The 72,089-nt window shown below is 42.8% G+C and overlaps 1 protein-coding gene across 1 annotated transcript; it reads right to left on the bottom strand.

The window, feature by feature from the left end:
• Nucleotides 1-52,524: 52,524 nt before the first annotated feature.
• Nucleotides 52,525-55,531, bottom strand: NEUROD1 (neuronal differentiation 1). Its single transcript, XM_077272590.1, has 2 exons — nt 55,409-55,531; nt 52,525-54,209 (listed from the first exon to the last, which is right to left on the bottom strand). The coding sequence occupies exon 2, from the start codon at nt 54,199-54,201 to the stop codon at nt 53,119-53,121; it is 1,083 nt and encodes a 360-aa protein (XP_077128705.1). The 5' UTR covers nt 54,202-54,209; nt 55,409-55,531; the 3' UTR covers nt 52,525-53,118.
• Nucleotides 55,532-72,089: the final 16,558 nt, after the last annotated feature.

Below are 72,089 nucleotides of genomic sequence, written 5' to 3'. Positions count from 1 at the left end.
CGGCAAAATTATAGGCGGAAAAATGGTTTGTGTTTTTATTGTGGTGATTCAGCTCATGTTATATCAGCATGCTCTAAACACACAAAAAGGGTTGATAAATCTTTTGCCATTGATACTCTGCAGTCTAAGTTCATTTTGTCTGTGACTCTGATTTTTTCACTGTCTTCCATTTCCGTCGATGCCTATGTGGATTCAGGCTCTGCCCTGAGTCTTATGGATTGGTCATTTGCTAAACGCTGCGGTTTTAGTCTAGAGCCTCTGGAAGTTCCTATTCCTCTGAAAGGAATTGATTCTACACCATTGGCTATGAATAAACCGCAGTATTGGACACAAGTGACCATGCGCATGACTCCCGTTCATCAGGAGGTGATTCGCTTCCTTGTACTGTATAATTTACATGATGTACTAGTGCTTGGTCTGCCATGGTTACAAACTCATAATCCTGTCCTGGACTGGAAAACAATGTCTGTGCTAAGCTGGGGATGTCAGGGGGTTCATGATGATGCACCTCCGATTTCTATCGCTTCATCTACTCCTTCGGAGATCCCTGCGTTTTTGTCGGATTATAGGGATGTTTTTGAGGAGCCTAAGCTCAATTCGCTCCCTCCCCATAGAGAGTGTGACTGTGCTATAGAATTGATTCCTGGCAGTAAGTTCCCTAAGGGTCGTTTATTTAATCTGTCACTGCCAGAGCATACTGCTATGCGGAATTATATTAAGGAGTCCTTGGAAAAGGGACATATTCGTCCATCTTCGTCCCCTCTGGGAGCAGGTTTTTTTTTCGTGGCAAAAAAAGATGGTTCCCTGAGGCCTTGTATAGATTATCGCCTTCTGAATAAGATTACAGTCAAATACCAGTATCCATTGCCATTATTTACTGATTTGTTTGCTCGCATTAAGGGGGCTAGGTGGTTCACTAAAATAGATCTTCGTGGTGCGTATAATCTGGTGCGGATAAAACAGGGTGATGAGTGGAAAACCGCATTTAATACGCCTGAGGGCCATTTTGAGTATTTGGTAATGCCTTTTGGACTCTCCAATGCTCCGTCAGTCTTTCAGTCCTTTATGCACAATATTTTCCGTGAATATCTGGATAAGTTTATGATTGTGTATTTGGATGATATTTTGGTGTTTTCTGATGACTGGGAGTCTCATGTTCTACAGGTCAGGAAGGTGTTTCAGGTTTTGCGGGCCAATTCTCTGTTTGTGAAGGGCTCAAAGTGTCTCTTCGGTGTCCAGAAGATTTCTTTTTTGGGGTACATTTTTTCTCCTTCTACTATTGAGATGGATCCCGTTAAGGTTCAGGCTATTTGTGACTGGACACAACCTACATCTGTTAAGAGCCTTCAGAAGTTCTTGGGGTTTGCTAATTTTTATCGTCGGTTCATTGCTAATTTTTCCAGTATTGTTAAACCTTTGACTGATTTGACTAAAAAGGGTGCTGATGTTGCTGATTGGTCTCCTGCGGCCGTGGAGGCCTTTCGGGAACTTAAGCGCCGGTTTTCTTCTGCTCCTGTGTTGTGTCAACCAGATGTTTCACTTCCTTTCCAGGTGGAGGTTGATGCTTCCGAGATTGGAGCGGGGGCGGTTTTGTCACAGAGAAGTTCTAATGGCTCGGTGATGAAGCCATGTGCTTTCTTCTCTAGAAAATTCTCGCCCGCCGAGCGCAATTATGATGTGGGTAATCGGGAGCTTTTGGCCATGAAGTGGGCATTTGAGGAGTGGCGTCATTGGCTTGAGGGTGCTAAACATCGCGTGGTGGTCTTGACTGATCACAAGAATCTCATTTACCTTGAGTCTGCCAGGCGTTTGAATCCTAGACAGGCTCGTTGGTCGTTATTTTTTTCTCGTTTCAATTTCGTGGTTTCATACCTGCCAGGTTCAAAGAATGTGAAGGCAGATGCTCTTTCCAGGAGTTTTGTGCCTGACTCTCCTGGAGACTCTGGGCCTACTGGTATCCTTAGGGATGGGGTAATATTGTCCGCCGTATCCCCAGACTTGCGACGCGCATTGCAGGAGTTTCAGGTGGATAAACCGGATCGATGTCCACCAGAAAGACTGTTTGTTCCGGATGATTGGACCAGTAGAGTCATCTCCGAGGTCCATTCTTCTGTGTTGGCTGGTCATCCTGGAATATTTGGTACAAGAGACTTGGTGGCCAGGTCTTTTTGGTGGCCTTCCTTGTCTAGGGATGTGCGTACTTTTGTGCAGTCTTGTGAAGTGTGTGCTCGAGCTAAGCCTTGCTGTTCACGGGCTAGTGGGTTGTTGTTATCCTTGCCCATCCCGAAGAGGCCTTGGACGCACATTTCCATGGATTTTATTTCTGATCTCCCGGTTTCACAGAAAATGTCCGTTATCTGGGTTGTGTGTGACCGCTTTTCTAAGATGGTTCATTTGGTGCCCTTGCCTAAGTTGCCCTCCTCCTCTGAGTTGGTTCCTTTGTTTTTTCAGAACGTGGTTCGTTTGCATGGGATTCCGGAGAATATCGTTTCTGACAGGGGATCCCAGTTTGTGTCTAGATTTTGGCGGACGTTTTGTGCCAAGATGGGCATTGATTTGTCTTTCTCGTCTGCATTCCATCCTCAGACGAATGGCCAGACGGAGCGAACTAATCAGACCTTGGAAACTTATTTGAGGTGTTTTGTTTCTGCTGATCAGGATGACTGGGTTGCTTTTTTGCCACTGGCCGAATTTGCTCTTAATAATCGGGCTAGTTCGGCCACGTTGGTCTCTCCTTTTTTTTGTAATTCGGGGTTTCATCCTCGTTTTTCCTCTGGTCAGGTGGAGTCTTCGGATTGTCCTGGAGTGGACGTGGTGGTGGACAGGCTACATCACATTTGGAATCAGGTGGTGGACAATTTGAAGTTATCTCAGGAGAAGACTCAGCAGTTTGCTAATCGCCGTCGCCGCGTGGGTCCCCGACTTCTTGTTGGGGACTTGGTGTGGTTGTCTTCTCGTTTTGTCCCTATGAAGGTCTCTTCTCCTAAGTTCAAGCCTCGGTTCATCGGTCCTTATAGGATCTCGGAGATTCTTAACCCTGTATCCTTCCGTTTGGATCTCCCAGCATCGTTCGCTATTCATAATGTGTTCCATCGGTCGTTGTTGCGGAGGTATGAGGTGCCTGTTGTTCCTTCGGTCGAGCCTCCTGCTCCGGTGCTGGTGGAGGGAGAATTGGAGTATGTTGTTGAAAAGATCTTGGATTCTCATGTTTCTAGACGCAAACTCCAGTATTTGGTTAAGTGGAAGGGTTATGGTCAGGAGGACAATTCCTGGGTGGTTGCCTCCGATGTTCATGCGACTGATTTGGTCCGCGCCTTCCATAGAGCTCACCCTGATCGCCCTGGGGGTTCTCGTGAGGGTTCCGTGACCCCTCCTCAAGGGGGGGGTACTGTTGTGGATTCTGTTTGCGGGCTCCCTCTGGTGGTTACTGCTGGTACTGGGTGACTTTGGTGGGTTGCGGCCTTTGGTTTCCATCTGTCCATCAGAGGCTGGGTGTTTCCTATTTTACCTGGCCTTTCTGTCATTTCCCTTGCCGGCTATCAATGTGTTCAGATGTGCTCTGTTTGGTTCCTGCCTACCTGCTCCCAGATCTTTCAGGATAAGCTAAGTGCTGATTTTCAGTTGTTTGGTTTTTTTGTCCAGTTTGCTTACAATGTCTCTTTGTTAGCTGGTTGCTCTAGTGGACTGAGGTTCTCCCCATGTGCCATGAGTTGGCACATGGGTTCTTGTAATCTCAGGATGGTTTTTTTGATTAGGGTTTTTTGCTGACCGCTCAGTCCCCTTTTGTGTCATTCTGCTTTCTAGTTTTCAGCGGGCCTCTATTTGCTAAAGCTATATACATCATCTCTATGTGTGTGCCTTCCTCTCATTTCACCGTCAATACATGTGGGGGGCAACTATATCTTTGGGGTTAATTCCTCTGGAGGCAAGTGAGGTCTTTGTTTTCTCTGCAGTACTAGTTAGCTCTTAGGCTGGTGCGTGGCGTCTAGAACCAACGTAGGCACGCTCCCTGGCTATCTCTAGTTGCGTTTGTCAGGCGTAGGGCAGCGGTCAGCCCAGGTTCCATCACCCTAGAGCTCGTCCGATATTTATTATCTTTGCTTATCCTGTGCTATCCCTAGCCATTGGGGATTCATGACATACAACCACCGGAGGGAGCCCAAGAGCAGAATTCACAACACATATTAGAGGCAGAGGCACCGGGTCACAACCTCCCAGAATCCTGGGCGGCGGAAGAAGCACTACGGCGCATGCACGAACCGCCAAAGCGCCGGGAGCCGGAGAAGCCGGGCAGATTGGAGCCAGGAGGGACGTCGGGAGTGCGCCGGCCGGACAGGTAAGTATCTATGGTCGTGACACATGTAGCAAAGATGAGAGGAAGTTTGTGTGGGTGCTAGGCTTTGTTTCACAGCCAGCTCATATTCCTCCTCCTCAGGCTCCACCTCCGCATTGTTACCCAATCCATGCTGAGCAGATGAGATGAGGCTTGGATGGGTAGTATCTCCCTCTTCCTCCATCTCCACCTACTCCACGTGCAAAGCTTCATCTTTAATTATCAGCAGCAATTATTTAAATAGGCACAGAAGCAGGAATGTTGCGCTGATTATGGTGTCATCACCGATCACCATCTTTGTGGAGTCCTCAAAGTCTTGGATAACTGCACAAATGTCAGACATCCATACCCACTCTTCAGTTGTTATGTGCCGAGGCTGACCAGAATAACGACAGATGTGTTGAAGCTGGTATTCAACAACTGGCCAAGCTGCTCACAAAGTCTTGCCAGCATGGGCAGTGTGGAGTTCCAGCGTGTGGTGACTGTGCACACCAGACAGTGAGCTGGCACTTGCATGCGCTGCTGCAACACTGCCAGAGCGGCGACAGCTGTAACTGGCTTGCTGAATTAGGCGCTGATTTGGCATACCTTGACCAGAAGCTCTGGCAAATCTGGGTAGGCTTTCAGAAACCGCTTATCTACCAAGTTGAGCACATGGGCCAAGCACTGAGCTTGCCAAGCTTCACAGCCACCACCAGGTTACAGCCATTTTCACACACAACCATGCCTGGTTGTATGTTCAGTTGCGAGAGCCACAGATCTGTTCTGTCTGTTATTCCTTTCAATAACTCTGCCACAGTGTGCAGTTTGTCTTCTTAGACAAATTAGTTCAGTAGAGCCTGTTGCCACTTTGCAGAGGCAGTACTGCAGAGCTTCCAGCTTTCAGCTGATGTGAACAACGTGCTCTAAGATAGCACATTGGACATGGAGATGAAGAGGAGCATGAGGGTGTGCAAGAACTGGTGAAGAAGGTGGAGTAACCCTGATAGAAGTAGGGCCAGCAATCCTCTAGGTCGGTAGTGGAGCGCCCCAAGGGCTAGGAGAACTCGGTACCGGGTCCTTCGGTTCTCAAGGGGGATGTCACGGTGGCTGACCCGGTCCGTGGCCCTAGGGACATCCGTTGTAAATTAGGGAAAGTTCTTTAAAGGGATAATGTTCGTGATGCCACTTGTGGTATTCGGTCAGGGTGACCTACGCTGCTCAGGGGTCTGCTGGGGTGATGTTATGGCAGCTAGATGGTGTACCTTCCCACAGGTGAAGTATGTCCCCAGGGCTTCCCAGAGTGTAGATGGTGGATGGTGTAAGGCGCAGTGAATAACGAGGACACAAGGTTGCAGTCTCTTTACCTTTACTGAAGGTTTCAGTGTCCACAGTCCAGAGCACCAGATCACAGGGTAGGCAGAGTCCGGCCAGTCCGAAGGCAAATCCAGAGTCCCCCTATCCAGGTGCAAATCAGTAGCCTTCCTCTAGCGCCTGGATGTTGTAGTACCTCCCTGCTGAGCTTCTCGGTAAGGTCCTCCCAACTGCTGTAGATGTTCTAGATGTTATGTCTTTCTCTCCTACTCCTGATGGAATGGATAGGACAAACCCGTATGACTGATGGCCTGAGGCTTTTTACAGGGACTCTATCACGCCCCAGCCCCCACAAGTTGCCACCGTGCCTCCTGGGTATAAGGTCGGGCAGCCAATGTGGAATTAACTGTCCTGCCGGTCTCTGAAGCAAGGCTTGGAGACGATTGCTTCCTCGGTGTTCCGGCTACCGGATCCTGCGCCTCAGAAAGGAGGCAGCCTTTTACAGGGCAGAACTCCTTCTGGTTTTCCTTTCCTTGTGCTACAACTTCGTTTCTCACCCACTACAATACAATTCTCTTTCCTGTCCTTCCTTAGGATGCTGCCACACGTGGGGCAGGCGCAGCTCCGTGGCCTTCTGTCTAGGCCTCTGACAGGATCCCACCCCTGTCAGGGACCCCTCTGTCTGCAGCTGTTTGATGTTCCTCCTTCCCCTCTGGCTGCCTGACAGGGTGCCGCCTGGGTGAAGCCCTGTCAGCTTCTGCCTAACTGCCTGTCCAGACTGCCAGTTTTACCTAGTTGTGAAGAGTGCCCTAATAAATAGGAGCATAGCTCCCCCTGGCGGCCTGGAGTGTGAAGTGTGTTGTGTTTGTTTGTGATACCTGGTAAAGTGATCTCCTATAGTGCCTTCAGACGTAATATCACTCCCCCTGGTGGAAGAATAATATTACTGCAACGACCAGAACTCTGGGGCGCTGCAGTAGCACATGTGCCATGGCTGGGTGTGACTCAACCCCGGCCTCCACAATGTTCACCCAGTGTGCCGTCAGGGAAATGCAGCATCCCTGGTCACAAGTACTTGTCCACATGTCAGTCGTTAAGTGGATAATCCCTGTAACCATGCTGGTAAGGGCACGGGTGATGTTCCTGGACATGTGCTGGTACAAGGCAGGGACAACACACCAGGAAAAATAGTGTTGATTGCAGGTGCAGGGATTTCAAAGGAGAGACATGATGGACAACGAATGTTTTGCGCTTAACTTGCACTACTGAACACGGAACAGTAGAAGTGCAAGTTAAGCGTGAAACGTTCGTTGGCAGTTATGTCTCTCCTTTGAAATCCCTGCAACTGCAATCATGCTACTAGCATCATTAGACTTTATGCTGCTGTCCTAAATGAAATGAAAATAAAAATGAACTGATGTAACTTCAGATGGGGTGAATGCTGATTTTCTTCTAATCCTTTGAAAATCCCTGCATGCTTATTGGCTGTGTAACACTTGCCAAACATGCGGCGCAGGGAGTCAAGCTTCAAATCAGAGCACCAGGCACTGCTCATCTGAGCACCCAGATACTCCATTTATCACCGAGCACGTTAACTCATCCTTAAGGTACCTTCACACGAAACGACATTATAACGATATCGCTAGCAATCCGTGACGTTGCAGCGTCCTCGCTAGCGATATCGTTTCGTTTGACACGCAGCAGCGATCAGGATCCTGCTGTGATGTCGCTGGTCGCTGAATAAAGTCCAGAACTTTATTTGGTCGTCCGATCGCTGTGTATCGTTGTGTTTGAAAGCAAAAGCAACGATACCAGCGATATTTTACACTGGTAACCAGGGTAAACATCGGGTTACTAAGCGCAGGGCCGCGCTTAGTTACCCGATGTTTACCCTGGTTACTAGCGTAAAATGTAAAAAAAACAAACAGCACATACTCACATTGCGTCCCCTGCAGTCTGCTTCCTCCTCTGACTCAGCGCCGCAAAGTGAAAGTGAAAGCAGCACAGCGGTGACGTCACCGCTCTGCTCTCACTGTACGGCGCTCAGTCAGTCAGGAAGTGGACGCAGGGGGACGTGAATGTAAGTATGTGCTGTTTGTTTTTTTTAGATTTTACGCTGGTAACCAGGGTAAACATCGGGTTACTAAGCGCGGCCCTGCGCTTAGTTACCCGATGTTTACCCTGGTTACCAGGGGACCTCGGCATAGTTGATCGCTGGAGAGCGGTCTGTGTGACAGCTCTCCAGCGACCAAACAGCGACGCTGCAGCGATCGACATCGTTGTCGCTATCGCTGCAGCGTCGCTTCGTGTGAAGGTACCTTTAGTCTTTACACAACCTGTGCCTCTACGTGTCATCTTTGATGGCAGGGAAAATCCTATAGATGGCAGCTGACATATTTAAAATTCTGACAATGCACTATATAAAGCTTTTCTTTTTGCTATTTTTTTCCTAAATAAAGGTATTTATTAAAAATTTTAATATTTATATGTATTTTATTTATTTATTTTTTATTTTAATAAATTTCTCATAGAACCCCTTTAAACTGTGTAATTTACTCAATCTTCTCTCATTAAGGAGTGTTAAATTTGTCAGGCAGCAGAAAGCACTGGCCTTTTCTGCTAAACTCCATTCTCTTTACTTGTCACTTTTGAAAACTGCAGAGAAATTGCAAGGAAAGAAAAATAGAATTTTTTTAAGCAAAAAGGGTGTGTAGCAAAATTTGGAACGTTTTACCTCTGGAAAGTGGTGTACAGTCCATAATAAATTTCACCTGTTAGAATCATATTTTGACTTCTCATTGCAAAAAAGGACACTTTTTAATAGGCTTCATTTCCTCCACCTTGGAAGACTATTTGTGACACCTAAGATAACTTGTGCCCGTCACATGCTGGGAATTTAATACCATTCACTGATCCTCTACATACTGGAAGCACAGACTGAACAGATGGCATGTATGATTTTTTTTTAGGTTTGGCAACATTGGTAATTATTTTCCAATAGAATTCGTAATCCAACAGAGTCATCCTACATGAAGAAAGTGACACATTACTACAATATAAGTAGAAAATCTGGAGAGCAAAGAAAAGCGCAAATAGGGTCTTAACTGGTACGATCACTTTGCTTTGTTGCAACAAAGCAACGTGTAAAAAGCATGGATCAGGTGCTGCAGGACATGGGTCCGAAGACCGAGGATAATGGTGAAACCGGGTGTATGTATCCAATGTTTCAACATTTCTACAGTAATTACTTTTACACATTGGAGATAGATGGCATTTATGACGGTCACCTACATAGACAAGACAGTAGACATTTGACAAATGCAAGCAGATTTGGCATTCTCTTTAAGGCTGGCTAGCATATCAAAAAGTTATGTTTGTGTAGGTATATATAGTAATGAGAAAAATTAAGTACACCCTCTTTGAATTATACGGTTCTACAAATGACCTCTTACAAATATTGTCCAGGACTTTTACTATGGGACTTAAAACTAACAGGGAGCTAGTTGCTAACTACCTGCCTATTCTATCCAGAGCTGTCACTGCTGACTTTCTGTTTCTACACAGAGGCTCATCACTGCAAAAGTCCCTGGCAGGGGGAGGAGAGAGCAGCTGGCTCAAGAAGGGAATGATAAATGCAGGATAAAGAGACTTCCTGTTTCTACACAGAGGTTAGAAGGATTAAGCTAGTCAGTGTTTAATCACTGATGTCATAGATGTAATGGAAAAAAGAGGAATGATCTGGGTAGAAAAGCAAAATGAGCAATTGTAAGTACACAGTGCTATATAATATGATGATTGCAACATATTAAAAAGATACAAAGTTTGATGGGAGTGCTTCTTTAAAAAATGATAAAGTACTATACTCAGCTTGCTCCTCACCTGTCCTGATACAGCAGCTCACTGCACAGTCCTCTGCTTGCTCCCTCCAATCTTCCTGCACTGACTTCTTCACCTCCGACATGTCCCAAGCTGTATAGGCCACACTCAGATCATTGATGTCATTATGTGTGTCACACACCAAAGTGAGTATAATATTTAAAAAAAAAATGTTCCTGGCACTGAAGAAAAAGACCAGAAACATATCAGATGGCTGGCTGCCATTTTGCTGGTTTATAACAAATATAATTGAATTCTGGTGATTCAGATTTTTTTGTGTAATTTGTAGCAATTTCCCAGAGATTGTGCTTAATTACAATGCTCATTCTTGTATTTCCAGTAAATTCGAAAATTTTAATATATTACTATCAGCTATCACTAGTGTTGAGCATTCCGATACCGCAAGTATCGGGTATCGGCCGATATTTGCTGTATCGGAATTCCGATACCGAGTTCCGATATTTTTGTGATATCGGAAATCGGAATCAGAAGTTCCCAGTGTATGGTTCCCAGGGTCTGGAGGAGAGGAGACTCTCCTTCAGGCCCTGGGATCCATAGTCATGTAAAAAATAAAGAATAAAAATAAAAAATATGGATATACTCACCCCTCCGGCGGAGCCTGGACCTTAGCGATGTAACCGGCAGCCTCCGTTCCTAAGAATGCAGTGAGTGTAGGACCTGCGATGACTTCGCGGCTTGTGATTGGTCGCGTGAGTGGTCACGCGACCAATCACAAGCTGCGACGTCATCGAAGGTCCTTCACGCTGCATTCTTAGGAACCGAGGCAGACGCATGGACCGGTGAGAACCAGGGGCCGTCCGAGGGGTGAGTATATCAATATTTTTTATTTTTATTCTTTATTTTATACATGAATATGGATCCCAGGGCCTGAAGGAGAGTTTCCTCTCCTTCAGACCCTGGGAACCATTCCGATATTTTGTGTCCCATTGATATGCATTGGTATCGGGTATCAGTATAGGCGATATCCGATATTTTTTGGGTATCGGCCAATCCAATCTGATACCGATACCTTTGCATATCGGAAGGTATCGGTCAACACTAGTTATCACATTTCTCATGTAATAGCGTCATGGTTTGGACAAGGTTCATGCCCTGCCCTCTCAGGGTTAATGGTATGTGGCCTCTTTTTGGATCTGGGAGTGGTATTTACGTATACCCACATTGAACCTGGATTCTCTGTCAGTTACACTCTTATTTTGTCGTCTGTGTGCCTGACCCCCTGGTGTGCGTGTGCATACTGTGCTCTATTTGACTGCTTTCCACATATGATCTGGCCCGTCTGTTTGACTCCGCTACCTCACGTCTCTTTTGGTCTCTCACTGCTCAGCTCGGCTTCTGACCTTTGGCTTCCTCCTGACTATCCTTCTGTCTCTCCTCTGGTACCTTGTTGTCCTCCTGGTTCTGACCTTGGCACGTTATACTCCTCTTTGGCACCGGTCGGCTTCCCCGCTCTTCGGAGCCTGTCTCAGCCCCTCGGTCACACCCCCTTAGTCACGTGGTTCAGGTCCTGCTCGCGTCTCAGTGAGTTCTCCGACGCTCGGCCCTTGTCTCCCATACTGCGTCGAGTCACCCTCCCTGAAGCAGGTACTCCCGAAGTTCGTGACAATATCCCGGGGCTTGTAACAAATAGTTTTCATAAATTACATAATTTCATATTTACTGAATATTTTGACTTTGGTTTTATTTGCAGTAAATCCTAGCCCATAATTCCAGAGAAATATCTCCTACAGTGAAGGAAATAATTATTTGATCCCTCGCTGATTTTGTAAGTTTGCCCACTGACAAAGACACTGCAAAATGCAAATAAATTTATATAATTTATACAATGTGATTTTCTGGATTTTATTTTTGATATTCTATCTCTCAATGGTAAAATTAACTTACCAATAAAATTATAGACTGTTCATGTATTTGTCAGTGGGCAAACTTACAAAATCAGCAAGGGATCAAATAATTATTTCCCTCACTGCATATACTGATGATGGAAGCATATTCCTGCTTTATGTTGGTGTATTTGAAGCTACAGTAGTGTTCTCCGAGTCTCCTATTTTTAGACATGCATTAACAATGCTTTCACGGATACATCTTAACTATGAAGCATGAAGGATCTGCCAGTCAATCTGCTTAAAGGTGATAGAGATTAACATTGCATTAGACTGGGAAGCTTCTCTGACTGGCAAAAGGTGCTGAGGATGGGTAATGGAAAATTAACAAATGAGGAAGGGGAAAGAAGCTCAGTAGGAGCAAAGGTGATAATTATTCTGTGAGAAATGGTTAATTGGGATGTAAATTTTAAATGTGAAATAAGTCATTTACTTTTTTTTAACTCTTTAAATACTGTATATTGTATTACCATAATTCAGTAAACCGTACACATGAGGTGTAAACTCACAATCACTTTCACCAAGAGCTAAGCATATATTTCACGATATTGATAGTAAAATCACAGTACTTAGCCCTGTTCCTCACTTCCTACACTAAGTTATGGCACCTTGATTACTTTTTTGAGCTATACTAGGTCATCTACTCATACATATTGGATTACTGCCAGACAAAAGTTGTTAATCTTAAATGGGTTGTCCTAGACTCAGACAACTTGTTCTAAGTCCCTATGTTTACCCTCAGGAAAATAATAACATGTATACTCACCTCCGGCACCAGCCCCATTCCAGCAGTGTCGGCTCTGGGTTTCCTGGAGATCGCGTGACAAAACAAATCACAGGAAGTGAGGATGTGTGATCTGCTGCTCTCTCACTTCCTCTGTATGTATGTGATTCGTTCAGAGGCAGATAGAAAGAAGCCAGCACTGATTTGCAACAGGGATTGCATGACATAACAATGTCATGCAATCCTTAGGAGAGGCAGGTGAGTATAAGTGTTATTATTTTACTGGGGGCTAAAATAGGGATTGAAAAGGGTTTGCCTGATTAATAGTGGACAACCCTTTTAAGGCCCTTATACTCATTAGATTAATGTCTTCTAAACCTGTCAACACCTACAAGTTTGACTGACAGTCTGGTATGAAGAAAGATGTTGCAAGGGACAGAAGGATCTGGAATGTCTGATTTTGGTCTGCTGATCATTTTGTTGTCGAAAATTAAAATGGCTGCCAGAAGAGTTTGGCAGCGGCTCTCTTATAAAAAACACAGGAGCTCCCAGTCATATGAGCACTTCTGTGTATGGGAGAGTCAAGAGACATAGCTGCCAGCCAAACAATCGACTGAGCCATCATTCAGCTGACAGTTACGGGGAGATTTACTTTATTGCTTTTAACTTCTCAAAAGCCTAAAATGTTATGCTAGTGCAGCACCCCAGAGTCCTGGTTGTTGCAGTACTGTGGCTCCGCCACTATGGGGAGCTATGGTACATCTGATTGCACTAAAGGAGTTTCTCTGACCAGGTAACACCTCACTACACTTCACACTCCGGCCACCAGGGGGGGTGGTCCTATCTAGTAGGCCACTCCTCACACTATGGTAAAACTGGGGGTTGGACAGGAAGACAGGGAGAAGTAGCTGGGAAGAGCTAGTGAGAGGACCTGTCAGGGATGGGATCCTGGCAGACTCCTCAGAGCAGAACTAACCAGTGCACAACGGGAATACAGTAAGAAGTATTGGGACCAGAAGGAGTCGTGCTGTTAGACCGAGGCAACGTCCTTCTGAGGCGCAAACAGTCGGTGGCCGGAACGCCGAGCAAGTAAGAGACTTTAAGTACACTGCAAACCACGGCCGGACAGCTAATTACAGGTTGGCTGTCTCACTTAACACCTAAGCAGACAACGGAGGCAGCTGTGGGAGAGGGGCGACTCTAGGGTCCCGGAAGAACTCCAGGCCTACCCCGTCATACGGGTGCATCCTACCATATCACCTGGAGGACGAAGAGAACGAACAATAGAGACAGACAGAAACAGTTGTGAGGACTATCCCGGGAGCTCAGCAGGGAAGAACTACAACACCCAGCGCTAGAAGGTAGACACTGATTCCCACCTGTAAAGAGAACTCCTGATGTGCATTTGGACTGGCCGGTCTCTAACAACCCAGTTAACAGCGCTCTGGACTGAGGTCTCCAAAACCTTCAGTAAAAAGGTAAAGAGACTGCAACCTGGTTTCCTCGTTATTTACCGCGACTTGCACCCCACAACTGCACCATCATCACCGCTTATTGCACCGGACGTCCCCCACTGACACACAGGGCCACGGACCGGGTCTAGCCACCGTGACAACCCCAGGACTGAGACCTAGTAGCCCGGCTCCGGGTACCCCTCGGCCCTGCGGCGGTGTGGGGGCGCTCCAAATTTGGCGTCACGAACAGGATCTACTTAAGCCTGAAGAATCAGGTCATGTGTGCCTTGGAACTGTGATTTATTGTGCTTGGACTGTACTTTATTGAAAAGACTGTGTGCTGTGCCATTTGCCGCCAAAATTCGCCATTGCCGCGCACGGAGGGAGGAGCCTTAGCTACGTGGGCGGAAGCAGCCAAAAGAAGCGCGGAACGGAAAGCGCGGTAAGGCGCCAATCCCGGAAGAGGAACTCCGACCTCCGGCAGGTTAGTGGGAGGAAGGTACAGCCATGTCCGAGTCGGGAGGAGAGGAGGTGGCAGCCGCGGACGCAGGGGCAGCTCCGGTCCACGCAGCGGGCGAAGCCGCGGCCCTAATACCACCACCGGTTGCCGCAGAACCCGCTGTTCCCCTCAGCCAGCCGGACACTGCCGCTAGCACAAAAGCCATAATGCCCTTTTCTATGCCGTACCTGCCCGGAGCGGCCTGGCTCCCACGATACTCTGGGGAGTCGCATACATTCACTGACTTTAAGGAAGGGCTCTGCAGCCTGCTCGAGTTCTATCCCCTGACAGAGCCCCAGAAGGTTCATATGATAATCGGCCAACTCTTTGGGGCGGCTCTGAGAGAATTGAAATCCTGGCCCGCTGAGGATAAAGGAACTGCACAACAGATTTTTGCCAAGCTTAAAGCCACCTTTGATACTCGCACTGCTACGGAAATTAAACTGACTTTTTATGGATGCAAACAGAGGCCACAGGATAGCTTGCGGGACTATGCCCTTAATCTCCAGGAGGCGATGCGGGCCATTAAGCAGAGTGACCCCGGCAGCATGCAGGATGAGGATAAACTTCTGAAGGAGCGGTTCATTGAGGGGCTCCTGTGCAGTCACCAGCGGGGCCAATTGCACTTCCTGGCCATGCAAAATCCAGACTTGACTTTTGCGCAGTTCAAAGATAAAGCTATCCAGGCATTGCAGGAGCGACAGCCCAGCCGCGCAATACCATCCAGGCGCCCCGCTCTCACATACCACCAGGAGGTGGCATCGGATACCCCAGTTGCCGCGGAGGCCGACGCCCAGAGCTTCGAGGACGACTCCCCTGCAGGACTCCGTCTTCAGATGCAGGAGCTGACCAAGAGCGTTGCTGCCCTAGCCCGGATGGTGCAGTCCCTACAGGAGGCCCCCAAGAAAAAGATCCAGCTAGCCTCCGGACCAGAGGATGTTCCCTGGACGCGACAGAAGAGGACCCCACCGACCAGAGGCCGGGACAGCGATCGTTTCCATCAGGACGGACGACCCATCTGCCGCCGATGTCACCAGGTGGGCCATCTTGCAAGGTACTGTCCTTTAAACGAGCAACCCCTGGGGCAAAGGGCCAACCCCCAGGAGTAGGACGGTCAGGCCCGCAGCATTGGAGAACCAAGTATATTGGAGGACGACCAGTTCTCCCTGTAGTGATTGATGGAATCCCCTTGAATGCTTTGCTGGACACCGGTTCTCAGGTGACGACTATACCTTACGTGCTCTACAAACGGTATTGGGAGGACGCTGATATTACTCGCGGCCCTGACGATGATTTCACCATAATCGCCAGTAATGGTCAGCCGTTGCCACAAGTGGAGTATAAGGAGGTCACCATCAAAGTGGGGCGGGTGGAATTGAAAGCCCAAGGGATTGTGATTGTTGATATTGATCGTCAAGAATGTAATCCCATGATGACTCTTGGTACTAATGTTATAGAAAATTGTCTTGCAGAAGTGATTGTTTTGTTGCAACAGGTGGCAGAAACCGCTGGCCACAGTGAGCAACGTGCCCTGCAGAAGGAAATCAGAGCTCTGATGCAGAGACAGCAGGTAGAGCTGACTGGTGGTGAGATTGGTCGTGTCACTGTGAGTGATTCAAACCCCATCGCGATACCCCCCAAGAGTGAAATGTTAATATGGTGTAGAGCAGCCATAGGCCTCAGGGGTAAGGACTACCAGGCCTTGGTAGAACCCGTATATTCAGACAATAGGCCTACTGTTCTGACAGCCCGGGGGGTGGTCGACGTCCGTCAGGGGAGAGTGCCCGTACGTGTCCTCAATTGTGGGGAGGAAGAGGTCCACCTAACCAAGTATACCACGCTCGCCAAACTGTTCACTGTCAATAATAGTGTAATACAGACACCTGAACCCTTGGTCCCGTCAAACGTGGCGGAGAACAAAGGTTCTGCAGAGCACTCGAAAGACTGGTGTCGGGAATTGCATGTGGGCACTGACTCTACCCCATCTCATCAAATACAGGGGGCTTACAGGGTGGTACATGAGTACGAACAGGTATTCAGCAAACACCCCTCAGATTTTGGGCAGGTGAAAGGGATCCAACATCACATCCCCACGGGAGATCACCGACCCATAAAAGAGAGATATCGCCCTGTACCCCCAGCTCATTACCAGTGTGCCAAGGACATGTTGCGGGAAATGAAGGAGGCTGGGGTGGTGAGAGACAGCTGTAGCCCCTGGGCAGCTCCGTTAGTCCTTGTTAAAAAGAAAGATGGTACAATGAGGATGTGTGTTGATTACAGGCAGTTGAATCGCATTACACATAAGGACGCATACCCACTGCCCAGGATAGAGGAGTCTCTGGCTGCCTTAAAATCTGCTAACTACTTCTCTACCTTAGATCTCACCAGTGGGTACTGGCAGGTTCCTGTAGCGGAGGCGGACAAAGAGAAGACGGCCTTCACGACGCCAATGGGTCTCTGTGAGTTCAACTACATGCCCTTCGGATTGTGCAATGCTCCCGGAACGTTCCAGAGGATGATGGAGTGCTGCCTGGGACACCTGAACTTTGAAACCGTGCTGCTATATCTGGATGACGTCATAGTCTTCTCTAAAACCTACGAAGACCATCTGAAGCACCTGGCCGAGGTGTTTGAAGCCTTGTCCAACTTCGGCCTAAAAGTGAAACCGTCCAAGTGTCATCTGCTGAAACCTAAAGTGCAGTACCTGGGCCATGTGGTGAGCGCTGAAGGAGTGGCCCCAGACCCCGACAAGGTCACAGTGATCAAGGACTGGCCAAAGCCCAGTGACCTCCACGAAGTCCGGCAGTTCCTCGGGCTGGTAGGCTATTACCGGAGGTTCATTAAAGACTTCACCAAGAAGGCCGCACCCTTGCAAAACCTGTTGGTGGGCCAACCAAAGAAGACCAAGGGGAAGAACACCCCCTTTGACTGGAACGGGGAGCTGGAGGAGTCCTTCACCTGCTTGAAGTCGGCGCTGACGGGAGAAGAGGTACTGGCTTACCCCGAATACGACCAACCGTTTGTGCTGTACACAGATGCCAGTAATGTGGGACTAGGAGCCGTGCTGTCTCAAGTCCAGAAAGGCAAAGAAAGAGTGATCGCTTACGCCAGCAGGAAACTCCGTCCCACGGAAAGGAACCCTGACAACTACAGTTCCTTCAAACTGGAATTCCTTGCCCTTGTCTGGGCAGTGACAGAGAGGTTCAAGCACTACCTGGCCTCCGCGAAATTCACCGTCTTCACGGACAACAATCCGCTAACGCATCTGGGTACTGCCAAACTCGGGGCTTTGGAACAGCGGTGGATGGCCCGGCTGTCCAACTATGATTTCACCATCAAATATCGGGCAGGACACCAGAATGCCAATGCCGATGCCCTGTCCCGAATGCCCAATTTACCAGAAGTGGGAGAAGACCCGGAGGCACTTGAAGAGGTGGAGCTGCCTGCCTTCCATCGCCCCAAAGCCACTCAGAACTCCCACCATGTGAAGAACAGGCACAAGAACCAACCGGATGCCACGCTGAATCCCCTGCCCCACCACGGATGGGCAGAAACCCAGGATAGTGACCCCGCGGTCCGTCAGGTGAAGGAGCTCTTGACGCAGGCTGGGTTGCACCCTGGCCCAGATGATCCACAAGAAACCCAACAGCTGTGGAAGGGGAGAAGCAAACTGTTTATCCATGATGGCAAGCTGTGCAGGAGGAGCATCGACCCACGTACTCATGAATTGGTGTGGCAGATAGTGGTGCCAAGGCGAGATGCGCCCATGGTTCTGGGAGCCTACCATGATGGAGCCGGACACTTCGGATGGAGGAAGCTGGAGAAGCTGCTCCGAGGGAGGTTCTATTGGATTGGCATGAAGAGAACCATTGAGAAGTGGTGTCGGGAGTGTGGTCCATGTAGCCTGCGCAGGAAGGACCGTGACAGTCAACGGGCTCCTCTGCGGCCTATCGTCACCAAACGGCCGCTTGAACTGGTCGCGCTGGATCATGTGAAGCTGACACCTAGCCGGTCGGGCTATATCTACGCCCTTACCATCGTGGACCACTACTCCAGGTTTTTGGTGGTTGTGCCTGTCAAGGATCTAACGGCTAGGACTGCCGCCAGGGCCTTCCAGCAGCACTTTTGTAGGCCCCATGGCTACCCAGAGAAAGTACTGACCGATCAGGGGCCTGCATTCGAAGCGGAAGTGTTCTAAGAATTCTGCCAGCTGTACGGGTGTAAGAAGATCAGAACCACCCCGTACCATCCTCAAACCAACGGGATGTGCGAGAAGATGAACCAGGTAGTAATCGATTTATTGAAGACCTTGCCTGTGGAGGAACGGAACCTGTGGCCGACGAAGTTGCCTGATCTGGTGGATATGTACAACCACATCCCAGTAAGTTCCACCAACTGTACTCCAGCGTACCTGATGCGAGGAAGGTCTAGTCGGTTACCCGTTGATCTGGACATGGGGGTCCTAGTACCCGAAGATACCTCGCCGGAGGCAGATTGGGATACAGAAAGGCAGCGAAGATACCGCGAAGTACAGGAGTGTGTAGAGAGAAGTCTCGCCCAGGCTAGGCAGAAACAAGAAAGGGACTACAATCAACACGCTCCTGCGATTCCCCTGTCACCTGGTGAGCAAGTGCTTAAACGAAAGAGGAGGTTACACAAGCTCGATGACCAATGGGAAGCGGAACCGTATACCTTCTTGCCATCCGACTTCGACAACACTAAGGTCTGTCTCATCAGCAAGGACAGAGGGGAGACCTCGACAGCGGTATCCAGGGATCACCTTAAGGTCTGCCCCGATAAGTTGAAAGAGAGGGGCACGGCCCCAGAAATCTCCCCGCCGGTGGAAAAGGAGAAAATGTTCCATACTGTCCTTGGTGACTTTCCCCAGTCCTGGACTCAGATAAACCAAGCCGTTGTGGTACCTGTCATAATGTTTCAACAGCCGGACCCGCCAGAAACAATGGTGGTACCAGATCATCTGGCTCCACTACCTCAACGAGCCTTACCTGATGAAGCCCTGCCAACCGTGGAACCGGCAAATCCTCCCTCTGCTATCAGTGAATCTGCTGTACCCACTGTTGATAACCGCAGCTCTGAGAGCCCCAACCTGCCAGTGCTACCCAGACTCACTAGAAGTGTAGTTAGAAGACAGCGCACTACACCAGCGGTAGCAAGCATAGCGGGCCCTGTTAGGCCAATAGCAACCCCTGCGCTGCGAAGGTCCACACGCAGCACTCAAAACCAAACTCCCCTCCGCTACAAAACTTGGAGGTATTAATAAGGGCTGCTCTTTAGTTGAGAATGTTTTTGTATATATCTTTTGTTACAGGTTTTAAATGGACAATAGAGTAATGGACGGTGAATTGCTCAAAAACTTTCAAAAAGGGGGGGACCCCTTTGTTTACCCGGGGTCCCCACTGTTTCAACCACTGAACTGAGAGTCATAAACTATGCATGACCTAACTTTTGCAACGTTCAAGAATCCTCACCTCCCGTAAAGGGAAGCATTGTTATGTTCAATTGTTATGCTATTTCAAAAATTTGTGTGTTTCCTGTTAACATGTATTATTGTTCTTGTTTTCCCAGTCCCGGAGTACTGGATTTAACCGGGGGGGAGTGCAGCACCCCAGAGTCCTGGTTGTTGCAGTACTGTGGCTCCGCCACTATGGGGAGCTATGGTACGTCTGATTGCACTAAAGGAGTTTCTCTGACCAGGTAACACCTCACTACACTTCACACTCCGGCCACCAGGGGGGGTGGTCCTATCTAGTAGGCCACTCCTCACACTATGGTAAAACTGGGGGTTGGACAGGAAGACAGGGAGAAGTAGCTGGGAAGAGCTAGTGAGAGGACCTGTCAGGGATGGGATCCTGGCAGACTCCTCAGAGCAGAACTAACCAGTGCACAACGGGAATACAGTAAGAAGTATTGGGACCAGAAGGAGTCGTGCTGTTAGACCGAGGCAACGTCCTTCTGAGGCGCAAACAGTCGGTGGCCGGAACGCCGAGCAAGTAAGAGACTTTAAGTACACTGCAAACCACGGCCGGACAGCTAATTACAGGTTGGCTGTCTCACTTAACACCTAAGCAGACAACGGAGGCAGCTGTGGGAGAGGGGCGACTCTAGGGTCCCGGAAGAACTCCAGGCCTACCCCGTCATACGGGTGCGTCCTACCATATCACCTGGAGGACGAAGAGAACGAACAATAGAGACAGACAGAAACAGTTGTGAGGACTATCCCGGGAGCTCAGCAGGGAAGAACTACAACACCCAGCGCTAGAAGGTAGACACTGATTCCCACCTGTAAAGAGAACTCCTGATGTGCATTTGGACTGGCCAGTCTCTAACAACCCAGTTAACAGCGCTCTGGACTGAGGTCTCCAAAACCTTCAGTAAAAAGGTAAAGAGACTGCAACCTGGTTTCCTCGTTATTTACCGCGACTTGCACCCCACAACTGCACCATCATCACCGCTTATTGCACCGGACGTCCCCCACTGACACACAGGGCCACGGACCGGGTCTAGCCACCGTGACAACCCCAGGACTGAGACCTAGTAGCCCGGCTCCGGGTACCCCTCGGCCCTGCGGCGGTGTGGGGGCGCTCCAAATTACCTATTAAAATTAGCCAGCCAAACTCTGTTGAACACATTCAGCTTTCATCCAAGAAAGCTTTAGATAAAGCCAAGATAAACCCGTAGTTAATTTAACTCATAGTTAGGGAAAAGTTACATCCATTTTACAAAGAGGCTAGGTAGTTAACAAGTGGTTATATCCATTTTCCACCCACTTTGACAGTGAGCAGGGCCGGATTTAAGAGGTGGGTGGCCCGGGGCCCATTTTGGAGGGAGGCCCATTTTTCAAGGTGTTGCAATATGTAATTCAAAAACACAAAATGAAACGAACGCAAGTTTATTTACAAAAATCATTTACGCAGAGTAATTCAGGTAAAATCATTCATTTTTTACAATCCAGGCACTTTCCTTGATTTTTGTGCTGCAAAATCACTAATGATGTCACTAAAGTCCAATTCATGCAGTACATCTGACTCAATGCTCATGATAGCCAAATTTACAGTACAAGTCGTTCCTGCTTCATGGATGTCCTTAATCGGTTTTCAATAGTGTTGAGCGATACCTTCCGATACTTGAAAGTATCAGTATCGGATAGTATCGGCCGATACCCAAAAAATATCGGATATCGCCGATACCGATACCCGATACCAATACAAGTCAATGGGACTCAAGTATCGGAAGGTATCCTGGATGGTTCCCAGGGTCTGAAGGAGAGGAAACTCTCCTTCAGGCCCTGGGATCCATATTCATGTAAAAAATAAAGAATTAAAATAAAAATATGGATATACTCACCCGTCCGGCGGCCCCTGGACCTTACCGCTGTTAACCGGCAGCCTCCGTTCCTAAGAATGAGGAGTTTAGGACCTTAGATGACGTCGCGGCTGACGTCGTGGCTTGTGATTGGTCGCGTGACCGCTCATGTTACCGCTCATGCGACCAATCACAAGCCGCGACGTCATCGCAGGTCCTAAACTCCTCATTCTTAGGAACGGAGGCTGCCGGTTAACAGCGGTAAGGTCCAGGGGCCGCCGGACGGGTGAGTATATCCATATTTTTTATTTTTATTCTTTATTTTTTACATGAATATGGATCCCAGGGAGTCTCCTCTCCTCCAGACCCTGGGAACCATACACTGGGAACTTCCGATTCCGATTTCCGATATCACAAAAATATCGGAACTCGGTATCGGAATTCCGATACCGCAAGTATCGGCCGATACCCGATACTTGCGGTATCGGAATGCTCAACACTAGTTTTCAACTAATTTGAGTTTTGAGAAGGAACCACTGCAGTTTGTTACCATCAAAATTAGATATATCCTTAGAGCTATCTCAATATTTGGGAAAGTTTCCTGCACACCCTTTTCCATGATAAGCTTTTACATGAAAAGTTCACTGCTGATATCTTTTGGCTCCTCGTCTGTGAATAAATTGGCAAATGTTACAAACTGACACAGTTCATCGATAAATGTAATGTCCAAGTCATCTGAATAAGACCTGACGAGTTGATCTGCTGTTGCCTTAAGCTCTTCTGAAGACCGTTCTGTCAGATGGCTAGAAAACCTAAATTTGCTTGATATATCTTTATATGCTTGAAGACGTTGATCAAGAGAAGCGATAAACTGATCAATGATAGGCAAGAAAGTTTCTGTTCTGTATTTTTCAAAAGGGCTGATTTGTACTTCTTCCGTATGGCCATAATCCAATGGATTGAGACACACGTTTCGGTGTCTGTGTCGAGTTATCGTCTGAACATACTCACATGAACCAGGCAGCTCTTCACCATGCTTCTCATAAATTTTGAAGGAGTCACGATTTGATGCGACATAGTTTTTTAAGCTGGTCAGTGACGCCACAGCAGTGTTTAGATCAGTTTTGCGTGTTGCTGAATAGATAGCGCCTAGAAGCTTCTGTTGGGATCGGAGAAGGCTGCTGCATGCCATTAGCAGGGCCAGAGTCAGCACCCGGCGTACCCGGGCAAGTGCCGGAGTCCTGGCGAGACAGGGGGGCCCATTCAGGGCCAGTGTTAGGGGCAGGCAGCTGCCTAGGGCCCCTGCTCCCCCAGGGGCCCTCAGCTAGCGGCACATCATGCAGCCGCTATGGGGCCTCTGTGAGGCAGGGGGGCCCACCTGTCGCCAGCGCCAACTCCCCCGCCGCCACATTGAACTATACCGGCGTCTGCCGGTAAAGTTCAAAAGCAAATGATGGAGGAGAGAGCATCACCTGACGCTCCCTCTCCCATCATTCCCCACTCTGTCTCTGACACTGCCGCTGTGGGTGTGCGATGATGTCATGGTGTCAGGCAGTGCAGCGGCAGCCGCCAAGACCGGAGCAGGGAGCAGCACGCAGCATAGGCACGTTGAGAGGTGAGGAGAGTTTTTTTTGTAACTATAACAGTGAGTACTGGACTATGGGGCCATTCTTGGGGGGAGGGGGGCTGTGCTGTATACTACATGTCTGTGCTATATACTACATGTCTGTTCTATATACTACAAGGCTGTGTTATGTACTACTTGGCTGTGTTATATACTATATGGGCTGTTATATGCTACATGGGCTGTGCTATGTACTATATGGGCTGTTATATGCTACGTGGGCTGTGCTATATACTACATGGCTGTTCTATATACTACGTGGGCCGTGTTATATACTATGTGGCTGTGCTATATACTATATGGGCTGTTATATTACCTAACAAACACCATACCAATAGTAGGTGAAAAAGAGGCATAGGCAAATATAAAAACATATCTATTTTATTGACAATAAATAAAACAAACAAGACAAGGATATTCATATAAAACTGATAGCAGGCAGAACAAGACCATATATGCCCCTATTTTGAGGAAGCCACAGAGGCGAAACGGCGCTGTCGGGGTACTGAGGCGCACGCAGACTGGAAATCATACTGATGTAAGTAATATACCATTTAGTATCTAATAAATAATGATTGGTGCTATGTGCCACTGAAAATAGTGAGAGGTTGTGGCATTTTTTACTTGAGATGCACTAGACACCTTAATTATTGTTATGCTGCTTGAGAGAGTCAATATTGCCACTAGGAATGAGGATATAAAAGAGCACTTTACCTTAGATGCACTAGACACTTTTTAGTACTGTTATGGTGGGGATGTAACTTTGAGATTTTTTGGCTCCTATCAGATATAAATAATAATTCATTCTGTGGGAAGCTTAATATAACAAAAATCCCCCTCTTCTTTCATTAAATAATCTATACAGAGTGCAGAAAAGTTGTGCATGTTTTCCTCTTTATTGGTTGATTTAAATATGATATGGTAATTGATTTTTGATGGCTTTGATTACTGATTAGTATGTCATTTTATGGTCTTGTTCTGCCTGCTATCAGTTTTATATGAATATCCTTGTCTTGTTTGTTTTATTTATTGTCAATAAAATAGATATGTTTTTATATTTGCCTATGCCTCTTTTTCACCTACTATTGGTATGGTGTTTGTTAGGTAATGTTGGTTTTTGAGGTGGTTAATCCACGATTGGATTGTGTTTATGTATGGGCTGTTATATGCTATGTGGGCTGTGCTATATACTACATGGCTGTTCTATATACTACGTGGGCTGTTATATGCTATGTGGGCTGTTCTATATACTACGTGGGCCGTGTTATATACTACGTGGGCTGTGTTATATACTATGTGGCTGTGCTATATACTATATGGGCTGCTATATGCTACGTGGGCTGTGCTATATACTACGTGGCTGTGTTATATGCTATGTGGGCTGTTATATACTACATGGCAATGTTATATGCTACGTGGCTGTGTTATATACTACATGGCTGTGATATATGCGATCATGAATCGTGGTATGTGTTAAGGGGGGGGGGCCACTGAAACTCTTTCGCCCGGGGCCCTCAAAAACCTGTAGCGGGCCCTGGCCATTAGCTAAGCATTAGGTACAGGGAGGGTACTAAGGAAGTCTGGCTAGGCTAGCCAGGTCAGTAGATGCTGACGCAGGTCAGGTCAGGTGTTAAATGTTCCTTAACATTAGAAGCGGTTCACAGCAAAGAGACGTGTATTTTACATGTTTTAAGATATTTATCCCTATGTTGGTGGGAGGCCCCCGCCTTGTGGGTGGCCCAGAGCCCGGGCCCCTTGGGCCCACCCCTAAATCCGGGCCTGACAGTGAGGTAAATTAAGATTATCGATCTAAGACAACGTTCCTATACTTGCAGGGCTGACAACTATCTTTTGACTTCTCCATACACAAGAATGCTCAAGCTTAAGACCAAAGTACAACATATATATGGATAGTTATATAGATAATCAAAAAATTTGTATAGGGTCAGCAATGAGTCCATTGTCTATAAAGTAATGCGTTTTGAGGAAAACAACATCTTCATATAAGCAAGATAGTCATATGTACAATGATGAGTGTAAAAGTTTATATAGTGTCCAGAAGAGGAGCCAATATTATGTGGGAGGGCAGTAGAAGGACATACAATTGGAAAACAAATTATTAAAGTACATATAAAAATTGGAAACATTAATTTTTTAACAGGTAAATTACTGCTTAATATTGGATACATTAATATCGCTTATACGCAATGAGCAGTATGATTGGAGCGCCTGGACAGCTCAAGACTAGCATCATAGCGTCTATTACAACTGGACACTCCGTGAATATCTGTCTGATCTCTTCATTGGTTTAATAGCCTGCTGCTCAGCAGGACTGTACGATGGAATCGTTTTAACCCTTCCTAATCCATTCCCGCATATTGTTGGCGCCCCTTCTGTACAGTATACAGTATATGTTTGTACACACAGCATTCTATGTATGCCTGTCTTGCTTGTATGAAGAAGAGGTTATTTTACAAACAAAAAAATATTACTGAACCTAAGAGCAGGAGCCTTGGTATTTTTAAGATTTTTTTGTCATCTATATAACTACATACAGTGTAGTTTTTTTGGTGTAGTGTAGTATTTTATACCCTGCCAATTTTGAAAGCTTTCCCACCTACAGAGAGTGGAGAGATCTGTAATTTTTATCGTAGGTACACTTCAGTTGTGAGAGACAGAAGCTAAAAATAAAAATTATAAAATCACATTTTAGGATTTTTAAATAATCTATTTGCATTTTATTGCACAAAATAAGTATTGATCACCTACCAACCAGCAAGAATGCTGGCTCTCACATGCATGTTAGTTTTTCTTTAAGAAGCCCTCAGCCCTCCTAATCTTCACTCATTACCTGTATTAATTGCCCCTGTTTGAATGTGGTACCTGTATATAAGACACCTGCCCACACACTCAATCAATCAACAGCCAACCTCTCCATCATGGCCAAGACCAGAGAGCTGTCTAAGGACACCAAGGACAAAATTGTAGACCTGCACAACGCTGGGATGGGCAATAGGACAACAGGCAAGCAGCTTGGTGAGAAGGCAACAACTGTTTGCACAATTATTAGAAAATGGAAGAAACACAAGATGACTGTAAATCTTTCTTGGTCTCAGACTCCATGCAAGATCTTGCCTTGTGGGGTAAGCATGATTCTGAGAAAATTCAGCAATCAACCCAGAACTACATGGGAGGACCTGGTCAAGACCTTAAGAGAGCTGGAGCCAGAGTCTCAAACATTACCATTAGTAACACACTATGTGGTATTTGATTAAAATCCTCTAGGGCATGCAAGGTCCCCCTGCTCATGCCAGCACATATCCAGACCAGTTTGAAGTTTGCTAATGACCATCTGCATGATCAAGAAGAGACATGAAAGAAGGTCATGTGGTCAAATGAAACCAAAATAAAACTTTTTTGTATCAACTCCACTCGCCGTGTTTGGAATAAGAAGAAGATGAATACAACCCCAAGAACACTGTGCCAACCGTGAAGCATGGTGGGAGAAACATCATACATTGTGGGCGCTTTTCTGCAAAGGGGACAGGAGACGACTGCACAGTATTGAAGGGAAGATTTTGGCCAGCAACCTCCTTCCCTCAGTAAGAGCATTGAAGTTGGATTAGGGCTGGGTTTTCCAGCATGACAATGACCCGAAACACACAGCCAGGGCAGCTGAGGAGTGGCTCTGTAAGAAGCTTTTCAAGGTCATGGAGTGGCCTAGCCATTCTCCAGACCTGAACCCAATAGAAAATCTTTGGAGGAAGCTGAAAATGTTGCCCAGCGACAGGCCTGAAAATTGAAAAATCTGGAGATCTGTATGGGTGAGTGGGCCAAATTCCCTGCTGCAGTGCGTGCAAACTTGGTCAAGAACTAAAATAAACGTCTGACCTCTGTAATTGCAAACAAAGGTTTCTTTACCAAACATTTAGTTCTGTTTTTCTATTGTGTCAAATATTTATTTCATGCAATAAAATGCAAATTAATTATGTAAAATCATGCAGTGTGATTTTCTGGATTTTTTGAAGATTCTGTCTCTCTGAATTGTACCTACAATAAAAATTCAATTATTTGTAGGTGGGAAAACTTGTGTGAGGAGCTGGCCACCGACTAAAAGACTATTGGAACAATAGACATAGAGCGGAGACCATGGGTCTAAGTGATGCAGACTTTTTCCAGAATGGGGCACCGGTTACGTTGATCTTATTGTTGTGTTTTAGTAGACATTTGTTTACTGTTTTATTAGAGATTGGCTTGCTCATCAGTTTAAGTAATGAAGGATCACCTCCCACACCTTCCCCCAAGCCTATGGAAGAATGTCCTGAATGGGAGCTGTGGGTATAAAATCTCTGGCTCTGGCTGCAGAAAGACTGTACATGACAGTTACAAAGGCACCTTGGCTCCAACCGGAGGAATACAGATTTGACACTCTACAGGACGCCAGCTTAAGGAACTTTGGCCCCAGATGGAGGAATACAGATCTGCTCCATTGAACATCACTGAACCCTCAAAGATGTTCGGAGAATCCAAGTTGGGATAATTAGGTCAGCTGGCCACATACCTCAATGTACTTTATCAGCTTCCTAAGCTTGCCGCTACCTCTTCTCTGTGGGTGCCCGCCAAAAGCAGGGTGTCACTTGTTGGGATAGTTGGTCCTGGAAGCCCTGAAGTTGCCGCAGATGTTCTAATTCCTGATGAGCCAGTGGAACGATGATGTTGGGATCTGCTAAGTTTGTGACTATCCTCCATTTTCTTGTGGTGTTCTGGCTGCTGGTCTTTTCCCTCTGGTGCTGGGTTTGTCTTGGGTCAGGTGATTGCATCACTCTTTATTAACCAGCACCTGCCTCCCAATCCTTGCTGGAGAACAGTGTTAATCTGCTTTAGTTCTGGCTTGGTGCTTTGCTTTGTCTTCTGTGTGTGTAATTTGTGCAGTACTGGGAGCTCTGGTTCTGCTAGTCTTAGTTTTCTGTTTGTATCTGCAGCCTTCTCTGTGTTTTCTATTAGGAGGTGACCCGTTCTTGTACCCAGTCATTAGATCTTTTAGGGAACCCCTTCCCCCGATCTATAGGTCTTCACTTGAGATTAACCTAGGATTGTCGGCGGGTCTATTCGCAAGGAATGGGTCACCCACTCCATCATAGGGTATCAGCCTATTCATAGTGCAGGGTCAGTTTTCCCCCTTCTACCTTAGTCATGTGTTGCAATTCCGTAACAGTTTGTCCAGCCACACATAAAAAAAAAATCCTCTCCCGGATTCCTTCAATATGGGCAGCGTCCAAGAACTTGCTCAATGCTTGCAAGGGTTAACTTTGGAAGTAGCCAACCTGCAACAGCATGTGAGTAATTATCCTAGAGCACGCTCTGAAGAACCAAAGGTAGAATTACCTGAGTTTTTTTCTGGTAAAAGGCAGGAATTTTTTACGTGTAAAAATGCATGTTTACTATATTTTCGGCTTAGACCTAGATCCTCAGGGAGTGAATTACAGCGTGTGGGGATTATTATGTCTTTATTGCGAAGTGAACCCCAAATCTGGGCATTTTCATTACATCCTGATGATCCTTGTTTGACATCAGTAGAAGCATTTTTTACTGCTATGGGGTTGTTATATGATGATCCTGATTGGGTCACATCAGCTGAGGCAGAGCTCAGATGGCTTAAACAGGGTTCTGTTGATGCTGAGAGGTATTTCACCCAGTTCAGGCAATGGTCCGCAGAGGTCAGGTGGAATGACCCAGCGCTTAAGAGTCAGTTTTTAGTAGGTTTGAGTGAAAGAGTTAAAGATTTGCTCATTGCATATCCTGCACCTGATACTTTGGAAACTGCTATGCAGTTAGCTATCCATGTGGATAGAAGATTGAGAGACAGGCAGAATGAAGAGAAGGCTCTTATAATGCTGAACTCAGTCTCTCAGGATAGCCCCATCGACAGCGGGAAACCGATGCAACTTAGGGCGATGTCCTCTCGTTCCCAGGAGAGGGAGAGGAGGTTCTCGCTGGGGCTATGCTTGTATTATGGTAAGGCTGACCATTTTATTAAGCAATGCGAGGTTCGCATAAGGAAAGAAAAAAAAAAGGTCAATCAGAGTATCCCTCCCGTTCGCATTGCATTTTTCCAGTCCGCAGGAGTTTCTTTTTCTGGTAATTCTACCTATCGTGGTCATTTGATTGATTTTCAAGTGATGGTGGACTGTGGTTCTGCACTTAATTTGATTGATCAACAATTTCTAGATCAAAAAAGGACTGGCGCCATGGCGCTTGGCTCACTGATGCCATTGCATAGCTCAGGGACAGTTCTGATTGGAGGGAGAGAACAGTTATCCAGGCATGTATGTGCACAGTTTAATTAATCAGAGTCCTCTAGTGTTGATACTGGTGCTGATGCTGAACCATAGAGTATTGCATGCTTTGTGTTTCAATTCAGTGGTATATGAAGCTCAAAAAAACTTTAACATTTGATTGAATTAGTAATCCATACAGTGTAATGTGACCAGTGGGTGACAAGGTGACAAAGATGGCAGAATCCTGTGAGACTCCCAAGGGAGCGACCAAAAGGATATCAGAGCCAGACCAAGCTGTTGCAACAGCAGAGGTGGCAGGAGCCTTTTGTCTGGATCCAGCCACTTTCCAAGAACCACCAAGGCCCAAACCGAGGCCGCAACCTTCATCACTGGGGTTCTTTCAGACTGCAGATGGGAGACCCAAAATCAAGCACTTGGTGAGCGGACTGCGGGGCCTAGGCTGGTCAGAATAGAGAAGGAGGAGAGCCAGGACCAGGGCTGGAGACATGGTGGAAGGCACATAAGCTGCAAGGGACCGAGTGTTGACATCCCGGGAAAAGGTCGTTATGGCAGCAGAGAATAGGGGTCCATAGAAGATTTTGGGACCCATCATCACATCTTATTCAACCAATGGGAAGTAGAGAAAGAATACTTGACTCGAAAGTTACAAGAGCTGACAGCTGGAACCGATGTCATGTTCCTCAAAATATAGGGGCAACATTGTTGGTATGCGTTGGATGTGATCCGAGAAGGAAGTTAGCAGTTTGAACCCTTCTTGTGAAATTAATGGGCCTGGGAGAGGCTCCTCGAGGCAGGGCAACCACCTCCTTGAGATCATACTGTCCTTGGGGCTCCCCATCTCCTACGTGGGAGCAGGTGATGGTGCAGGTGACACAGAGGGCTGTCACCCATTTCTACATTGTGGGGACTGTACACTACCTGAAGCAGGATCACTTATAGACTAAGCACCTGAGAATCGGACTACAGGAATAAGGTGGCAGCAGTCCCCCCAGCCACCCTAAGAAAAAGAAGAAGCAAACACCTGAACAGAATTAATGTATGATCCGCCTTATAATTTTATCCTGGCTTTGTACTCTGTGCAAAGCCTTTATGAGTGTATATACTTGAAAAAGGCCCACCATTTGCTGCCTTTAACCCCTTAATCCCATATGACGTACTATCCCATCAAGGTGACCTGGGACTTAATTCCCAGTGACGGGATAGTACGTCATATGCGATCGATCGCGCTCACGGGGGCAGCGCGGCCGATCGCAGCCGGGTGCCAGCTGACTATCACAGCTGACATCGGGCACTATGTGCCAGGAGTGGTCACGGACCACCCCCGGCACATTAACCCCCGGCACACTGCGATCAAACATGATCGCTGTGTTCCGGCGGTATAGGGAAGCATCGTGCAGGGAGGGGGCTCCCTGCGTGCTTCCCTGAGACCCCGGAGCAACGCGATGTGATCGTGTTGCTCCGAAGGTCTCTTACCTCCTCCTCCCTGCAGCAGGCCCAGATCCAAAATGGCCGCGGCATCCGGGTCCTGCAGGGAGGTGGCTTTACAGCGCCTGCTCAGAGCAGGTGCCGGGAAGCCTGGAGCTGTGCACGTCAGATCGCCGATCTGACACAGTGCACAGAAAAGTGTCAGATCAGCGATCTTACACTATAACATGATGACCCCCCTGGGGCAATGTTATAGTGTAAAAAAAATAAAAAATAAATAAAAAAAAAAATTCCCCCCCCCCAAAAAAAATATTGTTCCTATAAATACATTTCTTTATCTAAATAAAAAAAAAAAATAAAAGTACACATATTTAGTATCGCCCGTAACGACCCGACATATTAAACTGTCCCACTAGTTAACCCCTTCAGTGAACGCCGTAAAAAAAAAAAAATGAGGCAAAAAACAACGCTTTATTATCATACTACCAAACAAAAAGTGGAATAACACGCGATCAAAAAGACGGATCTAAATAACCATGGTACTGCTGAAAATGTCATCTTGTCCTGCAAAAAACGAGCTGCCATACAGCATCATCAGCGAAAAAATAAAAAGTTATAGTCCTCAGAATAAAGCGATGCAAAAATAATTATTTTTTCTATAAAATAGTTTTTATCGTATAAAAGCACCAAAACATAAAAAATATATAAATGAGGTATCGCTGTAATCATACTGACCCTAAGAATAAAACTGCTTTATCCATTTTACCAAACACGGAATGGTATAAACGCCTCCCCCAAAAGAAATTCATGAATAGCTGGTTTTTGGTCATTCTGCCTCACAAAAATCAGAATAAAAAGCAATCAAAAAATGTCACGTGCCCGAAAATGTTACCAATAGAAACGTCAACTGGTCCTGCAAAAAACAAGACCTCACATGACTCTGTGGACCAAAATATGGAAAAATTATAGCTCTCAAAATGTGGTAACGCAAAAAATATTTTTTGCAATAAAAAGCGTCTTTCAGTGTGTGACGGCTGCCAATCATAAAAATCTGCTAAAAAACCCGCTATAAAAGTAAATCAAACCCCCCTTCATCCCCCCCCCTTAGTTAGCGAAATGTATTTATTTCCATTTTCCCATTAAGGTTAGGGTTAGGGCTAGGGTTAGGGTTAGGGCTAGAGTTAGGGTTAGGGCTAGGGTTAGGGTTAGGGCTATGGTTAGGGCTAGGGTTAGGGTTGGGGTTAGGGTTAGGGCTAGGGTTAGGCTAGGGTTAGGGATAGGGTTAGGGCTAGGGTTAGGGCTAAGGTTAGGGCAAGGGTTAGGGCTAGGTTTAGGGCTAGGGTTAGGGTTGGGGCTAGGGTTAAGGCCACAGTTAGGGTTGGGGCTAAAGTTAGGGTTAGGGTTTGGATTACATTTACGGTTGGGAATAAGGTTGGGATTAGGGTTAGGGGTGTGTCAGGGTTAGGGGTGTGGTTAGGGTTACCGTTGGGATTAGGGTTAGGGATGTGTTTGGATTAGGGTTTCAGTTATAATTGGGGGGTTTCCACTGTTTAGGCACGTCAGGGGCTCTCCAAACGCAACATGGCGTCCGATCTCAATTCCAGCCAATTCTGCGTTGAAAAAGTAAAACAGTGCTCCTTCCCTTCCAAGCTCTCCTGTGCGCCCAAACAGGGGTTTGCCCCAACATATGGGGTATCAGCGTACTCAGGACACATTGCACAACAACTTTTGGGGTCCAATTTCTCCTGTTACCCTTGGGAAAATACAAAACTGGGGGCTAAAAAATTATTTTTGTGGAAAAAAAGATTTTTTATTTTCACGGCTCTGCGTTATAAACTGTAGTGAAACTCTTGGGGTATAAAAGTTCTCACAACACATCTAGATAAGTTCCTTGGGGGGTCTAGTTTCCAATATGGGGTCACTTGTGGGGGGTTTCTACTGTTTAGGTACATTAGGGGCTCTGCAAATGCAATGTGAAGCCTGCAGACCAATCCATCTAAGTCTGCATTCCAAATGACGCTCCTTCCCTTCCGATCTCTGCCATGTGCTCAAACGGTGGTTCCCCCCCACATATGGTGTATCAGTGTACTTGGGACAAATTGGACAACAACTTTTGGGGTCTAGTTTCAACTGCTACCCTTGGAAAAATACAAAACTGGGGGCTAAAATATAATTTTTGTGAAAAAAAAAGATTTTTTATTTTCACGGCTCTGCATTATAAACTGTAGTGAAACACTTGGCGGTTCAAAGTTCTTACAACACATCTAGATATGTTCCTTGGGGGGTCTAGTTTCCAATATGGGGTCACTTGTGGGGGGTTTCTACTGTTTAGGTACATTAGGGGCTCTGCAAACACAATGTGACGCCTGCAGACCAATCCATCTAAGTCTGCATTCCAAATTACGCTCCTTCCCTTCCGAGCTCTGCCATGTGCTCAAACGGTGGTTCCCCCCCACATATGGGGTATCAGCATACTCAGAACAAATTGGACAACAACTTGTGGGGTCCAATTTCAACTGTTACTCTTGGAAACATACAAAACTGGGGGCTAAAAAATAATTTTTGTGGAAAAAAAGAATTTTTATTTTCACGGCTCTGCGATATAAACTGTAGTGAAACACTTGGGGGTTCAAAGCTCTCACAACACATCTAGATGAGTTCCTTAGGGGGTCTACTTTTCAAAATGGTGTCACTTGTGGGGGTTTCAATGTTTAGGCACATCAGTGGCTCTCCAAACGCAACATGGCGTCCCATCTCAATTCCTGTCAATTTTGCATTGAAAAGTCAAACGGCGCTCCTTCCCTTCCAAGCTCTCCCATGCGCCCAAACAGTGGTTTACCCCCACATATGGGGTATCAGCGTACTCAGGACAAATTGTACAACATCTTTTGGGGTCCAATTTCTTCTCTTACCCTTGGGAAAATAAAATATTGGGGGCAAAAAAATCATTTTTGTGAAAAAAAATGATTTTTTATTTTTACGGCTCTGCATTATAAACTTCTGTGAATCACTTAATGGGTCAAAGTGCTCATCACACATCTAGATAAGTTTCTTAGGGGGTCTACTTTCCAAAATGGTGTCACTTGTGGGGGGTTTCAATGTTTAGGCACATCAGTGGCTCTCCAAATGCAACATGGCGTCCCATCTCAATTCCTGTCAATTTTGCATTGAAAAGTCAAATGGCACTCCTTCACTTCCAAGCACTGCCATGCGCCCAAACAGTGGTTTACCCCCACATATGGGGTATCGGCGTACTCAGGTCAAATTGTACAACAACTTTTGGGGTCTATTTTCTCCTGTTACCATTGGTAAAATAAAACAAATTGGAGCTGAAGTAAATTTTTTGTGAAAAAAAGTTAAATGTTCATTTTTATTTAAACATTCCAAAAATTCCTGTGAAACACCTGAAGGGTTAATAAACTTCTTGAATGTGGTTTTGAGCACCTTGAGGGGTGCAGTTTTAGAATGGTGTCACACTTGGTTATTTTCCATCATATAGACCCCTCAAAATGACTTCAAATGAGATGTGGTCCCTAAAAAAAATGGTGTTGTAACAATGAGAAATTGCTGGTCAACTTTTAACCCTTATAACTCCCTAACAATAAAAAATGTTGGTTCCAAAATTGTGCTGATGTAAAGTAGACATGTGGGAAATGTTACTTATTAAGTATTTTGTGAGACATATCTCTGTGATTTTGTTGCATAAAAATTCAAAGTTGGAAAATTGCGAAATTTTCAAAATTGTCACCAAAGTTCTGTTTTTTTCACAAATAAACGCAGGTAATATCAAAGAAATTTTACCACTAGCATGAAGTACAATATGTCATGAGAAAACAGTGTCAGAATTGCCAAGATCCATTGAAGCATTCCAGAGTTATAACCTCATAAAGGGACAGTGGTCAGAATTGTAAAAATTGGCCCAGTCATTAATGTGCAAACCACCCTCGGGGCTTATGGGGTTAAGGGTCTATGGATAACTGTATTACCCTATTTATCATTTTTTCCTGGCTTTCCACTTTGTGCAAAGCCTTTATGAATGTAGGAGTACATCAACTACACTTTCAAAATATTTGTCAGTTGCTGCCTTGAAGGGTTTATGGATGACTGGATGACCTCCTTATATTTTATTATGGCTTTGCACTACATGCAAATCCGTTATGATTGTAGAAGTGCCACAACTACACTTTCTTATTTTTTTTTGAGGCACTCCATTTGATGCCTTCAAGGATGTTTGGCTGATCCTCCTTATAATTTATTTCTGGCTTTGCATTGTGTATAGAGCCTTTATTAGTGTAGGAATACCACATCTACACTTTGTTCATAATATTTGAATTAAGTACTACAGATGGTGCCTTCAAGGGTGAATGGATAACCCTGCTTGTAATTTTTGGCAGGCTTTGCACATAGTGCCTAACCGTTATGGGTTTATGAGTACCAATACATGAGAATTTGAATATAATGTGTATGAAGCCCTCCTTCATGTTTAATACAAAGTGAATCTGAGTCCTTTTCCATCTAATTCTTGGCAGTTCTTGCTTCCTTCATAAATTAAACTGAAATTTCCAATTTTTAATAAAAATGTAATACAAATTAATACAAAATTCAATTTTGGTTTACTAAAATTATTTTTTTTAATCCTTTTAAAATTTTGCCTTATATACAATTCATAATACAGGAAAGAATGTTTCTTAACTTTTTTTTCCTGTAAACTCCAATTTCTCATCGATTTTGAATGTTTTATTGTATGTGACGTAAGTGGAGTAAAAATGTGACACCATTGTTCTTAGCAGCGATCTGGGAGTCGGAATTGCTTCCAAGGGTCTTCCCCATGCTGTTCTCCTTCAATTCAGCCCTATTTCCATCCATTTTAACATTTTCACTCCACCCTCACCTCCTTGTAGGATCTGCCAGAAAATGCTTGAATTTCCCATTAAGGCCGGGGACACACACAACGTATAAAAATACGGTCCGTTTTACACGGACGAGAATCGCCCAAATGTTGCCAAAACAGTGATCCGTGTGCAGTGCGAGGATGCGATTTCCTCGCATCAAATTATCCGTGTGACATCCGTGTGACATCCGTATGGCATCCGTACTGCGATATTTTCTCGCAGGCTTGCAAAACCGACATCTAATGGATTTATGTGCTCAAATGTTCGTTAAAACATATATACAGTATGTGTGTATATATATATATATACTGTATTTATATTTAATTCAGCGCGAGATATGTGAAAAGCCGGTAATTCAATTGCCGGCTTTTCATTTCTCCTTTCCAAACCCGACATGATATGAGACATGGTTTACATACAGTAAACCATCTCATATCCCTTTTTTTTTTGCATATTCCACACTACTAATGTTAGTAGTGTGTATGTGCAAAATTTTGGCGCTGTAGCTTGTAAAATAAAGGGTTAAATGGTGGAAAAAATAGGCGTGGGCTCCCGCACAATTTTCTCCACCAGAGTGGTAAAGCCAGTGACTGAGGGCAGATATTAATAGCCTAGAGAGGGTCCATGGTTATTGGCCCCCACTGGCTACAAACATCTGCCCCCAGCCACCCCAGAAAAGGCACATCTGGAAGATGCGCCTATTCTGGCACTTGTAGTCTTAGGCAAAATGAAGACCGCGCTCACGGAATATATTTAAAATGGTTTATTTTAGCCTACGCGTTTCAAGAGCGTTCCTGCTCTCTTCCTCAGGGCATGTAATACATAACACAATATGGAGTATATTTATAGAAAAGAAAGGAAGGGGAGGGGCGACAATGCCCCTATATTATAGTACTTGAACTAGTTAAAAACATATATATATGGTAATACAAAGGCAATACACATTAATATCAATAACCTAAAACGAAAATTTATTAAAAAGACAAACAGAAACATGAAAAGAAGAAAAAAATTATTAAAATAAATAAAAAAATAAACTGGGAGCTGAGTATAAAAGGCAAGGATCTCAGGTAGCACAACGAGTATTCGAACCGGGGACCCTTGTATGGTAATTCTATTATTTAAGCTCCTCAAGTCATTGTGCCACCGGTTCCTGATAGGTTAGAGGATGTCTGCTATTACATTTAGCCCTTCAGGTTCAAGGGAATTCAAGGTGTATATCCAATAAATTTCTTTCCTATTAAGTGACTGTGTAAGATTAGAAACATGTGCAGGAACGTGATCAATGGGGTGAACACGAAATAATAAAGGATTACAATTATGTGCGACATTGAAATGTCTAGAAAGACCATGTTTTAGATAACCTGTTTTAATATTGTGTCGGTGTGAGTTCATACGGAGGTGGAGTGGTTGTGTAGTCCTACCAACATATATCTTGTTGCAAGGACAAGTGATAATGTAAATAACAAAGGAAGTGGTGCAGGTGAAGACATGACTGATTGGAAAAGAATAAGGAAAGGAAGGATGTTTGAATCCTGTACTGGTATGGGCTATAATACCACAACATAGACATTTTTTGTGAAAACATTTAAAAATCCCTGGTTTTTGTGCAACAAATGATTTTTTTCTTTCATCAAGAAGTCTGCTGGGAGCCAATTTGTTTTTCAGGCTTGGTGCTCTCCTAAAAATAATTTTAGGATGTTGTGGCACCAGTTTACCAAGTATTTTATCCTCTCTTATTATATGCCATAATTCATTAATAGATTTTTTAATAAATTTGTGGTCAGTACTGAATGTGGTTAAAAAACTACAGGTGTATTCATCTAAATTAGCTGCAGTGTCACCTTTTTCTTTTTTTAATAACATTTCTTGATTAAAATTCTTAAAAACGTGTTCGATTGCTCTGTTTACCAACTCCCTGGGGTATTTTTGTGCTAAAAACTTATTTTTTAAAACCTCCGATTGATCCTTAAAATCACTATCAGAAGAACAATTTCTCCTAATACGCATGAACTGGCTTTTTGGAATATTACAAAGCCATTTATCAAGATGGTTGCTATTATAATGAACATAGCTATTACTATCTACTTTTTTTAAAAAGTTCTTTGTATGAATTTCGCCATCCACAATAAAGAATATCACATCTAGATAATTGATAGCAGTTTTATTAAAAACGGAAGTAAAATCGAGACCCCAGGGGTTGTTTTTCAGCTCTGATATTAAAAATTCAGGAGGTTTAAAAGTTGTATCCCAAATAAAAACAAGGTCATCAATATAACGTCCATAAAAAACCATACAATCAGTAAAAGCACTATTATAAATAAAGGAATTCTCAAAATGACCCATAAATAAATTAGCATAAGTTGGTGCTACCCGAGATCCCATTGCTGCACCACGTGTCTGGTGGTACAGTTCACCCAAGAAAGTAAAATAATTGTTTTTTAAAATAAAACTCATTCCCGACATTAAAAATTGTTTTTGTTTGTCCGATGAGCAAACATCAACTGTAACAAATACATAACTATCTTTCCATTTAACATGTATTTGTTACAGTTTATGTATTTGTTACAGTTGATGTTTGCTCATTATATACAAATATCAAACACGAAATTGGACTTGAAAGTATGAAATTATTTATGGATACAGATCCGAGATTATCGGACAAACAAAAACAATTTTTAATGTCGGGAATGAGTTTTATTTTAAAAAACAATTATTTTACTTTCTTGGGTGAACTGTACCACCAGACACGTGGTGCAGCAATGGGATCTCGGGTAGCACCAACTTATGCTAATTTATTTATGGGTCATTTTGAGAATTCCTTTATTTATAATAGTGCTTTTACTGATTGTATGGTTTTTTATGGACGTTATATTGATGACCTTGTTTTTATTTGGGATACAACTTTTAAACCTCCTGAATTTTTAATATCAGAGCTGAAAAACAACCCCTGGGGTCTCGATTTTACTTCCGTTTTTAATAAAACTGCTATCAATTATCTAGATGTGATATTCTTTATTGTGGATGGCGAAATTCATACAAAGAACTTTTTAAAAAAAGTAGATAGTAATAGCTATGTTCATTATAATAGCAACCATCTTGATAAATGGCTTTGTAATATTCCAAAAAGCCAGTTCATGCGTATTAGGAGAAATTGTTCTTCTGATAGTGATTTTAAGGATCAATCGGAGGTTTTAAAAAATAAGTTTTTAGCACAAAAATACCCCAGGGAGTTGGTAAACAGAGCAATCGAACACGTTTTTAAGAATTTTAATCAAGAAATGTTATTAAAAAAAGAAAAAGGTGACACTGCAGCTAATTTAGATGAATACACCTGTAGTTTTTTAACCACATTCAGTACTGACCACAAATTTATTAAAAAATCTATTAATGAATTATGGCATATAATAAGAGAGGATAAAATACTTGGTAAACTGGTGCCACAACATCCTAAAATTATTTTTAGGAGAGCACCAAGCCTGAAAAACAAATTGGCTCCCAGCAGACTTCTTGATGAAAGAAAAAAATCATTTGTTGCACAAAAACCAGGGATTTTTAAATGTTTTCACAAAAAATGTCTATGTTGTGGTATTATAGCCCATACCAGTACAGGATTCAAACATCCTTCCTTTCCTTATTCTTTTCCAATCAGTCATGTCTTCACCTGCACCACTTCCTTTGTTATTTACATTATCACTTGTCCTTGCAACAAGATATATGTTGGTAGGACTACACAACCACTCCACCTCCGTATGAACTCACACCGACACAATATTAAAACAGGTTATCTAAAACATGGTCTTTCTAGACATTTCAATATCGCACATAATTGTAATCCTTTATTATTTCGTGTTCACCCCATTGATCACGTTCCTGCACATGTTTCTAATCGTACACAGTCACTTAATAGGAAAGAAATTTATTGGATATACACCTTGAATTCCCTTGAACCTGAAGGGCTAAATGTAATAGCAGACATCCTCTAACCTATCAGGAACCGGTGGCACAATGACTTGAGGAGCTTAAATAATAGAATTACCATACAAGGGTCCCCGGTTCGAATACTCGTTGTGCTACCTGAGATCCCTGCCTTTTATACTCAGCTCCCAGTTTATTTTTTTATTTATTTTAATAATTTTTTTCTTCTTTTCATGTTTCTGTTTGTCTTTTTAATAAATTTTCGTTTTAGGTTATTGATATTAATGTGTATTGCCTTTGTATTACCATATATATATGTTTTTAACTAGTTCAAGTACTATAATATAGGGGCATTGTCGCCCCTCCCCTTCCTTTCTTTTCTATAAATATACTCCATATTGTGTTATGTATTACATGCCCTGAGGAAGAGAGCAGGAACGCTCTTGAAACGCGTAGGCTAAAATAAACCATTTTAAATATATCCCGTGAGCGCGGTCTTCATTTTGCCTAAGACTACTACTCCCAACATCCTCCTGGATTTCTGTGGAGACCTGCTGCTACGGTTACACCCGCATGGGAGTTGTGACCCATTTTCACAACTGCAATAGGTGAGCATATTCCCTACCAAGTCTGTATTTATCTATATACAGTGTGACACATTGGGGGCGCCTTGTGTTTTTTTTTCTTTTTATTCTGGCACTTGGGCACTCTCTTCCCACTCCCGTGTAGTGGTGGGATATGGGGTAATGAAGGGTTAATGTCACCTTGCTATTGTAAGGTGACATTAAGCCAGATTAATAATGGAGAAGCGTCAATTATGACACCTATCCATTATTAATCCAATAGTACGAAATGGTTAAAAAAACACACACACATTATTTAAAAGTATTTTAATGAAATAAAGACACAGGGTGTTGTAATATTTTATTAGACTCTTAATTCACCTGAAGACCCTTGTCACCTGAAACAAAGTTTCAAAAAAACAAACAACAATATTCCATACCTTCCGTCTTTCTGTCCCACATTGTAAATCCATCTGAAAGGGTTAACTAATTTTACAAGCAGAAGCCTGTTAATGCAGCCGCTTCTGCCTGTAAAAACCTGGGGAATGAATGGGAAGCAGGGTGACGTGTAGTTACCTTGAGTCGCGGTGAGGCGCCCTCTGCTGGATGTCCTCATGAACTGGAGCCTTGGAATTTTTCCCACGCTTGATTTCATATGAGGACATCCAGCAGAGGCCGCTTCACCGCGACTCAAGGTAACTACAGGTAACCCTGCTTTCCATTCATTCCCCCGGTTTTTACAGGCAGAAGCGGCTGCATTAACAGGCTTCTGCTTGTAAAATTAGTTAACCCTTTCAGATGGATTTACAACGTGGGACAGAATGACGGAACGTATGGAATATTGTTGTTTGTTTTTTTGAAACTTTGTTTCAGGTGACAAGGGTCTTCAGGTGGATTAAGATTCTAATAAAATATTACAACACCCTGTGTCTTTATTTCATTAAAATACTTTTAAATAATGTGTGTGTGTTTTTTTTAACCATTTCGTACTATTGGATTAATAATGGATAGGTGTCATAATTGACGCCTCTCCATTATTAATCTGGCTTAATGTCACCTTACAATAGCAAGGTGACATTAACCCTTCATTACCCCATATCCCACCGCTACACGGGAGTGGGAAGAGAGTGCCCAAGTGCCAGAATAGGCGCATCTTCCAGATGTGCCTTTTCTGGGGTGGCTGGGGGCAGATGTTTGTAGCCAGGGGGGGCCAATAACCATGGACCCTCTCCTGGCTATTAATATCTGCCCTCAGTCACTGGCTTTACCACTCTGGCGTGGGCTCCCGGGCAATTTTCTCCGCCAATTTTTTCCGCCATTTAACCCTTTATTTTACAAGCTACAGCGCCAAAATTTTGCACATACACACTACTAACATTAGTAGTGTGGAATATGCAAAAAAAAAGGGATATGAGATGGTTTTCTGTATGTAAACCATGTCTCATATCATGTCGGGTTTGGGAAGGAGAAATGAAAAGCCGGCAATTGAATTACCGGCTTTTCTCTAACACCGGTGCATATTTCTCGCAATGCACACGCATGGTCCGTGTGTAATCCGATTTTTTCTCGCACCCATAGACTTGCATTGGCGAGTCTCGGCCGAGATACGCTGACAATCGCAGCATGCTGCGTTTTTACTCGGATCCTGAATACGGCGGAGAAAACATCGGATGATGGGAGCTGCACCATAGATTAACATTGGGCCGAGTGCTATGCGATTTTTTATCTCATAGCACTCGTCCGTATTACGGTCTAGTGTGGCCCCGGCCTAACTCCCATTACACTCGTTACTCGAAGAGAGCACCTGAGCATTTGGAATTGCTTGGTTTGAGTAACAAGTATCTGAGCATTTTAGTGTTTGCTCATCCCTAGTATTTTCCTATCTTAATGTCAAGGTGAAAGAAAAACTGGTAAGTCTACTCTGGTACAGGTGTAATATTATTGATACCAACTTGATCTAAGTCGTGATAAGTATCCTGTAGAACGTTCCTCTGCCTCCATGCTGGTCTCTGTTCTCCAGGATGCTCATTCACATTAATATTTCACCTATGTTTGGTCTCATTACATAATTGCATATTCCAAGATCAACTATTGAACATCCCTAAGTACGAAAATAACATTAACCCCTTTCTGACCTCGGACGGGATAGTACGTCCGAGGGCAGATCCCCTGCTTTGATGTGGGTTCCGGCGGTGAGCCCGCATCAAAGCCGGGACATGTCAGCTGTTTTGAACAGCTGACATGTGCCCACAATAGCGGTTGGTGGAATCGTGATTCACCCGCCGCTATTAGCTAGTTAAATGCCGCTGTCAAACGCTGACAGTGGCATTTAACTGGTGCTTCCAGCCATAGGCCAGAAATGCGTGCATCGCCAACCCCGTCACGTGATCGGGTGTCAGCGATGCGTCGGCATGACAACCAGAGGTCTATTGAAGACCTCTATGGTTGTTGATGCCGGATTGCTATGAGGGCCACCCTGCGGTCGGCGCACATAGAAATGCAGCAATTCTACTACATACGAGCTATCTGAGCTTCGCTCCTATGTAGCAGAGCCGATCAGGCTATGCCAGCTTCTAGCCTCCCATGGATTCTATTGAAGCATGGCAAAAGTAAAAAAAAAATGTTTTAAAAAATATGAAAAAAAAAAGTTTAAATCACCCCCCTTTCGCCCTATTCAAAATAAAACAATAAAAAAAAATCAAATATGCATATATTTGGTATTGCTGCATTCAGAATCACCTGATCTATCAATAAAAAAAGGATTAACCTGATTGCTAAATGACGCAGCGAGAAAAAAATTTGAAACGCCAGAATTATGTTTTTTTGGTCGCAACGATATTGCATTAAAATGTAATAACGGACGATCAAAAGAACATATCTGCACCAAAACAGTATCATTAAAAATGTCAGCTTGGCGTGGAAAAAATAAGCCCTCACCCAACCCAAGATCATGAAAAATGGAGACGCTACGGTATCGGATAATTGCGCAACTTTTTTTTTTTTTTTTAAGCAAAGTTTGGAATTTTTTTTCACCACTTAGATAAAAGAGAACCTAGACATGTTCGGTGTCTATGAACTCGTAATGACCTGTAGAATCAAAATGGCCGGTCAGTTTTACAATTTAATGAACCTAGCAAAAAATCCAAACCAAAAAACAGTGTGGGATTGCACTTTTTTTTGCAATTTCACCGCACTTGAATTTTTTTTCCCATTTTCTAGTACATGACATGCTAAAACCAATGATGTCGTCCAAAATCCAACTTGTCCCGCAAAAAATAAGCCCCACATGGCCATATTGACGGGAAAATAAAAAAAGTTATGGCTCTGGGAAGGAGGGGAGCGAAAAACAAAAACTAAAAAATGAAAATACCCCGGGTCATGAAGGGGTTAACTAGAACACAATCTATTGGTGTTTCATGGATTTCATCACTGCAGAGACTCAGTGGTGCAACCAAGTCCAATCACTCTGGAATAAGGAAGATTTCAGAAGGTTGGAATATTAGAGGGTTTATTTTTAGTTTTAACAAACTTTGCCAACCAGATAGCCCTTTAAGCCCCAGATTATTTTAGGATAGGTTCATAAATTATTAAGGTATGTTCAGCTGTTTTATGACTGAACTGGACACATCTGATGCAAAGTTGTGTATTTTGTCCACTTGTCCGGCATCCATAACAGGATCAAGAGATGTTGAATACAATGATTTTTGATCCGGCTCTAGATCCAATCTGGCGCAACAGCAAATAGGACAAATTATTTAGTATGAGCTATTAAGAGTCTAATGGGATCAGTTCTGGCATCTGCTTTGCTCCACCATTTCTGCATTACGCTGTATGGAAAAAAGAAAATATTGACTCGATGTATGGAAACAAGGTCTAAGTCGGTATACACTATTTTTCGAGGGGTAAGCTGAATTTAAGATTTATACAGCTATGATTTGCCTAGAAAAGTATTTAAGACCGTCAGTATAGGTTGTCAGAATACCCGGTGTACAGAGGCCTGTGTCACCCCTCAAGTGTGGCGCTGGTCTCGGCACGCCTGGTTGTGCACAGCATGCAGAGACTAGCCCAGCCCCTGACACGAAGGTCACTGATGACTCTCTGCCCCCTGAAGACGCACTGGGATTCTCAAACAAAGCATCATCAAAAAGGAAGTAGGGGACAAAAAGAAAAGCAGATAGAAAGTGTAGCTAATGAAGGATAGGGATTTTTTTTAATTAAAGTACGTTAGAAAATGGTTTAGATTATGGCACTAAATAGATAGGGATTTAGAATGAAAATGAATTTGTAAGATGGACCACCCCTTTAAATGAATGGGTCTACTTTGCAACATCAGAAACGTCCACTACTAAAAGTACAGAACTGCATGTGACCCTTTGAACGGAAGCCCAGATTCGGGCGCCTCCTGATCTAATTTTTTGGCTCAGATCTCTCATGTAATTTTCTTGGTTCAGTATTCTGTTTTTGGATTAGTAAAAATTAAAAATATTTTTCAATTTTATGATGAAAGCAGTGCTGGATTATCAGAAGTTTTCAGATTGCTGGATTAAGGCTGGAACACATTGCAACGTATTGTTTGCATAGTCAGTAATTGGATTCTCAGTAACAGAAACTCAATCCGGTTCTACAGTCCGGAGAATAAATGGTGGTATATTGAGTTCTGACTTCATGATAAACTTTAGCATCTATTGAATTACTATAGATTGTAATAACATTCATACATTCAGAGGGAAAATCCTACAAAGCTGCGTGCATCCTGCTAAAAATTGAGATATCTCTCACACTGCCCTTCTTAACAACATTTACGGATGGCTGCTTTAATGATGCCTGGGGGACACCATTAGTAAAGTTGATGATTTTCCATCACATAATTCTTCCCTCATTAGTATAAACCAGTGTTTAACATGTGATGTGTTATTGACAAACGTGTCTAATATCATTCAGATATGGCAAATAATCAGGAGAAAAGAGAAAACCCAACTGAATAGAAATTGATATGGTATGATCCAACATGAAGATGTTCTGGAATACAACTGGTGGAAGAAAAAGAATAGTTTTAGTTTGCAAATCCTCAAGCTAGTTTTGGAGAAAACCTTCTTTAGGTTCATATAGAAATGAGAAGCTCGGAGCACCATGTGCAGGGCTTGTGTGGTCCGATGCCTCCTCTCTCTGAGGCCAGGGTCACACTATCAGTATTTGGTCAGTATTTTACATCAGTATTTGTAGCCAAAACCAGGAGTGGAACAATCAGAGAATAAGTATAATAGAAACGCATCACCACTTCTGTATTTATCACCCACTCCTGGTTTTGGCTGACAAATACTGATGTAAAATACTGACCAAATACTGATAGTGTGACCCCGGCCTGATAGTTTCACCAGTTAAGATTGTGCTTATGTGACAGCGGTGGGAGCTGGTGGCTTGCTCCCTGACACTCAAGGGTTAAATGTATTTGATCCCCATGCATGTGATAAAAGTATTATACTCACTGGGGCTGCAGTTAGCTGGGACAGGGTTAACTGTAGTGGCCGGCCCAGTTTGGGCGGGGGAACTGAGAGTTAGTGGCAAGTGCAGGAAGTGACCATCTGTGTGAGGGCAGCATTGAGTGACGCAGCAGGTCTGAGGCTGCTAGGGACAACTTGAGCCTAATACTCAGGGTAGTGATTCTGTCTAATGGCCTGGGGCAACTTCGAAATGGACATTGGGGGCCAGAAACACACTCAGCTTGTGAAGCTACAGGGAAATATGGTCTCAGACTACAAGGGGCAGAAGGTATTGCAATCCGGATATACTGCTAGAGATGAGGAAGATTCCCTAGAGTCCTGCCCTCCCCCTAAGTGATGCTTAAATCTGAGAGTTTGTTACAATGTATCAGTGTATCCACTGGCGAACACAAACAAAAAAGGGCCTCCGTGCAAGAACAATATATGGGCTCTTCGTAGCCTAAGAGCTCTTAAAAAGGTGACATTGCCCCTGCTTTGGAGGTAGAAATGGGCCCCCTTACCTCTTTGGCCCGCACAGGTTGCACCAATGATATGTCCACCCCTGAGTGTACCAGGGTCCAGCACTGTAGAGAAGATTGTACTTTGTGGTGTTTTGCTCTTAGAAAATTGCCTCCTCTGAGACATTACAAGAAACCATCACTGGTGACGGTGAGAAATTGAAAGCCACATATATTGTAACATTCTCTGGTCATTTTCCCCTCCAATTTCTCCTCTTTTATTTCTTCCCCAGCAGCTATAACCCAGTACTGGATTGTGTCGGTTTATTCAATATTCAGCTCCAGAGTCACGGTAGATTAGTTCCAGTTTTCCAAGGACAAACTCAGTTTTGGCTACCGGTACTCTCATATTCAGCTATCCAAATAAACTATTATTCCAGAATGCCCCATGGCCGGCAGCCACAGATGGAGCATTGTTTACTGATGAAAATCCCAATTTCAAAAAATATATTCATTATTAGTGTAGACATTTTCTAGGAGCCTGGGTTTTTTTTTATTTTAATATAACCTCTACAAATCTAACATCTAAAAATTAAAAGGTTCCTTTTTGGGCTGGACCTACAGTAGCATTACGCAGAACAGAATACTGGTGATGATGCACATTAAAGAATAGTCCATTGAGCCCAATAATTTGGAAGGACCAGTTGACTGTCCTATCTGAAGTAGGTCCTCCTGACCATAATGTCATAGGTCTTAGAGAAGATAAGGTGTCTGGCAGCAGCTAACCACCCTCTCCAACAGTTTTGGATTGGTGAGTAGTGGCTTACAAGGAAATTAACCACTAAAATGTAACTTTTAATATATTATTTTAAAACTTATATAAACATAAAATTAAAAAAAATGGAGTTTGTCATATTCACACAGGATCTTAACATGAACGATATTGTCTTAAAATTTACATCAGAAGATAACCAATGAAAACTTACTTTGATATGCTTAAAAATGCCTTCAAGGAAGACACAACATGTTCTAGCAATCTGAAATGAACACACCGGGGTTTTGGTGCTTACAATCAAATAAATGTATCATCAATAACTGTATAGATGTTTTCTGTATCTGAAAAAGTCCTATTTGGAAAACGGTATTTGAAACGGTATATCAAATGGTAAAAAACACCGCGTCACTAGTTTTATTGAAGATGCAGACGCTAGTTTCATCTTGACGTTGTCTGCACGGCTCACATGGGGATTGTGTCATTGGGGCAAGTGATAACGTATGTTTCACTGTGGACTTCACAACATTGTGCGCCTGCGCAGATCACGTCGATGGAAAGTGCAAACGCATGCGCATACTCACTCTGGACTTCACAGCAGTGGGTGCAAGTCATTACATTGTATGACGCGGAATGCAAGGAAGGGTGACACATACGAAATTTGCCTTCACAGACTTCTAGTGCCAGTAGGCAAATATGACATGCATAATGAGGACACCGGAGACATACTATCTAGTAATAAGGTCTCTTGCCCTCTATGCTTGCTTATAGGAGTCAATTACTACTGGGGAGGGATATTTAAATTGGTTTTACTATGACACTTGTAGACCTGCAACTAGACCTCAGTGCATCATGGATGTCAACGTGTTGATAACAATTTTTCCCAAAACCTCCTGAGGAACCATATGATGGAGGTGAAACGCATCGAGGCTATATACACGGCAGGGGATGCAAAGAAGTGCAACTCAAATCTGGATGCCTTGTCTTTGGTTTTTGCATTTATGCCCCCTTTGTTTGATTACATAGAGCAAATGATTGTATCCCTTATGAGGACATCCTGTGGTTTTGTCTATTTGTTTGGCCCATATGTCCTACTTGACAAAATTATCGTGTGTCTTTTATCTTGAAGTGTTCCTATATGATCAGGTCTCGATTAAGCCTTTGAAATTTGACAACTTTATTAAGGGTTCCTTATATTGAAGCATTGCAGCGTTCCTTTATGGACGGACTTCTTAGAACCTTCAGTTTTTTATAACCCCATTAAGTCTAGAAATTAATAGGACCTGTTAGGGTCACCTGTTGGTGAACGGGGGCGCCATTTGCATTTAATGTAAGGTGCCAACCTCCGCCGCTAGGTAGGGTTACATTTCAGGGCCATTTAGGGTGAGAGTCATACAGGAATAGTTCTCACTTTAATTGGGGCATAAATGATTCTATTTGTCTGCTGTTTTGGTATTTGTACAGAACTCATCACAAGAAACAATGATACCTCTATTATGATATCTTCTTTGTAGCGTATACAACATTTATCATAAGTAACATTGTTTGTATTTAAATCCCTATAATACTGATGTTTTTTTTCTAATTTTATACTTTTATAAAATAATATATTAAAAGTTACATTTTATTGGATATTTTTTCTTGGAAACCATTACTTACCATCCTCTCCCCATTGAGAACACATACTCTTAGCCTAACCTGCTGTTCATATGTAGAAGGAGGGGGGTCTGAAGGAATGGTTGTCGGCCAAATGAGCAACTGGAAAAAAGCTATAGAAAGTGTATGGCCACCTTTTGGCCATGTTCAGTATTTGGTCAATATTTGTAATCCAAAATCTGGAGTGGAACAACCAGAGGGAAAGTATAATAGAAACTCATCACCACTTCTGTATTTATCACCCACTCCTGGTTTTGGCTTACAAATAGTGATGAGCGAATATACTCATTATTCGAGATTTCTTGAGCACGCTCGGGGGTCCTCCGAGTATTTTTTAGTGCTCGGAGATTTAGTTTTTATTGCTGCAGCTGAATGTTTTACATTTGTTAGCCAGCATAAGTACATGTGGGGATTTCCTAGGAACCAGGCAACCCCCACATGTACTGATGCTGGCTAACAGATGTAAATCATTCAGCTGCGGCAATAAAAACTAAATCTCCGAGCACTAAAAATACTCGGAGGACACCCGAGAAATCTCGAGTAACGAGTATATTCTCTCATCACTACTTACAAATACTGATGTAAAATACGGACCAAATACTGAAGGTGTGAACGTGGCCTTATGTTGCATTTTGATAACTGTGATGCAAATCTATATGGATGCCAAATCTCGGCTCCAGTAAGAAGAAAGGCCGGATGCAATTGATGACTAAAGGTTTTCTGTCCTGCATTGGTTGACGTTGAACAGGACAACTGATGTCACAGAAACAAAACTGGACCCACAGGAACAGTTTGTCATCAGTTTGCATCTTGTATTTTTTTCACTGTACTGAATGGAATAATGACAGGAGAGCCAGACCTATGGGGCCAAGGTCAAAGGATTTGGAACTTTATAATGCAAAGTTTAAATATCATAAAGTGATCTGCACAAAGGCAGATAGTGCATTGATCTATGCAGCTTTATGTACCAAGTTTTTTAATATATTGTTTTTTAAAATTAAAGCGCTAATTTATTTATACATATGTGTAACTTTATAATGCAGTTATTGGAATAATAATAATATTTTCTACAGTAGATAATTAGTGATCAACAAGAAAACGGACATATGAGAGGGAACGTAAAAGTCAGCTCAACACATTAAGTTGCACTTTAGTTAGATCCAAATCTTGGTACAGAGCCGTCCTAGTCTGGGACATGAATATTCAACACACAGAAAAAAAAAGATTGTCCCCCGGCCATGATTAGCTCAATTTAAAAAAAAGTTTAAAAATATCTTTGTTTTAATTCATAAGAAATGAAAAAAGTACACTGGTCACCATAGAAATCCAAAGTACATCACCGACGCGTTTCAACTACAAGCTTTCATCATGGACCATAATTAAGGCTGGTAAGTGAAACGCGTCGGTGATGTTCTTTGTATTTCTATGGTGATCAGTGTACTTTTTTCAGTTCTTAGAAGTTAAAATAAAGATGCTTTTTTTTTAACTTTTTTAACTGAACTCATCATGGCTGGGGGACAATCTCTTTTTTTCTGCATGATTAGTGATTGGTTCCTTTTTGGTCCAGCAATGTATGAAATATAAAGCCCGTTATGAGAAGCATATATAATTTCGTCTATGTATATGACATTTCATTTTTTGATACCTGCCATGTACAAAAAAAAATTACCTATTACCATGAATATAAAACTTGCATCCCTGCCATCATCTTCATAAAATCATCTCTCACTGGGTGTCTCCTACCAGTAAGGTGAGTCAGGGAAGCAGTGCTCTCCTGAGTGCTGACAGCAGCCCTGGTTGTGTGGATCTCTCAGGGAGCAGCCTGTGTTTTGCAGTGCAGCCATGCATAAACAATATCATTTTCATAAATTAAATCCTCCCCTGCAGAAGGAACATCTGTGCCTTCCCTACTCTGAATAGCAGATAGTGGCATGCTGGATACCCCTTCCCTGGCACCACACCACTTAGGGGGCTGTAGTTTTGTCTTAGTACAAATGGCACCTACATGAATAAATGTGCATCGTCAAAATAATGTGTATTCCTATAGTCACCATCCCATGTATCACAAATCTGGATTTGAGGAAAGGGTTAATAACCAGTGCACAAACTCTGCAATTATAATGTGTCTCCAGAGAGGACAGGCAGAGGGAAACACCAGCCTTCTAGGGATCAGATCTCACATGTAGTTAGTAAAAGTAGTTATATGAACTACTGGAATAATGAATTATTATTACTGATATTATTTTTATTCATTATTATTTCACATCTACTATGTGATTGTCACCAAAACCTTTCATTTCTGCAGTAAATTACTGTTGGATAGGGACATTTCCCATCACTGTTGCCACTTGTTAACTAATCCATGGTCAATATTAATCATTAATATAAATTGTGTATAGTATAAGTGCTTATGCTAATCATCAAACAAATACAGAACAGTTGGAGGAAACAAGTAAATGAGTAGAACATTTTATGTAGGAAATGTAACAAAGATTTGAACCAAACAACAAATACGGTAAGAAAGACAATAAAACCTGCCATACTGGCTATTGTGTTATCTAACAATTATTTGTATTACTCTGGTTCATAGTAATATTAATAAAAACTGTTTTTTTTATTAGTATAGCCTAGAAGAATATACTGTATTTAGATGGATAGATAGACAGACAGATAGATATGACATAGATAGATAGATAGACAGATATGAAATAGATAGATAGATAGATAGATAGATAGATAGATAGATAGATAGATATGGGATAGATGGATAGATAGATAGAGATAGATAGATAGATAGATAGATAGATAGATAGATAGATAGATAGATAGATAGATAGATAGATATGGGATAGATAGATAGATAGATAGATAGATAGATAGATAGATAGATAGATAGATAATAGATAGATAATAGATGGATAGATAGATAGATAGATAATAGATGGATAGATAGATAGATAATAGATGGATAATAGATGGATAGATAGATAGATAGATAGATAATAGATGGATAGATAGATAGATAGATAGATAGATAGATAGATAGATAGATAATAGATGGATAGATAGATAGATAGATAATAGATGGATAATAGATAGATAGATAGATAGATAGATAGATAGATAGATAGATAATAGATGGATCGATAGATAGAAGATAGACAGATAGATAGAAAATTAATTTAAAATATCTTCCTCACCTGCAAAGCAAACCTCCTTATAATTGTAATTGATTAATAGATTAGACAGACATAGAGACATAATCCCGTAGGAATTAGAGACAGAATAATAAATCACCATCAGACTGAAATGTTGAATACTATTTTATATAGAATAATGGGTTTGCATGGATCTGTGCGGTACATCATTGTATACAGGGTAACAAACAGAATAACAGGACAAATTATCCCCAAATTGAACCAGCAATAAATACACTTCAGGCAGCAATGATTGGTACTGTCTCATCATCATCATCATCATCAGTATTATTAACATCATGCGGCAGCTAATAGTCTAATTACAGATTAAGAAATGGTGTTGGATTTATTTCACCTACTGCAGTAAGGTACATTCATAGAAACTGTATTCATCGTTGCTCTACAGAACTGCATGAACCATGGGAAACCACTGTATACTAACTGGTTGAAAAATCCGTGTCTGATAGTCAAGCAGCTTGTATCTAGATCAATGAGACTTATCTGAAGACTTGTGCAGTGCAATGATAATTGCTATCAAGGTCTCAAATGACTACTTTGCATCCTGTGTTCCATCTAACACTGGAGATTAAAGAGTTAAAAGAGAATGATTAGGGACTGCCGATACAAAAAAAAATTCAGGGCATGGAGCCCTGCAGACGTGATCTCCACATTTAACCCTTAAACATGTGCATTGTGTTAAAAGGACTTACAGCATGTGATTCCCTCCTAGGTAGCAAAACCTTGTGTGCTGTAGTTTTCATAACGGATCTGGGTGATAAAACTTCTAAGGCAACACAACTTTCTAAGCACTTTGCTGCTGGTTTAATTTATTTATTTTTTTAGTAATCTTTTGCTTTATTTTTTTCTATAAATTAGATATAATTCTACTTCCTCATCTTATTGAAAAAAATCGATGGAGCTGCATGGCTTAAAATAGGAAATTCACATTATAAAACAGTCATTTAAAAAATTCTGTACAAAAAAATCACCACAAAATAATTCAGCAATGGGTTTAACAACAACTAGTAGTAAAAGTTTGATTGAAAAATAGAATTTCTATATATTTCATTTATTGGCCAACTATTCGTTTAAAAATTGCATAGATCCTAATTATTGCTTCACGATTATTCTTATTTTTATTTATTTTTTCCCCCCAAGGTTTAAGCTGGATACAGATAAAATAATTAAACAATTTTGACATAGTTCAAATTCAGAGGGAAACTCTTAAGAATTTGGGGCAGAGTATGTACAGAATAATACAGCAGGTCAGTAGGGATCTCCAGTCCTAGGGTCTACAGGCAGTGAAGATCAGACCTTATTTAATAAATTGATGGAACACTTTGCACTTTCCAGCCATTGGACCTATAGTTTGTAAACAGGATAGTGCCATCTCATTACCCCAGTGTCACTCAATTGATCTCTCAGCAATTAATCATGAAAGATGGCATTAAGCTGGGAGCTCAGCACTCTTTCGTGGTGTGTTTGCCCATCATAGGACATAATGCTGTCTATAGGGATCTCACATCGTGCTCCAGCGCTGGAGAACAGAGCCCCATGGCTTTGAGCTATAGCAGCAGGGTAGTGCATGGTGAAGGCATAGTTCTTATCAAACTCTCCTCCTGAAGGTTCGTGTTTAAAAGAAAAGTTCCCATTGACACTCAGAGGGGGACTGAGAGGACCATCAAATGAGGGGCTGGTGCAGTCAGTGACTGTGCTTTCAAAGAAGGGCTCCAGAGCAACACCATACGAATGGGGCTTGACTTGAAAGATGTGAGAGCTGTCCATGGTACCATAAGGAGGACTGGGAAGACCTGGAGACTGATATGGATAAGGGTGCAGGGGAAAGGAAGCACTGGCAGCTTGCATATGTGGTGGCATATCCTGGTTCTGTTCTGGAAGGAAAGTTCTAGGGTTCAGCTGAAGGCAGCCAGCTACTAAGTTAGTGGTAGGTTGGGACAAGCCTTTGCAAAGAGTCTGAACGAAAGACACCAGATCTGGACTCTTCCCAGATCTTAGGATCTCAGAAAGCGCCCAGATGTAATTCTTGGCCAGGCGCAAGGTCTCGATCTTGGACAACTTTTGCGTCTTGGAGTAACAGGGGACAACCTTGCGTAGACTGTCCAGGGCAGCATTCAGACCATGCATGCGATTTCTCTCCCTGGCATTGGCTTTCATACGCCTCATTTTAAAGCGCTCTATCCTGGCTTTAGTCATTTTCTTCTTCTTAGGTCCTCTTCTCTTAGGTTTCTGGTCATCATCATCTTCATCATCATTATCATCATCATCGTCGTCGTCGTCATTGTCATCTTCATCATCTTCCTCTTCGTCAATCTCCTCTCCATTGTGATGCTTTAGAGAATCTTCGTCTTCATCTTTAAGCATTCCATCTAACTCATCGTCCTTCTTCTCCAGGTCGTGCTCGTCTTGAGAACTCAGACATTCATCCACCCAACCTCTGGAGCCTTGGCTCTCGCTCATTATCAAGCCATTATCTCGATAGGACTTTGTCATCTTTAAATCTGGAGGAAAAATGGACATTGGAATAAAAGGACAACTTGATAACGAGTGATGAGAGATCGAACAATAAGTCCTGAACATTGTAATGGGTCCTTCTCCCCAAATTCTCATATTTAACCTGATGTGTGTTACACAGACCTCAACGTGTTAGGACAATCTGACTTTACTGATTGCAAATAAAACTCAATAATGATCAAAAAGGGAAATGTGGAATTTACTGTAAAGAATGCTTCATTTTCGTTCAAACACCAAATTGTAATAAAAAAAAAAATCAATGCACAATTACACAAAGAACAGCATTATTTTTCCTGCAACAAGGAGCAGAGGGATCAGGTGCATCTCAGCCCCTTATTAGGGACATCTCCCATCTGCAGGTTACTGAATGGGATGAGTGTTTTGGTGTGTGCATTACAAAAAGAAAAATAAAGTATATCAAGTAGATGCATGACATAATCTGCATCAATCTGATGTATTGCAATGGGGGAGACGAGGAAAATATAAAGAGCACAAAAAGGCAGGTATAACAAAAGCTTCATAGCTAGTAATGTCCCTTATAGTAACAGATGGCAGATTGGACATATACAGAAAGGGCATATATAGGTAAAAGTTTCCACGTGTGAGGGTGTGTGTGAGTGTATATATATATATATATATATATATATATATATATATATATATATATATATATATACACACACATAAATATATATATGCATATACTGAAATACACTATATATGTACCCATATATATTCATATTCTTAAGAATTGCTTATTTAAATATATTACTTAAGAATATATTTAAATATATAATATAAGCAGTATAAATAAATAAGCAATTCTTAAGAATATGAATATATGTATATATATATATATATATATATATATATATATGGGTATATATAGTGTATTTGAGTATATATGTATATATATATATATATATATATATATATATATATATATATATATATATATATATATATATCGTACTAAATTCTACCTATTTCTGGAGAGGAGCTATAAGTGCATAATACAAGTAATCAGTTGCGATATCAAGCAATAATGGATATGATTTTAGATTGCTATTTTATTACAGTCACTGAACTAAATATAATTTTAGCTTAAAATGTGCAGCTGAATAAATAATAATATTAACACTAATACCAGGAGTGAATGGAGATCTGTCATGATGGCGCTTCTTACCTTTAATTCTAGAGTCTCCTTTGTAGTGATAGTCTCATAACCTCTCCAGTGGGCACAAAGCAAAGTTGTAGGTGCTGAAGTGAATTTTTCCCTTAATTCTGGGTTTGTGGTGAGGCTCAGGGGGTTATATAGCGGCTCCAGTGACGCTTATAAGAGACAAGTGATGAGAAGGAGGAGGGGGCGGAGGATAGGTGAGGGGAGAGCAGTCACTCAGATTATTATAAGGGAGCCGTCTGCGCAGGCGCAGGATGGTGCCTCAGGCTCCGCCTGGTAACTTTTCCCCGGCACGCGCCATATGGTCAGGCAAGCGGCCCGGGGCGTCACGTGACGCGCTGGTTTGTATAGCGCCGCGCTGCTCCCTCTCCGCGCTCCGCTCGCTGGGTCCCGGCTCTTTGTGGCCATCTGTCGCCTGTTACACATTCTGCGGACCTGCTTGTTGTCCCCGCAGGACGAGGGTTAACCCCTTCTTCTCCCCGGGCATTGTGTTCACTAGTGGTGACAGAAGGAGAGAGGGAGGAGGCGGCCGTCAGTGCCCCCCACACTGGTGCCCCTCATACTGGTGCCCCCCACACTGGTGCCCCCCCACTGGTGCCCCTCACACTGGTGCCCCCCAACACTGGTGCCCCTCACACTGGTGCCCCCCACACTGGTGCCCCTCAGAGCCCAGAGTCAGCTCCTGAGCGCGGATTCCAACACTTCAAACCCTTGTTAGATCTCCTCTTTTCACGTCTCTTCCTTTTTATACTTCATTCATTTCCTTTTCATGTGGAAGTTACTCTTCCTTCACTTGTTCTTCCTTGTCTTCTTGATCCTTTTCAGTTTCTCCATTTATCCTATACCCTCTAATATGTCCTGCTTTCCATCATTCCTTCCTTGCTTTACTTCTTTCTTTCTCTTTTCTTCCTCCCTCCTGTTCTCTGTTTCTTTCTTTCCTTCTTTTTCTTCCTTCCAAATACTTACCTTACTTCCTTCTAATTATTTTTCGATTTCCAACCTATGGCTTGATCTTTCCTTTTTCCTTTACTTCGGTTCCTTCTCTTTCTTCCTTTCCTCTTTAATTTGATTCTTTCGTCCCATTAAATGAATTTTTTTCCTAACCCGTTCCTTTTCCTATTTTATTACTTTTGGTTTTCTTCCCATCTTTCTTTCTTTCTTTCTTTCTTTCTTTCTTTCTTTCTTTCTTTCTTTCTTTCTTTCTTTCTTCCTTCCAAATTTCCTCCCTTTTTTATTTTTTTACTTCCATTCCTTCCTGATTTCCTTAATTTAGTTGTCTTCCCTTGACTTCATTCTCTTTACATGTCTTTTATTCCTACAATTCCCAACATCACATCCCCATCATTTTCTTAACTTTCAATCGTTTTTTCTTCTTCATTCTTCTTTCTTTTTTCATTTTCCTTCTTTCCTTAATATCAATTATTCTCTTTCCTTCTTTTCTCATCCCAGTCATTCTCTTTCCTGTTCCTCTTCTTTCTTTCTTTCTTTCTTTCTTTCTTTCTTTCTTTCTTTCTTTCTTTCTTTCTTTCTTTCTTTCTTTCTTTCTTTCTTTCTTTCTTTCTTTCTATCTTTCTTTCTTTCTTTCTTCCTCTGTGGACCATCTTATTCTATATGTTTCTTATCTTCTAGTATGACTTCAGTTTATTCTCATTTGTCCATTGCGCTGGCACCTTTATTTAGTTTTTATTGAGTTTATTTAGCCTTACGACAGTTTCCAGCCCCCTTTGTAATAACCATGTAATAAGGCACTGTGCTAATATTATTATCAGAAGCAGAACATGTTACGGTAGGACAGTCTATCGGATATATGTGCCAGAACATGGACCCATCCTGACTCAGGAGATTCGCAGTCACAGTTTGGCTGTCTGTCCGGATCAGTCCAATCTCATTGTCCCACCCTCTCCTGTATTCATAAGGCGCCTATCTGTGTCTTCATAGCTTCCTGTGAAACTAATTATGTTATTTGACGCAGTCAGGTAATTAATCACCAGGCACTGGAGAATAGAATGCTACTCCACCAACACTGTAGTCAAGATTCCTTCAAGATCCCCAATATGAGCAAATATACTACATAAGACATTTATATTTATTATTATTATTATTATTATTATTACCAAATAATTAATTGAACTCTCTGTAGAATAACGCAGTATATATAAATATATATATATATATATATATATATATATATATATATATATATATATATATATATATATATATATATATATATATATACACACAGACATACATATATATACACACATATATATGTCAATAATTACTGCCAACTACTATACATATCGGCAGTAAATATCCACATATGCGTGTAATATACGATATATATATATATATATATGTATATATATATATATATATATATATATATATATATATATATATATATATATGTATATATATATAGTGACAATTAGCAGTAAATATCCACATACAGCAGTTCTTCTCCTTATCGTACTTACTTTGAGTGCTTCTCAGATTGGCTTTGACCATCCTCCAGCTCATCATCCTGCCCACAGATCTCTTCTGCCTGATAATACATTGCATTTTTCCTGTCATTAAGAAATTCACTGAAATATTATGACCTTTATGGCTCAGATTCTCCAAGGTTTGACAAAAGCTGAGTTTGTGATTTGGTACAGTCATTACAATGGCACAATATTTTTTACATAGGACTGCAGGTAAGCTGATTGCTCCAGGTAAATCCTGCTCATCTACATATGAGCTGGTAATGGGCTTTGCATACCAGTTGTTGCCTCTTTATATAATGGGGTCTTTTTTGCAGGATCCCAATTTGCTTATTATTGATTTAATACACACTGGTCTATTTCCAGTTTAAGCTGCACTTAGAGTCCAACATTTTATGGGGATTACACAGAACAATGCCCTATTCCAGTGCATTAAACTGCAAATGCCTACCTAAATATGGGGGAATGCTCTGCATTGCTATATTTGTGGCATAAGAAGATTACAGGGATGGCTCCAGGTCTCCATCAATCCACTCCAAGCCAATGCTAAGAAGGAAAGGTAGGGCCATCATTAACCCTGCCATGGCTGTGAGCTCCCTGTGGCTGATAACTGAGAGTTCCCTTGTATCCACTCCTCCAGTGTCTGCCTGACAGATGGGCTGAACAGGTAGTGGGTGTTGGATGGTGTGGATGGAGCCGAGGGGAGGGAGGGATGGAATCAATCTGTGTAGATGAGTCATCAACACAAGTCTAGGTCAAAGGCTACTAGCCCGTGCTTTCTGGGCTAAATACAGTTAACCCGCTCACTGCCAGCACCATATGTTCTGGGCCTAATCCTTAACACCAATAACTTTTGCAAGAAACTGTCTAAAATAATAAGAGTTCCAGATCTGGAGATGTTTATAATGATTGAACTGCACCTACGAGGATCACAAAACTGGAATTGTCCAACTGGAAAGTTCATTACATGCATTGATGTTCCCCTGCTGATGCTTGTAGTTCTCTAGAGAACTGTAAGGTGTGTCTTAAACTCTGATGCACAACAGATAATACATTATGTGAACAACTTTACTTAGCAATCCAAGGCTAACTGATGGCTGTGGAACTACAAGTTTCATCCAATCTTTTTAGATCCATCTTTTTTTTAAGGTGGTAATGAGGGTTTTCTTTCCCCTATGGAATAATTTCCGATGTGATCCTGAAAAGCTTGAACATGATTTGTGATCACTGTTAATCATATGGAAGATTTTAGATACTTTAACTGAGACTGGTATAACGGTATGAATATATATATATATATACTTGTAGATTGTGAGCCTTCGCGGGCAGGGTCCTCTCTCCTACTGTACCAGTTATGACTTGTATTGTTCAAGATTATTGTACTTGTTATTATGTATACCCCTCCTCACTTGTAAAGCGCCATGGAATAAATGGCGCTATAACAATAAATAATAATAATAATAATAATATATATATATATATATATATATATATATATATATATATATATATATATATATATATATGTGCAATACGTCCAAAGGCAACCAACCAAAAATTCTATAAATGTAGCAACAAAGAAGGATAAAAGCAGCAATCCAATGGAAATAAGTGAGATAGGAGGTGGACTTCATTCACCAAGAAACATGAGATGGTTCAGCTCCTCATTTGTTGCAGTGCTTCTTACATTTTTTCTGTCTCTCTGTATGTATATATATAGTGGATTAATATGAAGTGATCTGACATCTGCATTACACCTGGAGCCTCTGACTCTCTTTACATTTAGTAAATTATAAGAATCAGAGCTGTACAAATTATACTGAATTAGACACCACTGGATAAACCTGTTCTTCTTTGGGAAAATATTATTGCCTATTATAACATTACCATGGGACTTGGGAAGTGATTGGACAATATCATGTGACTGCAATCTCAGCAAGATCTGAAGGATACGTTTGTTGTTTTTTTTAAAGGATGAGATCCCTGGGTCATTAATATATAGGGAACTACAGGTTGTCACAAATCAGACACTAATTTATTGTCAGCATTTTGTAAACTGTCTATTGCTGTAGAACTACAAGTGCCAGCATACTTTAATGATAAATATGCGCAACATCCAAAAGTTACAGGTTGCAGCCTTCTATTGATACACAGCATCTCCTGCTCACATGTCCAGCTGTTAGTGACTATATCCTTATTAGTGTCCAAGCAGCAACCTGCTCTCTACTGTCACTGGTGACATATAGGTGACATGTGATCTAGGAATGCTGAACCTTGTGGTTCCACAGCAGCTGCTCATCCACAGGTTTCATAAGCCTGCAGACTGTTGCTCCCCCCAGCCACTATTTATAGAACAATCTGCCATTATTTATTGGATTACTACTGATCCATCCCACTCACCCCCCTGAAGTCACAATCAGGGCCACTCGGAGCCTCTCCATGCTGACTGCTGTCCACAGAGAGACACGCGAGCCGCACACGCTCCGAACAAAAGCCTCTTTCATGGCTGGGTGAGCCCCCCAGGAGGCCGCCTGGCTGTGCTCTTATGCCCATCCGACCCCCTCTAAATCCCAACTGACTACTGCAGGCAACCTGCCACCTATTTATCCCCTGGTCTAACTGATTGTGAAAGCCCCAGTCATGTATTCATCCATGCCCAAGTGTGCAGCAAGCTGGACAGCTATGTATCCCCCACTAATCCAGAACCATGTCTACAGGGCTCAACAATAGAGTCAGGTCCAATTAACTCACATCCATATTAACCCCTTATTGATCAGGGACCTTTTAAGCTCTGCCTCCAAAAAATACAATATGCCAATAGATTTCAGGTCATGCTGGGGTTTACCACTTATTGACACAACATTATTATTATTATTACCGCATAAATCTGCATTTCCAATAGATAAATTACTTTATATTTTCTCCAATATATGCATTTATATGCTAATTTACAACATAAAATACTGAAGTACCATTCATTAATTTAATAAGTACAGTTAACTGTAAAAAAACCCCAAACCCTAATATATAGATAGATAGATATCTATATGTATATATATCTATATCTATCTATCTATCTATCTATCTATCTATCTATCTATCTATCTATCTATCTATCTATCTACTGTTAAATAAATAAAGAAATATATATTACTGTAGATCTAAGTTCAATAGTTCGAAGGCTGCTAGTGATGGATGCATATACTATACTGTATCTATCTATCTATCTATCTATCTATCTATCTATCTATCTATCTATCTATCTATCCAATATCTATATATCTATCTATAGTATCTATCTACAGTATCTATCTAGCTGTTATATCTATCTATCTATCTATCTATCTGTCTGTCTGTCTGTCTGTCTGTCTGTCTATCTATCTATCTATCTATCTATCTATCTATCTATCTATCTATCTATCTATATCTATCCATCAATTATCTATCTATCTTCTGTATATATACTGTTAAATAAAGAAATGTATATTACTGTAGATCTAAGTTCAAAAGTTAGAAGGCTGCTAGTGCTGGATGCATATACTATACTGTATAATATATATATATATATATATATATATATATATATATATATATATATATATATATATATATATTATACAGTATAGTATATGGATCTCACTTGTAAAGTGCCATGGAATAAATGGCGCTATAACAATAAATAATAATAAATAATAATAATCCAGCACTAGCAGCCTTCTAACTTTTGAACTTAGTTCTACAACCAGCTGCCTTTTAACTACTGAGGTTATCCATATATTACTTATTCAGAACTACATTCATTGCTCACCCATTATTAAAGTGGATGTACTGCATGTAAATCTCTGGGGTATATGCAGAATTATTTTAGTTAAGTTAATTGATTCAGATTGCACCTGCGAGAGAGAGAAAAAAATAGATTTCACCCCCAAATCGCCTGCAGCTATTATCCTGTGGATCCTCCCTGGTAAATGATTCACGTTTACAAGCTCATTTGTCCCTCTGGGTGGTAAATGTTGTAAACCCCCATACACACAGGAGCCGGATGGGTAAATATGGGGACAGGGCACAGGGATGAAATGAGGCTGTAAAGCGCTGTACACACACATTAATCAATAAGGTAATGTGACTGTGCCTTTTTCTCCTACCTGCTATACTTGCACTGTAATAAATGACACCAAAGTGTTATCATGGGGTGCAGAGGTTTAACCCTATAGCTTCCCAGGCAGTTGTCGCTGGTGCATAATGTGGTCCCGTGTATCACGGCAGAGTCCAGGGCTGCTGCAGTGCACAGAGTGTTTATTCAGTCATCCTGCCTGACATCTGCTCCCAGCACAATCTCAGGGACACATTTACAAGGTTCCCAGTGAAATCAGGAGCCAGGTAGCAGTGAAGTGGCCATTTCCTGCCGGCAGGTGATAATTGCTCAGCACCGTGGGGCCCATGCTGCGGATTGGTGCAAAGTCTTCAAATACATTTATGAGTTTATGAGTTTTCTAGATTCATAGTTCATCTTTTTATAACATTCTGAGTAACTGGGAAGTCGGGCAGTGAGCAGCCTCCTCTGCAAATAGGCAGTAAACACTACGGCACTTAAAGCCTTAAAGGATTCAGATTTCAGCACTAGAGAGGGGACAGCTCAGTCCCAGCAGGATTGATGCACTTGTCAACTTACTGGTAGGAAAGAACAGAAACAAGGTCAGAGCTTTATAGAGCAAAAGAAGGATCTGGATATCTATCATCTGTCTGTATCTATCTATCTATCTATCTATCTATCTATCTATCTATCTATCTATCTATCTATCTATCCCATATCTATCCATCTAATATCTATCTATCTATCTATCTATCTATCTATCTATCTATCTATCTATCTATCTCATATCTATCCATCTAATATCTATCTATCTATCTATCTATCTATCTATCTATCTATCTATCTATCTATCTATCTATCTATCCCATATCTATCTATCTATCTATCTATCTATCTATCTATCTATCTATCCCATATCTATCTATCTATCTATCTATCTATTTAGCTATCTATCTATCTATCCCATATCTATCCATCTAATATCTATCTATCTATCTATCTATCTATCTATCTATCTATCCCATATCTATCTATCTATCTATCTATCTATCTATCTATCTATCCCATATCTATCTATCTATCTATCTATCTATCTATCTATCTATCTATCTATCCAATATCTATCTATCTATCTATCTATCTATCTATCTATCTATCTATCTATCTATCCCAGAAAGTGGCATGTACAGTAGGATAGGGAGGGGTTATGATCGGACCCATCAGGGAAGCGTCACCTTGCTGTGGTTGACGGGCACACTTAAATTAGCAAATTTATGCCCTAAGAACCTTCGTTTTCCTTGTTAGTACATCTTGCTGAGGGACAATGCAGTTGGAGTTTAATATTTCCATTGACATTATATGTCTTGGCATTCACAGAGTGCTGCTGTACCTTTTTATACATATTTTTCAGTCACTACAGCTTGCACCTATTCACACTTGGGAGGTGGTGGTCAGGTTTTTTTGTTTATCTATCTATCGGAAACCCAGCAGCACTCTGTATGAGTCAATATATATACACACTGAAAACATTAAATCTAAACTATGTTACTACTCAGTAAGATGTAGTTGCAAAAAAAACGAAGATTCCTAGTGCATAAATTGGCCAGGTCATGTGTGCCCCTCAACCATGTCAAGGTGACCTCCCTCTGATGGGTCCTATCCTACTGTACAAGCCACTCTTGAGCTAAGAGCCTAAAGTTAAATGGGCAAGTAGAACTCATTAAAATCACCTGCAGGTTAATGGGAGGAGTACAGAATCAAGTAGGAGGCAGTCAAACATCCAATAGTAAAATATAAAGGAAAACATGACTAGCACCTCCTAAGTATGAATAGGTGCTATCTATCTACAGTATCTATCTATCTATCTATCTATCTATCTATCTATCTATCTATCTATCTATCTATCATCTATCCCATATCTATCTATCTATCTATCTATCTATCTATCTATCTATCTATCTATCTATCTACCATCTATCCCATATCTATCTATCTATCATCATGGACGAAAGTCTTGGCACCCTTGAAATTGTTCCAGAAAATGAAGTATTTCTCCCAAAAAATTATTGCTATTACACATGTTTTGTTATATACATGTGTATTTCCTTTGAGTGTATTGGAACAACACAAAAAAAAACAAAAAAAGGCAATTTGGACATAATTTCACACAAAACCCCCAAAATGGTCCGTACAAAATTGTTGGCACCATCAACTTAATATTTGGCTGCACACTCTTTGGTATAAATAACTGCATTGAATCGCTTCATATAATCATCAACAAGCTTCTTAAACCTCTCAACTGGAATTAAGACCACTCTTCTTTGTAACCTGCTCCAGGTCTCTCATATTTGAAGGCGCCTTCTCCTAACGGCAATTTTAAGATCTCTCCACAAGTGTTCAATGGGATTTAGATCCAGACTCATTGCTACCCACTTCAGATCTCTGCAGCACTTTTTTTCTATGCATTTCTGGGTGCTTCTTGAAGTAGGTTTGGGGTCATTGTCCTGCTGGAAAACCCATGACCTAGGAGGTAAACTCAGCTTTCTGACACTGAGAACTACATTGTAAGCTCGTAACTTGTAAGCTTGAGATTGTTGATATTTTTGAACAATTTTGGTTATTTAGTAGTGTTGAGTAGGGTTGAGCGACCTTTACTTTTATAGGATCGGGTCGGGTTTCACGAAACCCGACTTTTTCAAAAGTCGGGTCGAGTGAAATCGGCCGATCCTATAAAAAAGTCGGGGTCGGGGTCGGCCGAAACTCGAAACCCAATGCAGTGCATTGGGTTTCCAATGGTTCCCAGGGTCTGAAGGAGCGGAAACTCTCCTTCAGGCCCTGGGATCCATATTTAAGTGTAAAATAAAGAATTAAAATAAAAAATATCGCTATACTTACCCTCTGACGGGCCCTGGTACTAACCGGGAACCTTCCTTCCTTAGAATCAGCCTTCCAGGACCTTGCGGTGACGCCCATGTGACCGCTCGCGCGACCAATCACAAGCCGCGACGTCACCGTGACGTCACCGAAGGTCCTGGAAGGGCTGATTCTTAGGAAGGAAGGCTGCCGGAAAGAAGCAGGGCGTGTCCGAGGGTGAGTATATACCTAATAGGAATATACTCACCCTCGGCTTCATTCCGGCAGCCTTCCTTCCTAAGAATCAGCCCTTCCAGGACCTTCGGTGACGTCACGGTGACGTCGCGGCTTGTGATTGGTCGCGCGAGCGGTCACATGGGCGGCCGCGCGACCAATCACAAGCCGCGACGTCACCGTGACGTCACCGCAAGGTCCTGGAAGGCTGATTCTAAGGAAGGAAGGTTCCCGGTTAGTACCAGGGCCCGTCAGAGGGTAAGTATAGCGATATTTTTTATTTTAATTCTTTATTTTACACTTAAATCTGAATTCCGATACCAATTCCCGATATCTTAAACATATCGGGAATCGGTATCGGAATTTCGATTCCAGATTCAGAAGATCGCCGACTTCATGGCCGACCCCACACAGGGGTCGGGTCGGGTTTCATGAAACCCGACTTTGCCAAAAGTCGGCGACTTCTGAAAATTGCCGACCCGTTTCGCTCAACCCTAGTGTTGAGCATTCCGATACTGCAAATATCGGGTATTGGCCGATATTCGCTGTATCGGAATTCCGATACCGAGTTCCGATATTTTTGTGATATCGGAAATCAGAATCGGAAGTTCCTATAAGCTCCCAGGCGTGTGCGATGCGTATGGTTCCCAGGGTCTGGAGGAGAGGAGACTCTCCTGCAGGCCCTGGGATCCATATTCATGTAAAAAATAAAGAATAAAAATAAAAAATATGGATATACTCACCCTCGGACGGCCCCTAGACCTCAGCGGTGCAACCGGCAGCCTCCGTTCCTAAGAATGCAGTGAGTGTAGACCCTGCGATGACGTCGCGGCTTGTGATTGGTCGTGTGAGCGGTCACATGAGCGGTCACGCGACCAATCACAAGCCGCGACGTCATCGAAGGTCCTTCACTCTGCATTCTTAGGAACGGAGGCAGGCGCTTGCAGCGGTGACAGCCAGGGCTCGTCCGAGAGTGAGTATATCCATATTTTTTATTTTTATTCTTTATTTTTTACATGAATATGGATCCCAGGGCCTGAAGGAGAGTTTCCTCTCCTTCAGACCCTGGGAACCATCCAGGATCACTTCCGACATTTGTGTTCCATTGACTTGTATTGGTATCGGGTATCGGTATCGGCGATATCTGATATTTTTGGGATATCGGCCGATCCAATCCGATACCGATACTTTCAAATATCAGAAGGTATCGCTCAACACTATTATTTAGTCCTCAGTTCTGTTCTCTTTCTGTTCTCCATGCTTAGTGTGGCACACACAGACACACAATGCAAAGATTGAGTCACCTTCTCCCCTTTTTATCTGGTTTCAGTTGTGATTTTCCTATTGCGCACACCTGTTACTTGCCACAGGTGAGTTTGAACGAGCATCACATGATTAAATCAAAGTTGTTTACCCTATATTTTGGAAAGGTGTTATCAATTTTGTCAGGCACATTTGTTTTGTGTGAAATTGTGTCCAATTTGAGTGTTTTCCTGTTTTTTTGTGTTGTTCCAATACACACAAAGGAAATAAACATGTGTATAACAAAACATGTTTAAATGCAACCATTTTCTGTGAGAAATACTTTATTTTTGGAACAATTTCAACACTCATGGCCATTACTGATATAAAGCTGCTAAGTTGACTTCAGTTTTCATTCCACATGAACAATAACCACAAGATTATCTATCTATCTATCTATCTATCTATCTATCTATCTATCTATCTATCTATCTATCTATCTATCTATCTAATCTCTATGATGACATAATTTTTCATGCCAAAAAATCAATAATACCAAAAGATTACTGAGTATAATCAATGAACATTGTGATAAGTGGCAATCACATATTTGAAACATTTATTTGTCAATATTTTGAAACCTAAACAGAAATTCATGGTAAAGCATACAAATAATATTTGTTGCAGTTGTCATTGTATTTGTTAGATCAGTGTCTATAACACTGTATCCATCATTACCATTTTTTTTTTGTAGAATGTTTGCATAGTTAGAATGTTTATGTTAAAGAAGTTGTCCACTACTATAACCTTTTTTTTTTTTTTTCATAAATCTTGCTATTATGTGCCACTGAAAACATCTACTGTGTTTATTTTAGCAATATTACCTTTTATCATGCTGTAGCAGCACATTTTCAGTGCTGGATTCAGCTCTCATGGGGTTAATCGACAACTTCCTTTCTCCTGAGTTATTGTGCTCTAATACTACAAGTTCCATGATGCATTGCACTGCTACTAAGCACGAACCTACCACACCCACTCCAAACACACCCAACCCCTCCCTCCTCTCCCTCCTCTAGCTTCAAAAAGATTTGTGATGTCATTTCTGTCCAACCTCCTCTTTTACATGTGTCCAACCCACACTCCATTACACAGATGGATAGATATAGATAGACAGATAGATAATAGATAGATAATAGATAGATAGATAATAGATAGATAGATAGATATGAGATAGATAGATAGACAGATAGATAATAGATAGATAGATAGATAGATAGATAGATAGATAGATCTATATATCTATGTCTATTTCCATAGATATGTCCATATCCATGTTTCTAAACCCCTTCAGCTTTTTTCGTTTATCTCTCCCCTTCTTTGCAGAGCCATAATTTTTCCGTCAATATGGCCATATGAGGGCTTATTTTTTGCGGGAAAAGTTCTACTTTTGAACGACACCATTGGTTTTACTATGTCGTGTAACAGAAAATGTGCAAAAAAAGGCAAAGTGCAATGAAATTGCAAAAAAAGTGCAATCCGACGCTTGTTTTTTGCTTGCCTTTTTTGCCAGGGTCACTAAATGCTAAGGCTGTGTGCACACGTTGTGGATTTGATTGCAGATCCGCAGGGTTTTTTGCTGCACAGAATTGCATCAAATCCGCAGTGTAGAGCACAACAACCAATGTAAGTCTATGGGAGCCGCAGACTTGTTGTGCACATGCTGTGGAAAAGGCCGCACCGAAACACAGCTTTTTTTTTTCTCTGCAGCATGTCACTTCTTTTGTGCCGAACTGCAGCATTTCTGCACCCACAGACTTTTATGGAGTCGGGCACATCCGCAGCAAAACCGCAGATGTAAAAAAGATCTGCAGTTTAGATGCGGATGTGGGTCCGAGAAACGCTGCAGTTCGGGAGGAGGGAAGTGTGTGGGCGGCAGGGCCGGACTGGGACTAAAATTCAGCCCTGGCATTTGAAGTTACACAGGCCCACTTGTCACATGGTGACTGTATAATATCTTTGTACACTTGTAGGCAGGGCCGGTTTTAGGCAAAGTGGGGCCCTAGGTAAAGTTTAAAATGGGGCCCCAAATGCTAACATATTGAACATCACACAAAAGCATTTCGGTTGTATTTACAAGCGCTGAGTTCACGCTGCTAAATGAGTTTGATCGACAATACTGAAGTTGTTCAACACTTGTTTCCCGGCCTCTTTCCACCGTCTGAGAAAGAATGATGGGACAGAACGATCACTAACAGATCACTAACCGATCCCCATACAGTATCATGTTATCAGCAGCACATCTACAGTTTACACCGGCGATGTGCTGCTGAGAACAAGGATTTTTGTTCCGGCAAAAACAATCTGAATATGCAGCATTTTACTTGTTTAGCCCGCACAGTGTTATATACAGCAGAGCCCGCACAGTGGTATATCCAGCACAGCCCGCACAGTGGTATATCCAGCACAGCCCGCACAGTGGTATATCCAGCACAGCCCGCACAGTGGTATATCCAGCACAGCCCACACAGTGGTATATATGCAGTGCCCCAGAGTCCTGGTCGTTGCAGTACTGATGCTCCGCCGCTAAGGGGGGCTATGGTACGTCTGATGGCACTGAAGGAGTTCACCTGACCAGGTATCACAGACACCAATACACTTCACAGTCTGGCCTCCAGGGGGAGCTAAGGGTGCTATGTATTAGGCCACTCCTCACAGTCTGGTAAAACTGGGGGTTAGAGAGGAAGTTAGAAAGAAGCTGACTGGGAATCGAACAGGCAACATCCTGTGGCAGAGGGTGTTGCGGGGAGAGACTCAGGGGGGTCCTTGTCAGGAGTGGGATCCTGGCAGAGGCCTAGCGAACAGAGAGAACGTTACGGAACCGCGCCTGCACTTCATTGCGGCGGTACCCCAAGAAAGGACAAGAAGCGAGGTTTATTGTGCTGAGTGAGAAACGAGATCAACGCAACAAGGAGAAACACCAGTAGGAGTCGTGCTGTAAGACGAGGCAACATCCTACTGAGGCGCGCAGCCGGTGGCCGGAACGCCGAGGACGTATAGAGCTCCAGGCCTAACTTCAAACCTACGGCAGGACAGTCAGTTATAGGCGGGCTGTCTCACCCAAATCACCTTAGAAGACATAGGGGGCAACAACAGGAGAGGGGCGACACTAGGGTCCAGGAAGAGCTCCGAGCCTACCCGTCATACGGGTGCGTCCTAGCCATATCATCTGGGGGATGAAGAAGAACATCATAATCGAGTTGTGAGGGAACTTCAGAAACAGACACAACAGTTGTGGGGACTATCCCGTAAGCACAGCAGGGGAGGACCACAACACACAAGCGCTAGAAGGTAGGCACCGATTTCCACCTGCAAAGGGAACTCTGGAGGTGCCATCGGACCGGCCGGACTCCCACAGCCCGGTTAACCGTATTTCGGACTGAGGATCCTGAGCCTTCAGTAAAGAGGTAAATAGACTGCAACCTGGTGTCCTCGCTTATTCACCGCGACCTGCACCACACCACAACATCATCACTCTCCACCTTCATTGGACGCCCCTCAGGAGGGTCACGGGCCGGGCCTAGCCACCGTGACAACCCCAGAACTGAGACAGAGAGGCCCGGTACTGGGTACCCCTCGGCCCTGCGGCAGTGGGGGCGCTCCATATACAGCACAGCCCGCACAGTGGTATATCCAGCACAGCCCGCACAGTGGTATATCCAGCACAGCCCGCACAGTGGTATATCCAGCACAGCCCATACAGTGGTATATCCAGCACAGCCCGCATCTCTCCTCCTCCCCCCCCCCCCCCGAGATGTCCCCACAGTCCAGTAAGAAAAAAAAAAAAACACTCCTCACCTTTCCTCTTGCCCGCGTTGCTTCCTGCTCCTGTCTCGGCAGCTGCAGTCTGCCCGGGACACAGCAGGTGCGCGATGATATGACGTCATCGCGCACCCGCAGAGTCAGAGGCAGAGCGGGGAATGATGGGAGAGGGAGCGTCTGTAGACGCTCTCTCCTCCATCATTGCATTCAACTGTACCGGCGTCATAGACGCCGGTATAGTTGAATGCGACGGCAGGGGGGTGAGTCGGCGGCGGCAGGGGGGTGAGTCGGCGGCGGCAGGGGGAGGAGGATCGAGCGGCCCACGACTGGCACCGGCCCTTCTGGCATTTGCCAGAAGTGCCTGATGGCCAGTCCGGCCCTGGTGGGCGGAATGTGGGCAGTGACGGTGTGCGTGTATGTGTGTGCTGGGTCTGCGGGCTGTTCGGATGTGTGCAGCTCTGTGCAGGTGTGTGCGGGGTCTGCGGGCTGTTCGGATGTTTGTGGGGAACTGTTTGGATGTGTGTGGCGCTGTGCGGGACTGTTCGGGTGTGTGCGGGACTGTTCGGGTGTGTGTGACGCTGTGGGGGACTGTTCGGGTGTGTGGGACTGTTCGGGTGTGTGCGGGGATCATCCAATGGGACTACAAGTACGCAGCATCCAATCTGCAGCTAATTCGGATGTAATCCGGACAGTGGACACGCACCCTACACTATCCATACATCTATCAATAGATATATCTATCCACATATATCTATAGATAGATATAGGAATAGATAGATGTATGCATCTATAGATCTATCTATATGTAGCTCTGTATATCCATTTCATCTATCATCTATATGTCTATCTATCTGTGTGTAATTGAGTGTGGGTTGGACAAATGTAAAAGAGGAGGTGGGACAGAAATGACATCACTCAATAATGTTCAATAATACATCTTTAGCTTTCAAAAACGCATACAAAAACGCACAAAAAACATGCAAAAACCGCACCAAAAAAATAAAAAAATGCATCTAAAGCGCACAAAAACTGCACCAAAAACTGCATCATAACCGCACCAAAAACTGCATCAAAACCGCACCAAATACTGCATCAAATCTTCACCAAAAACTGCATAAAAAAGCATCAAAAACCTGAATCAAAACCACGCAAAAAAACGCACCAAATACTGCAGCAAAAACTGAATCAAAACCGCGCAAAAACCACACCAAAAACCGCACCAAGAACAGCATCAAAACCACACAAAAAAGCTGCATCAAAACCGCGCAAAAACATGAAAAAACCGTGAAAAAAATGCATCCAAAGCGCAGCTGCGTTTTCTGCAAGGAGATGCAGATTTTGTGCAGACAATTCTGCACCCAAATCTGCAACGTGTGCATACAGCATAAAACTGACCTGCCATTATGATTCTCCAGGTCATTACGAGTTCATAGACACCAAACATGTCTAGGTTATTTTTTATCTAAGTGGTAAAAAAATTTCAAAACTTTGCTAAAAATAAATAAAATAATTGCGCCATTTTCTGATACCTGTAGCGTCTATATTTTCTGAGATATCGTGTCGGGTGAGGGCTAATTTTTTGCGCGCTGAGCTGACGTTTTTAATGATACCACTTTTGTGCAGATACGTTCTTTTGATCGCCCATTATTGCATTTTAATGCAATGTCGCGGCAACCAAAAAAACATAATTTTGGCTATTGATTTTTTTTTCTTGCTATGCCGTTTAGCGATCAAGTACATTTTTTATTTTTGTATTGAAAACAGCTGACATGTTGCGGCTTTGAAGTGGGCTCACCGCGAAGCCCACCTCAAAGTGGGGGATACTGCCAGCTGACGTACTATTCCGTCAGCTGGCAGAAAGGGGTTAATAAACAATATGTTTATGTAATAAAAAAAAATGGCGTGGGCTCCCGCGCAATTTTCTGCACCAGAGGGGGAAAGCCGACGGCCGGGGGCCAAT

Source organism: Ranitomeya variabilis, chromosome 7, assembly GCF_051348905.1.
Source record: "Ranitomeya variabilis isolate aRanVar5 chromosome 7, aRanVar5.hap1, whole genome shotgun sequence".
In the NCBI taxonomy this organism is placed as follows: Eukaryota; Metazoa; Chordata; class Amphibia; order Anura; family Dendrobatidae; genus Ranitomeya; species Ranitomeya variabilis.
Note: the sequence above shows the minus strand (reverse complement) of the source record. Positions and strands in the feature narration are given on the sequence as shown.

Coding starts and splice junctions, on each gene's coding strand:
- NEUROD1 (XM_077272590.1), bottom strand. CDS start 54,201: ATGACAAAGTCCTATCGAGATAATGGCTTGATAATGAGCGAGAGCCAA.